Source organism: Nicotiana tabacum, chromosome 22, assembly GCF_000715075.1.
Source record: "Nicotiana tabacum cultivar K326 chromosome 22, ASM71507v2, whole genome shotgun sequence".
NCBI lineage: Eukaryota > Viridiplantae > Streptophyta > Magnoliopsida > Solanales > Solanaceae > Nicotiana > Nicotiana tabacum.
The window spans coordinates 77,528,236-77,600,324 of record NC_134101.1 but is presented as its reverse complement, the minus strand read 5'-3'; the positions used below and the strand labels follow the sequence as shown (position 1 = coordinate 77,600,324).

Below are 72,089 nucleotides of genomic sequence, written 5' to 3'. Positions count from 1 at the left end.
ATTGTATATGCATTTATCTAATTTGAAACCATGAGTTAGCATTGGATACTAGTGATTATTTTCTTAAGCACAACGACATGATGTTATATATAAAGAATATTTCCTTTTAGTTCTTAAATGGTGCGCGAAAAATGTCAGAATAATGAATACTTAAGTTCAATTGCTATTTAACCTATTTCCTAGACATTTGTCAAGAGCAGTAATGTAGCATGTTAACTCCACAAAAAGAGTGATCAAATATGAATGGACAAGAAGTTGATACAAACAGGTGGATACTGGATAGGATTATCTACAAATTAGGAGGGAAATTCAGATAAGGCTTAGCTCTCTTTTATACGCAATGTTAATTTGCATTTTCTCTTCAAACAATCATCTCCATGCTCCAATTTAGACGAGAATATATACTTTTTTTTTTGAATTAAGAAACTATCTGTATATCAATCTCTTCCTCTCTTATTATATGTTATTCGGTATTGGGGCTTGACTAAATTCAGGATATATGTATTGGAGGCTGAGTAAATTAAATTTGGATTTGTGCCGGTAATCCTATAGTGGGAGGTAAAGAGCTCCATAAATTAGGGCGACCTCATACTCAAGAATCAATTCTAAGATCTCTTAATAAAAAAGAAGAAGTATCTATCACTCCGCCACAACCATTCATGTTGATTGAATTGCTGAATTATTGGTTTAATATAATGGCCAACCAGACAAGGAATGACCAGGAGGTAAATGAGATGTTTGACACATACTACTTGAGATTCATTTGACAGAGTAAAAAAATATAAAAAGTGAAATACATATTTAGAATTTCTTTTGGTTGTCACTGAGTAGTGCATGAGCAGGAAGAAAAGGGTAGAAGGAAAAATGGGAAACAACCCCACAGCTCCTTGATATTATTATTATTCGATTTTGAGGGCCATAGTCATCTTTTTTATCATAAAGTACCTCCCATTTGTTGCCCTTTTGTCTTTTGCCTTCATTCCTTCTCCATCACTAAATGCTCTTTGCCTCCTCATTTCAGTTTTGTTCACAACTTTTGCTATAGGATTTGCAGATTAGGGCAAAAGCTCCCTTCTCCAATTAGGGTTTCACCTCTGAGGGTTTCATCACTAGTGGTAATTTAAAGAACCTGTGAAGTACTTTCTCTTTGTTACTTTGTAACCAGTTTTCTGAGAGAGCTCTCACAAAGATTATAAATAAAAAAAAGGTACTTCCCTTTTCATTATTCTCATCAGAAAAACATAGATCACAACAAACAGGTAAAGTCATGACGTTTTCTTGTGATCTCTTATCTTTTTTAGCTAAATTGTTTTCTGTTGTGCGACTTGCCACTCTTTTGGGAAAGGTGTTAAGATAAAGTCCACCAAATATTTGCTATATAACTATATGTCATAGTTGTCGATCTAGGGTTTCCCGGTTTTTTATTTATATTCTGAAAATGTATTTCAAAAACGGTAGATTTCATTATGTTTATATTCAGATCAGATCTTGTATTTAACAGAATTTATATTCAGAAGGATATCTCACTACATCCAACTGAACTCAACAAATTAAATTATTCTACTGGCTGTGCGATAGCTGGATGATAATAGATAAGACAAATTGTTGAAACTAAATTGAACAAACCATGCATAGTTCCTTTTAGCCGTTAAAAGGAAAGAAAAAAAGGAACAAGTTTAGGGGAGAGAACAGAATAAGAAAAATAATTAGCTAACTTAGCACTATATAGAATACCATAAACAAATTCATTTAGACATTGTACATGTACTATCGAACTCTCTACCACACATGCAGATATGATAATAGACTTTATGTGATTTCCTCTTGATAGAAGGCTTAGCTAAGTTATTTGCTCCTCTCTTTCTTAATCTTAGGTGTGCTAAGGTTCTTTGATGGTTATTCAAGACATAATTAAAAGTTTCAAGAAAATCCGAAATTGGAGAAAATGAAATTAGGCTAGAAATAGTTAAGGAAAAGTTGTGAGTATATATATATTGTAGCTTATAGGAACGAGTAGAATAGTTAAATACTCCATATAGCTTAATTAAAGATGCATATAGAGAACAATTGAAAGACGGTATTTACTTGATCATGTTAACTTGGTGCAGCTAGGCTAGCTAGAGAGGAAATATATATATATATATATATGGCTTCATCCAGCTGCTACAATTCCCCATGTGCTGCCTGCAAATTCCTAAGGAGAAAATGTCTGCCTGGTTGCATCTTTGCACCTTATTTCCCACCTGAGGAGCCACAGAAATTTGCCAATGTCCACAAAATCTTCGGGGCCAGCAATGTGACCAAGCTTCTGAACGAGCTCCTCCCTCACCAGAGGGAGGACGCCGTCAACACTTTGGCCTATGAGGCCGAGGCAAGAGTCAGGGATCCCGTTTATGGGTGTGTTGGCGCAATCACTTTCCTCCAACGGCAAGTCGAGCGCCTCCAGAAGGAGCTCGACGCTGCCAACGCGGATTTAATTCGCTATGCTTCTTGCAACGATGTTTCAGTGCCGTTGGTTGGACCCCAAAGGGAGTATGAATTGGGAGGTTTTCATCAAACACATAATTTTCCTTTCCCTTATCCTCCCCCATGGAATGATCAAAGCCCTTCTGGAGGCCATGGAAGAGGAGAAGATAATTGAGCCTAATTTATAGAGGGTTCAGGTTTCTTGGATCATTTCCTTTAATTTCCTACTAGTAGTTTTTTTGGACCTCTTTTTAAAAAATGGCGTGCTTTTTAAATACTAGTGCTATGGTTGCTAGCTAGCCCTCCTCACATGCAGTTTCCTAGCTAGACTGAGTAACTATGGCGTAAATTTGGGGAGTTTAGACTTTTAGTATATGTGCTGCCTAAAATGAACTCTTCCTCTAAGTATCTTATGTGTCATATTCAGAGACGACCTAAAATGTGGCATGGCAAGTCTATGGTTGCTACATTTTCTGTGCTATTATTGAGAGTCTAGAAAAATGTCCATGTGAACTGTCCTATTTATGGGATTTGTTTATGGTTTATTAATAATAGTAATAAATTATTTCATGTCATTGTAAAAGTAGATTCTCCAGCATCATGAGTGATCTGTAGGTAAGTCGTCTCTCTATATATATATTAGATCATGCATGCATTTACTAGTTTATGTTTCGTTTCACCTTTTAATTTGTTCATATGTATATATGGACCACTTCTTTTTACCTAATACGCTGCAAAGCTGCTAAGGCGCTAGCTCCGTATGTGAATTCTAGTTGAAAGACACCTATGATCCTAAGGGCACTAAAACAAGCAAAATCTTGCTGCTGATTCTCATCAAACATTACAGTTTCTTTGTTTAATAAATGAAACTTTGATGAGTATGGGTACGGAAATGACTTCTTTTTAAAAAACAAATCCTGTAAAAAATCATTCCGTGAACCAAAAGGGTATGGGGACCAGCAGTCTAGCTAGCTGCTACACCAAAATTTTGCTTGAAATCTTTTTACTTAGGTTATTTCCCAGCATTTATATGGGGAGGATTTTATTCGGATTATAAGTTTAATTTGCGTTGACGGTATAAAAAATTATTGACGCACATAAAGACACCTTTCTTGTTCTTCCCACTTAGCTCTTTGCTCGTAATTACATACGTACATGTTATTTTCCCAAAGGTACATTTTAGTACTCCCTCTCGTTCACAATAAGTGATTTTTTTACTTTTTTTTGTGGTCCAAAATATCTGATTTTTTCAGATTTCAAGAATGAATTAATTATTTTTTTTCCTACATTATCTTTGGAGTAAATAGTGTTGGAGTATGTGTTAGGAGTATTTATGTGAAGAGATAGTAAAGGTTAACATAGTCAATTTCATTATTAATTAATATTAAAAGATGAATTTCTTAATCTCTGTGAAATCATTCAAAAAATCACTTATTGCGGAGAGAGTATACTACATTCAACATACTTGGTAAGTGCTGGACACTTGGAAATCCGAATAGGCAGGGGCGGAGCTAGAGTGTCCCGAGCGGGTTCGGCCGAACCCAATAGCTTTGGTTCGAACCTTGTATTTGTCTTAAAAAATTTATTGAATATATATAGATTATTAATTTAGAACCCAGTAACTTAAAACGACTAGAATTCTGAATCCATAAACTTGAAATCTTGACTCCGCCTATGCGTATAGGCCCTATACCGTAGGGTCGATCATTTTCAGTTCTTCCACCTCTGGAAAGATCATACTCACCGATATATCCTTTTTCCCGAACAAAACATCCTACTTTTAGCATAACGAAACCTATTGCACATACTTATACAATATTAGGGCTGGGATTATATTGCGGGTGCATTATAAGTGAATTAAAGACATTATCTTCATAAGGAGGACAATAATAGCAGTATGCATGGTATTGATGTTTACCTGTAAAATGGTACAGTTAAATTTATACGTGGTTTCTAGACAAGTGAACTAATTTGATCCTGAAATAATGCAATAATTGAAGAAATGTACAATACTTAGCCTTAAAATATAGATGAAAACAGCAGAGATGACAGTTCCGGGAATAAGGTATCCGGGCATAGCAATGATGAGATCAAAAAGCGAAAAAATAAGATTGTATTAAGCTTTGTATAGAATATAGTGTAAGTTTAGCCAGAAAATTCCTCCCCTTACAATAATAACTGGGTTCACTATTTATAGTTATGTCTAAGGAAGGAGGTCCTAGGATCGTGCCCTCCTTTAATGTCAATTGTGAGGGTCATTGATGAAGATGTAAGGGTAAATATAAATGCTAAATTCTCTGTAACGGGTTATCGCTCTTAATGTTGCAGAATATTCCTTATTAAATGCTATCGGGTACAGAGCATTTAATACACATTTATGAACGTTATCCCTTCCGGTGACAAGCAGAATGGTTGCATTCGGTCTTCGGCCATCCCCGTCTTGGGTTCCACGTGTCTTTCCTTTAGATGACCATGTATCATATTATATTTCACCCTGTACAGATAGTCCCCATGCTTTCCGGTGATATAACTTTATGTTACCGAAAAATTGGTAGAAATACTCTTTTGGCGGGAGTTACTATAACTCCCTTTGAAGGCTTCTGACAGTTGATTAGACGCACGTCTCTCCGCATTTAATGCCCCGAATATGAGTCATCCCACGATTCAGCATATTTTTTGCCGATTATCGAGGTAATCATGGCCATAAATTTAGACGCCAAAATTTTACTTATACACATCATTCTTTTCCTTTACACTTCATAATTTCTCGAGCTTCTGGTTTGCATCTTTGTTCTCCATCCTTCATCTAATTCTCTTCAAACAAAAATCTTTTCCTTCTTCTTATTCAATGACTTCTTCCTCCAAGCGTGCCGGTTCTTCAAAGAACAAGAACAAAGCCGAGGACTCTGCTCCTCCAACGGTGGGTTCCATCATCCCAAGAAGACTCAGTACTACAAAGGACTTTGAAGAGGAATTACCTACTGTTAACCCTCATACATGGGCTGTTCGTAGGTACCATTCTTCCATTCGTCCTTCCAGTATTCCCGTTGTGAAGAAAGACTGTCGCTGCCATGAGTTGGATATCATTGCTCCTGATCTATCGGAGTGAGTGACCCTTCCCAAGGAAGGTTTTACGTACTTTTACATGTATCCCTTTACTTTGGGTGCATTTTCTTTGAGTGGAGAGCTTGATTCCGTGATTGGGAGTTTTGCCTTTGCTACCAGGTGTGTTTGGCACAGGTACGTCCCTTAGTGTGGAGGACGGTCGCCTGCCTTCGACGCTTGTGCCAGGAGACTGGAGAAGGGATAACATTAGCTCGTATGATGAATCTCTACTTTCCCAAAATTTTCCGTGGGGGTATGATAAACCTCTGCAAACGTGGTCATCATGTTTTGTTGACTATCATAGATGATGATAACGATCGTGGATGGACGGAACGGTTCGTTGTAGTTGCCACCAATAATATCATTCCGACAACGGCTTCATCCTTTCCGACCGCTTGGAACCGCACTCGTAAGATCTTTATTTAATATATTTACTTTCACTAAATATTCTTCTATGATTGCATCGACTCTTCACCCTTCTCATGTTTCAGCAACTAATCCCACCGATGGTGTAAGTCTTGGACTGGTAGGTTTAGAAGATCTTGGATGTCACGACGCCCTAACTCATTTGTGAAAAGAACTGGCCCTTAAATACGAGTGGATGGCCAAAAACCATAGTAATTTTAACTTACCTTGCTTTCATTTTTTATATATGGAGAACTTGGTTGAACCTTTCTGACTTGTTCATGAAATTAGGTCTACCTGCGGGCTCTGTTGCTGTCCCCGGGGAGGACGTTTGGCTGATCCTGCTGATGCAGCGAGGCTGCTTCAGGAGGCACTAACTCGAACAGGTATCTCTAGGCCTATTTCGGGTGCAAACACTTCTTTATGGAGTCCCCGACCGGAGGATAAACAATCTAAGAGAAGACGTTCCTCCGCGGCCGGGGAAAATAATAAGAGGGCAAAGACTGATGCCCCTAAGTCATCTCCGGTGGCGATGGTGACTGGTCCTCCTTTCGGGCCGGTCATATACACCGTGATGATTGATGATGATGAGGGAGCTCCGCTACATAGAAGGCAACGATCCTCATCATCTCAACAGGATGCTCGACCTGCTGAGAGAGTTACACCAATCGAGGACGATGCCTCAACACTTTGGGGAGAGTTTGATTTGGTAGATAATGTCAACTCCCATTTTTGGGCCCCAATTGTTGTGTTCGGTACTGCGGGGCTGAGTATCGGGTCCTTGCGGTCTTTGGTTGGCGAGCATCCAACAACTAGCATTACATTTGACACAGCTGTTTCTCACTCTTCAACTCCATCAGCTTCATCTCCATCTTCACTAATACTAACAACTGCTACATCACTTCCATCTTCATCCACTCTTCTACCTGCAAATGCTACATCACCTCCATCGGCCGCACCTGACCATGAAGAAGGTGTTCCTCTTCCATAATCCCCAGTCCATGTGAATTTGGGAAAAAACTATGATGCCCCTTCTAAAGATCCAAAAAGGAGGAGGAACATTACTCTTTCGGTCTCTACTGGATGCAACTTGATATCCCGGTCGGTGGAGCTTGCTAATTATCTGAAGCATTTGGCTTCAGAGAAAGACTGGGAAAAGATTCAGACACTCTCGGGAGAGTGTTTGTTGAACAACGCCATGCACAAACTTGCTGAAACTTCACCTGGGTACCCAAACCTTGCTGAAACTTCTTCCAAAAATTAGCCGTGAACTGTGCCCCTCAATATGAGATAATAGAAACTGGAGTACCATGTAACCTGACTATTTTCTTGATGTACAACTGGCCATACTGTTCTGCTATGTCGGTAGCCTTAACAGGTAAGAACATCTGTTAAGGCTAAGTGAGCCAAACTACCCATAGATTTCCGGCTAAGAGCATTTGCCACAACATTAGCCTTCCCTGGATGATATAGAATATCTATGTCGTAATCCTTGAGTAACTCAAGCCATCTCCTCTGCCTCAGATTCAATTCCTTTTATTTGAAAATGTATTACAGGCTTTTATGGTCCGTGAATATATCTACATGGACCCCATACAGATAATGACGCTAAATCTTCAATGCAAATACCACCGCCACAAGCTCTAAGTCATGTGTTGGATAGTTTTTTTCATGATTCTTGAGTTGCCTAGAAGCATAAGATATCAACTTGCCATGTTGCATTAATACACACCCAAAGCCGATCCTTGAAGTATCGTAATATACCACAAATCCATTTGTACCATCTGGTAGAGTCAACACCGGTGTCGTAGTTAATCTTAATTTCAACTCTTGGAAGCTCCTTTCACAAGCATCTGACCATTGGAACTTAACCGCCTTCTGTTTCAATTTAGTCAACGAAGAGGCAAGTGTAGAGAACCCCTCCACAAACTTCCTGTAATATCTATCTAAGCCCAAGAAACTATGAATCTCTGTTGGAGTTGTAGGTCTAGGACAATTCTTCACAGCTGCAATCTTTTGAGGATCAACCTCAATTCCTTCTCTGGAGACAACATGACCCAAGAACGTGACATATTCTAGCCAAAATTCACATTTCGAAAACTTTGCATATAACTGGTGCTGATACAGGGCCTGCAAAACTGCCCTGAGATGATCGGCATGGTCCTCCCGTCTCCGCGAATAAACAAGAATATCATCAATAAACACTATTACAAAGGAGTCAAGGAAAGGTTTGAAGACCCGATTCATGAGATCCATGAAAGCTGCGGGAGCATTTGTCAGCCCAAAAGACATTACCAAAAATTCAAAGTGCCTATACCGGATCCTGAAAGTTGTTCTCGGAATATCCTGCTCCCTGATCTTCAACTGGTGATACCCAGATCTTAAATCGATTTTGGAGAAGTACTTCGCACCCTGCAATTGATCAAACAAGCCATCTATCCTTGGCAGTGGGTACTTATTTTTTATATTAACCGTGTTGAATTGCCGATAGTCAATACACATTCTTAGCGACCCATCCTTCTTTCATATAAATAGAACTGGTGCGCCCCAAGGCGACACACTCGGCCGGATGAAACCCTTCTCTAATAAATCTTTCAATTGTTATTTTAGCTCCTTCAACTAGTGTCATTCTGTAGGGTGGAATAGATATAGGTTGCGTGTATGGCATCACATCAATCCCAAAATCAATCTCTCTATCTTGTGGGATCCTAGGGAGCTCATCCGGAAAGACCTTCGGAAATTCATTCACAACCGGCACGGACTCAAGTGTAGGTGCCTCCACATCGGTGTCCGTAACCCGGACCAAATGGTAAATACACCCCTAGTTACTCATCCTCGTGGCCTTAAGGTAAGAAATAAACCTACCCTTCGGCACCACATCCTCCCCCTTCCATTCTATCACTGACTCATTTGGAAATTCAAATCTAACGGTTCTGATTTGACAATCAAGCTTAGCGAAACATGAATAAAGCTAATCCATCCCCATTATTACATCAAAATCAACCATCCCCAATTAAATGAGATTGGCCAAGTGTCCCGACTACGTACCATGATAACACAATCCCTATAAACCCGTGCGGCCACAATAGACTCACCAACCGGAGTAGATATAGAGAACGGCTCATGGAGTTGTTCTGGTTCTATCCCAAATTCCATAGCAACATAGGGAGTGACATAGGACAAAGTGGAATCGAGATCAATAAGAGCATACACATCATGATATTGGACAGTCAATATACCTGTGACAACATCTGGAGAAGCCTCTGAACTCTGGCGACCCACCAAAGCATAAAAATGGTTGGGTCCTCCTGAACTCTGTGCGCCACCCCTAGCTGCACCACACCCTGCGGTTGCTGGGGTGCCTCGAGCTGGAGGAGGTGTTGCATATGTAGTAGCTGCAGAACAAGTTGGCTGAGCTGCACCCCTGCCCATGCTCTGGTGATACGAACGACAATCCATTTAAATGTGACCCCTCATTCCACACCCGTAGCATATAGGCCGGTCCATGTAGCAGATCCCAAAGTGTATCTTCCCGCACCTAGGCCATGGGGGCCTCCGTTGCGACTGAAATCTCCCACCAGACCGACCCTGCTGGTAGGATCCCATGTTGCCCTGGTTGGGCCTAAAACGGTTCCCCTGCTATAGACTAGGCCTCGATGGCGGTGCACTGACTGAATACTGAGCAAAAGACTGGGATGGCCCTGATGACCCTCCCCTGAATGCTGACCTACCACTACCACCACCAGAAGAACCATCAAAGTTGCCCGCGGACAGGGCCTTGCTGCTGCTCTCACGTTCCATTCTTTTCTTCAATTTGTGGGTCTCTATGGCTTAAGCAAATGCCACCACCTTACCATAGTTCATGTCAGAATTTAAGGTGCAGGAACTGGTGCGGTCTGCTCAGGTGTAGTGGAATCAGACAATGTAGTAGTCGGGGGAATATTCTCACCCCTCGGGTGCTCACCCCCATCATTAAGTAAAGGATCAACTACCACTCCTAGGGTGGCATCGGATCCTTGGCCAGTTCTTGCTTTCTTCCTAGGCGCCATATACTGAAAATTAGAGCAATGCACGAGTTAAAGAAGGAACAATCTTACAATCAGCTTTATCGCACGATCTAGATCATCCAGGAAGGGTATTATTCCTAAATGCCCAAGTAGCCTCCTAATTATAGAAGTGGTCGACAATACACCGATAAGAAGGACTCTACTAGACACGGCTTAGAGACATCCTAGGACACTTTAAAACCTTAGGCTCTGACACCATGTTTGTCATGCCCCGACCTCGGGGAGCGCGACCGGCGCTCAACAGAGTTACCTCGGTCGAGCAAGCCTGTACAGTGCCGTCTACCCAACTCACCCAAGAATAAAGAGAAGAATACATTTCGTTAATTAGACCGTAAGAGGTCATGTGAATAATACCAGTTTATTTCCATTAGTTACGAGAGTAATAAGTCTCCAAAATAGTACATTGTACAATCATAGTTAAAGTGGAACAGATGATACGATTACAAAATTTTTAGTTAACCTTCCCAAAAACAGGTACAACCCACACTATGTCTACGGAGCCTCTAACATGAACAAAAGAATGCTATGACAGTGCCGGCAACAAGGCCCCGGCTATACCTCAAAATGCTATGTACAAAGGATAGGAAATATAGGACCCTAAAATGAAGAGGGGTTCACCAAGTCAGCTGAGGAGGGTGTGTGGTGCTATCACTGATCAATACTGCCTGCTATGGAATCACCTGCATCCATTAAAGATGTAGCGCCCCCGAAAAAAGGGACGTTAGTACATATGGAATAGTACTAGTATGTAAGAACTAAGCACGCTATCAATAGAACGAATAACAGTAAACAGAGAAGGAAACAGGACATCAATAAGAGGATCAAATAGTAACAAGGTGCCAGTGCCAAGTTAGGGATAAGTAAATTTCAGTATTTTAAGTTGGAGATCTTTAGCACCGATACACCATCATGTTTTAGCACGGAGTCCGATCTCAACCCCACCGGCTAAGCCGTCTCACCCCGAGACATTCATAAAGGCACATGCTGGTGCCATTAGAGTAGCTACAAGGAAACCGACCGGCTAAGCCGTCTCACCACAATGTCTTGTGGGTCAACATCAAATCATATCTTGCTAGCAGTAATCTCATCCCATTTAAGGGGAAACAGCTCAACATATCAATCACATCCCATATAATGGGAAACAATCTTATCACATTATCACGGGGATTTACCCCCCAATCACTCGTACACCGGCACGTGTTGTTTCGAGGTTAGGTTATTTCGACCTACCCTTCATCGGTGGCTAAACGATACTCCTAAGGCATTTATTATAAAAAGGATTTACCACTCATTTCACATTCTTTTATATGGCATTCATTTTGTTGACACCATTGGCCATAACGCAATATCATTCTTGGCACGTTGGCCGTATTTCATAATTCATGCTCACTAATTCGCTTTCAGACATCAACATGGATAATCAACAACAAGGCTTTTCCATTTAAGACTTTAAACACATACTTGAGAAATTTAGGGTCTTAGACACATGTAATTTCTTACACAATTTGACATGATAGCTTTCATTAGAACCACATTTTTAAATCATAACATAATATCATACAGCCCATACTTAAACCACATTCTCAACGGTGACTCAACATAACAAGAATCTTTGGAATACATATTGAACGCATATTTATTTTGACACAAGGCTTATTTGGAATAATCAATTTATAATAAGTATCACGAGACTTACAAGGATATCGTGGGGTTCAATTCTAAGAGAAGAGTTTAGCTAACATACCTTGCCTCGAGCTTTTTAAATTACTACAATGTTTCGAAAATCTTAGACACTTTGATCTATTTAGAGATATAGCAAAATTGAACACAAATTAGGAAGGAGTTCATAGTTCCAGCTCACTTGAGCATTTTATCAAATACTAGGTGTGCATTAAGGTTTCAAGGTCCTCCTATGATGGATTCTTTTACCCCACTACCCAAAGTTCACCCAAAAGAGTTCAACAAGCCTCCCACTACCCTTGATGGTACATGCATGTAAAAATAAACAATCCCCATACCCAAGAATTGCTTGGCTTATTACATATTTTCAATTAGAATCACGAAATTGAGGGCTATGGAGTAGAAACTTACCTCTAGTATGAAGACCTAGTGAATTCTTCTTGCAATTTCTTCAACTTGGATCAAGAATTGATGGATGGTTAGCTTAGGAACTTCCCCTCTCACTCCTTGGCACTCCCTCTCTCTAGAATGCATGTTTTTAACCTTCTAAAATGATCCCCAAGGATATTTTATAAGAATGGGGTCGGGTCCAAAAATTAGAAAAAATGAAGCCCCGACGTAGGTCTGCAGTTGCATATGCGACTGCATAATGCTTCTGCGGTCCGCGAAATGGGCCGCATAATGGCCTTCCGGAACTAGGCAAGTCTGCCCCACTCTGCGACCAGTATGCGGTCCACAGACCTGTTCTGCGGTCGCATAATGTGCCACAGAACTTCCCTCCGAAAATTTTCATGTTGGGTCTGCAATTAGTTATGTGGCTCGCAAAACGATTGTGCTGCCACATAATGGTATAAAATTTTTGACCAGTTATGTGCTTCAGTCTGCGGCTGATATGCGGTGCGCAGACCAGTTCTGCGACCGCAGAATGGACCGCAGAAATGCCCTGTATTTCTAAAAAACCTTCTTCAACTCCCCAATGCACTGTTCAACCCAAAAAGTCTGAATCGCAGCTCGCCAGCTCACCACAAAGAATTTCAATAATCAACAACGCATAAGTCTACCTCGACATTACGAAACCCTGGGTTTTAGGTAAAATTTTACGGGGCCTTACACCTCTTATGTTTACGGTGCTCTTGAAGAGGATTTCTCATGTTCATTAAGGCACTAACATTTGAAGTACTTGTTTAACTTTCTAATGACAAAGTTAATTCATTGTTCAGAGAAGAAACAAGATAAAAACAAAAGGATTTCATTTTATTCCTTCTATTTTTAAAAAATACATAAGCATTTGCTATGCTAGAAAGAAATTACCATTACTTGTGGCTATCTTATACAACTTGTTTCTACGGGGCTAGCTGCGAAGTCTCCGGTCCCAATGATGCATTCTATTTCCAAATTTTTGTTTCCCGGTTGATGTGGCAGTCAATGTTGTCGTATCCTCATATCATTCCCCCTAGTGATCAAATGCGAAGAATGTGAATTGGAACACTAGAAGTCTTGTGCCTTCAAAGATTCCACCAATGAATTGCTAGATAATCCTTAACTCAGCAACATACCTTAATTTCCCTTAGGAATCCATGCTATCGAGCGAAAGAATATCTAACAATCCTCTAGTGGTTTGTGCTAGTGAACGGTCGGGTAACCTCTGTTCAGTAGAAAACTTAACTTCCCAGTGGGAATTTGCTATCGAACTAAAGATTATCTAACCGTCCCGAGTGGAAGCTTGTTTGTTTGCCTTGCTATCAAAGGTCTTATTGTTGTTGTCTTCGTAGTATGATTTCTATCGCTGCCTCATTAAAAACCTTGACAGAAAAACCCAATTGGGACAAAAACTGAACGAAGGGAAAAAGAGTGCAACAGATACTTTCCGCTTGAATAATGTTCATCAGCAATAATATATTTTGAGGTGTGCCATGTTCCAGTTGCTAGGCAACTTGTCTCCATTCTGGTTCTCCAACTCGCATGAACCTTTCCCAGTGATAGCTGAAATCCGGTAGGGACCTTCCCATGTTAGACCTAGCTTCCCCGCGTTGAGCTCCCGAGTATTTTAGCTTCCTTTCCTCAGAACCAAATCTCCTACTTTGAAATAACGGAGGTTGGCTCTTCCATTATAATATCCCTCCATTCTTTGCTTTTGAGCTGCCATTCTTACACGCGCCAAGTCCATGAGTTCCTCGAGCAGTTCCAAGTTGATTAACATTGCTTCGTAGTTCGATTCTTCATCTGCCCGAAAAATCTCAAAGTGGGTTCACTCACTTCCACTGGGATTAGGTCTTCCGCACCGTAAACAATGGAAAAAGGAGTTTCTCCTGTGCTCGATTTGGCCGTTGTTCGGTAGGCCCATAGAACTCCAGGGAATTCTTTGGACCATTCGCCTTTTGCTGCTTCCAACCTTTTCTTGAGGTTTTGAATAATCCCTTTGTTTGTTGACTCCGCTTGACCGTTTGTGCTCAAATGATAAGGAGAAGATGTGATCCTCTTTATCTTCAAATCTACGAGGAACTTTGTAACTTTTGCACCAATAAATTATGTCCCATTGTCGTATGCTATCTCTTTTGGTATTCTGAACCTGCAAATTATATTTTCCCACAGAAAATCGATCACTTCGCATTCTCCGATCTTCTAATAAGGACCTGCTTCCACCCATTTAGAAAAATAGTCAGTCAGAATTAAAAGAAACCTTACCTTTTCGGGAGCCAGTGGCAGCGGTCCGATGATGTCCATCCCCCATTTCATGAACGGCCATGGGGACAGAACCGAATGTAAGGGTTCTGCCGGTTGGTGTACTAGTGGTGCGTAGCGTTGGCACTTATCACATTTTCGTACAAATTCTTTGGCGTCTTGTTCCATGCGATGCCAGTAATATCCTGTCCGTACCAACTTCAGCACCAAAGAATTTGCGCCCGAGTGATTGCTGCATATCCCTTCATGGACTTCTCTCTTGACATAATTAGCTTCTGACGCTCCTAAGCATCGGGCCAACGGGCCTTGGAAGGATTTTCTATACAATTGGCCTCTTTTGAAGCTATAACGTGCAGCTTTGGCATATAACGCCAGTGATGCTTTGGGGTCTTCGGACAACTTCCCGTGCTCAAGATAGTCGATTATTTCATTTCTCCAGTCCCAGACCAGACTAGTCAAATTTACCTCACAGTAACCATTTGTACCCAGGACTGAGTTCATCAGTTGCACTACCGTCCCGGACTCCGATCCCTTTATTTTCGTCGATGATCCTAAGTTTGCTAATGCATCTGCTTCTGTGTTATCCTCCCTCGGGATATGAGTAATTGACCACCCCCGGAATCGTGCCAAAAGAGCCTGGACCTTTACCACGTATTGTTGTATACGTTCTTCTTTGGTATCAAAGACCCCGTAGACCTGATTTACCATTAGCTGTGAGTCACGTTTGATTTCGATAACCTCGGAATCAGGGCCAATTCGAACCCGACAATCAAAGCTTCATACTTTGTTTCATTGTTAGTTAAAGGGATTGTTCTAATGGCTTGCCTTACGGTTTCCCCTGAAGGCGTGATTAAGACTATTCCGAGTCTGGACCCTTTTTCATTGGAAGGCCCGTCCGTAAATAAGGTCCAAACTATCTATGTCAATTTCGAAATGATTACTGCCTCCTTGGTTTCCAGAGGCAGTAGCCCCGGATTGAAATCAGCCACGAAGTCAGCCAAGACTTGCGACTTAATAGTAGTCCTTGGTTTATATTCTATGTCGAACTCACTCATTTCGATGGCCCATTTGGCCAATCTTCCCGAGAGCTCATATGTATGGAGGATGTTCCAGAAAGGGAAAGTAGTCACCACAGTTATCAGGTGGCATTGGAAGTAGGACCTTAGCTTCCAAGCGGACACTACGAGAGCTAAGGCTAGTTTTTCCAAATGTGGGTAGCGAGTTTCTGCTCCCGTTTAAATTTTGCTAACATAATAAATGGGAAATTACATACCTTCGTCCTCCCAGACTAAAATCGCACTTACTGCAACTTCTGAAACTGCGAGGTAGACTAGAAATGTTTCCCCTTCTTTTGGTTTTGAGAGCAATGGGGGGGCTTGATAAGTACTTCTTCAGGAGGAAACTCATTAACTCGTGCCCGGCCGTGGCATCAATCATTTGATCGATATTTGGCAGTGGAAACGAATCTTTCGGGCACGCCTTATTAAGGTCTTTATAGTCTACACACATGCGAAATTTATTGTTCTTCTTAGGAACTACTACTACATTGGCTAGCCAGTCTTGATATTTTACCTCTCAGATCGAACCGATATTAAGCAAGCGGGTTACCTCTTCTTTGATGAATTTATTCCTGGCCTCGGCAATAGTGCTTTTCTTTTGTCTTACCGGAGGTACGTTGGGATCCAAACTCAGCTTGTGTATGGCTACTTCCGTCGGGATACCTGTCATATCCTCGTGCGACCATGCAAAACAATCCGCATTAAATTTAAGGAATTCAATAAATCCAGACCTGAGCTCCGGGTGCAGTTCTGTCCCCAAATGGAATTTTCTTTCTAGGAATTCTTCGAACAATGCAACTTGCTCCAATTCATCACCCGTTGAATTCGTTGCGTCTGTCTCTTCTGGAACTTGGAAATATCTCGGCACCTGATAATGTTCTGATGACTCTGCTCCCGGGCTAACTTGTTCTAGCTCGGGAGTAGTTGCAAGTTCCTGTAATTGCTATGTCGTGTGCTCCTTCCCTTTGCTATTGGAAACCGAAATTGCATTCATCTCTCTTGCTGCCGGTTGATCACCTCTTATCTGCTTGATTCCTTCGGGCATTGAAAACTTTAGCAATTGGTGATATGTTGAGGGTATAGCTTTCATCTCGTGTAACCATGGCCTTCCCAGGATGATATTGTATCCCATGTCACCATCTACTACTTCGAAGAGAGTTGTTTTCATTACTCCTTCAGCGTTCATGAGCAGCAAAATCTCTCCTCGGGTCGTCACGCTCGCAAGGTTGAATTCAGCGAGGAGCTTTGTTGTCAGAATAATGCTTCCGGTGAGTTTAGCTTGCTCCAATACTCTCCATTGTACAATATTAGCCGAACTTCGTGGATCCACTAAAATGGTTTTAATCTTAAAATCCAACATATTTAAAGAAATTACCAGTGCATCGTTGTATGGCAACAGCAATCGATCTACGTCCTCCTCCGTGAAAGTGATATCGTCTTCCCAGAGTCTTTTACTATGAGTTATTGATACTTTCGTCTTCTTTGTTGCCAAAAAGGTGACCCCATTAATCTCATTCCCTCCGAAGATCATATTGATCGTCTGACGTGGGGGTTCTTCTCCTTCTTTCGAAGGTTCCGTGTTGTCACTATTACGACCATAATTGTTCTTAGCTCGGTCACTCAAGAATTCTCTGAGCTGACCGTTCTTCAATAGTGTTGCCACCTCTTTCCGAAGGTGTCGGCAATCCCCTGTTCGGTGGCCGTTCGTCCCATGTTATTCACACTATAAGTTGGGATCCCTCTGGCTGGAATTGGATCTCATAGGTCTTGATAACCGTGCCTCTTTAATGTTTCTCATGGCTCACACCAACTCCACTATACTGATGTTGAAGTTATATTCCGATAACTTGGGGTAAGAAGGATCCCGAGACCCCGACGTCTCTTTATCCTGAAATGATCTATTGTTTCGACCACGATCGGTCCCTCTGTCAACGGTGAACTTGTTTGTTACCCGGGAGTTTCTGCCACGACCCTCGATCCGTTTGTAAGGCAAAAACCGGCCCATCGAAGTTCGTCTGTCCGCGTCGTAGTCATCCTTTGATTTTTCTCTGCTCTTCTCCCGTCCTTTGGCCGATGATCTAGAACCGACCTGGTCATCTTCGATCCTTATCTTTGACTTGTACCGGTTGTGGACATCTGCCCAAGTTTAGCTTGAAAATTAAGCAGGCTCTCCTTCAGCTTCCGGGAAGCATCTGAGCTTCTCGGATTCAATCCTTTGGTGAATGCTTCAGCTGCCCATTCATCTAGGACAGCTGGGAGCAACATTCTTTCTTTCTGGAATCGAGTAACGAACTCTCGTAATAATTCGAATTCTCCCTGTGCGATCCTGAATATGTCGGCCTTCCGGGCTTGTACTTTTCTCGCCCCGACATGAGACTTCATGAAAGAATCCGTGAGCATCTCAAATGAATCTATGGAATGCTCGGGTAAAAATAAATACCACGTTAGAGCTCCCCTCGTGAGAGTTTCTCCAAATTTCTTTAGCAACACATTTTAATTTCGTGGGGAGCTAAATTATTTCCTTTTACCGTCATTGTGTAGGTGGTAATATGCTCATGTGGGTCTGAAGTCCCGTCATATTTTGGCACTTCAGGAATTTTGAATCGCTTCGGGATTAGTTCTGGTACCACACTCGGCTTGTACGGCAATTGAGTATACTTCTTCGAGTCTGGGCCTTTCAATACTGGTGGCGCGCCTGGAATTTGGTCCATGCAGGCGCTTACTTTCCTCATAAACCGTAAAAGTTCATTGTTGAACTGGTCGTTCTCGTTGTTGAGACCGGATCTGCTCCCCCCAGCCCTGTCGGAGCCAACTTTACCCCTGGGAGTATTGTCGTCGACTCTCTGTGTTGTTTGGCTTGCGAGAATGCCGGGAGGAATTGGATCTCATCTGTTTGCATTATTCAAAGCCCCCGATAGCGCCTGCTTCAGCTTCGTCATAACCTTATCCTGCCGCATGAGATGGTCTAGAATAATCGCATGTTGCTCGCGCAGGACCCTCACCGCATCCACAACATGCTCCTCATCAGCATCATCGGGAGTTGTCTACCGAACCTGTCGAGGGTACAACCTGTCATGCACCGACATGGCGTTATTTCCCTCATTGCGGGTGTCACTAATTGAATCCTTGAAATGAGGCTGATCCCCTCGAATTTCAGGGTTGTGCGTGTTGTTAACAATGTTATTTGTCATTTTTTGTGATTTTTTCTAAGACAAAATAATAAAATCACATTAGTAAAAAAGGCAAAGATCAATTTAATTGCACGGTTGTCTAGGCCCCCACAGTGGGTGCCAAACTATTTACCCGTAAAATGGTACTGTTGAATTTATACGTGGTTTCTAGACAAGTGAACTAATTTGATCCTGAAATAATGCAATAATTGAAAAAATGTACAATACTTAGCCTTAAAATATAGATGAAAACATCATAGATGACAGTTCCGGGAACAAGGTTTCCGGGCACAGTAATGATGAGATCAAAAAGCGAAAAAGTAAGATTGTATTAAGATTTGTATAGAATATAGTGTAAGTTTAGGCAGAAAATCCCTCCCCTTACAATGATAACTGGGCTCATTATTTATAGATGTGTCCAGGGAAAGAGGTACGAGGATCGTGCCTTCCTTTAATGTCAATTATGAGAGTCATTGATGAAGATGTAACGGTGAATATAAATGTCAAATTCTCTGTAACGGACCATTGCTTTTAATGCTGCAGAATATTCCTTATTAAATGTTATCGGGCGCAAAGTATTTAATACACCTTTATGAACGTTATCCCTTCCGGTGACAAGCGGAATAGCTACGTTCGATTTTCGGCCATCCCCGTCTTTGGTACCGCGTATCTTTCCTTTACATGACCACGTATCATATCATATTTTACCCTATACAATTGAGTTTGCAGTAGTTTCTTGATAAATGTAAACAAGGTATAGGCCTAAATCTATAGCATGTGTGTTGCTGCAGCAGTACTATAAAGATATTACTATTTGGTTCGTTTTTTTCTCCTCTCCTGTTGTTGTCAGCCCTTCTTAATATCTCTTTCTTTATTTCTGAATTAACTAGCAGTTCCATCATTTCTATCATTCTCTAATATTCATTGTCTTCTCGAGATCATCAAATAATCAGTAACGGCAGCCTCTGCTACCACCAAATATTACATTATCAGTAATTCTGCACTCCCAGCCATATCTTCCATTCACCAAGAACGTAACTCTTGAGCATAGGAGTGGTGATGCACAAGACACTTTGGTTAGTGATAGTGAATACTCGAGCGGATTTGAAGATGAATTTGAGGAAGATAGAACAGACAATAGAGATGATGAAGATAATTATGAAGAATGTTACTCAACGGATGAGGAGGCACTCATTAATGCTTCCGCACCTAAAACATCTTGGTCTGCTCAAGAAGAAGGAAATGTTGTGTCTACCCAAATAAATCAGTTAATTTTGAAAGGAAACGTGTCACCTAGGTTCAGCGACAAGTACAAAGATAAACGATTATTGGACACCGAAGACAAACGATTATTGATAAATGATGTTAGGAATTTAACCGTGCTCATTGAACCTTTGGTCTTATCAATGTATGAAACACATGACAAAGTAATTAATCCCTCCAGCCTTAATAAGGGTATATCAATGGCCAAAAAGTCACTTAGTGTGGACCGGAGGAAGTAGTTTTTTTTCTTTTTTTCTTTTATTTGGTTTTAATCATCCGGTATGCAGAGTTAATGGCACTAATCCAGATTCGTGTCATATATCACCCATTAAGAGGAAAGTGATCCCTCCAAATTAACCATTCTGAGGGTTCAAACTCGAAATTCCTCTAGAGGATCTCATTAATCCTACGACACTTCGTCAGTGGCAGTCTCTTTTCTTCTTACTAGTTATTTTCCAACAATTACTACTGACTGTAATAGTTTGACAAAGAGACGTATAGAAGAAGAAAAAATTAGTCAAAAAGAAAAGCAAAAAATAAAATAAAAATAGCAGCTCTCTCCCCAACAAGTACAATTTTAAATTAAGGTTTTCCGAATTGCTCTTTTTTATTTAAGAATATTGACATTTTAATGCCACTTAAGATTTTTGCTCCAGTTTGTAATGTATGAGAATTATGAGTGAAATGATAGGATTAAGTACAACCACAAAGTATGAGCATAAGCTGTTGCTAGTTAGTACCTAATATTTTCTTGTGCTCCAAAGCCTCATAATATTCTCCAAAGGTTTTATTAGCCCAGTTACTGATATTACTTTTGGTAGTTGTATACTTTATTAACTTTACCAATTTATGATCGGTTTGCTTATATTGGTGTTTACTGTGTAAGCGAATCAATGATGCATTCTGGACAAGTTTAGATATGCAGTTGAAAAAATGGGACAAATATATGAGGGGTATATTTATATATTATCCCAAAAGTTTTCCATAATAAGTGGCAGTGTTGAAATAGTTTAAGGTTTTGATAGCTCTTCTCTCTTTCAATTCATATTCAGACTTTGATCGTGCCTGGACTATGGAGTGCGAGAGAGAAAATTAAAGATGGAACATCAAAAACATCCAACAAAAAAGAAACAAAGAATCAGTCACTTTTACTGACTGATCATTGAAGGGAACGAATCAGAATTTGGTTTTGGGGGGGGGGGGGGGGGGGCATGAATAGAACCTCCCCCATATTTTCTTATATATCTTCTCTGTCAATTTGCATACATCTCTGCCATTTTTACCTGCCCTTTGCTTCTTTTCTACGTCTAACGTTCAGAGACACATGTTGACAACAGAAACAAAGAATGATTGATGTGCCTTCTTAAATATACAGAGCTAGTATATATATATGTACGACGTGCACATAATTTGTTTCGAAAAACTAGCTACTTGCATTTTGTCTTTCATAGTTCTCTTATTAGTAGTAGTAGTTTTCTAATTCAGGCTTCGGTCCTTCAGATGTTATCATTCATTATTCAAGTGTGTTTGTATGCATGTGTTTATTTAAGCGGTACAGTGTAGACTTATTATTACAAATCTGCTTGTATTTTTGAATTTAATTAGCTCTAGAGGTTTTAAAACGTTAGTACTTCTTATCCTATGGAGAGAGCTAGGGGTGTTCGTCGGTCGGTCGGTACGGTACCGTATTTAGATGTTTTGATTCGGTATTTTCGGTATTCGGTATTTTAAAATATTATACCTACCTAATTAAATTCGGTATGGTTCGGTTTTTTGCCTTTCGATTTCGATTTATTCGGTACGGTAACTTCGGTTTATTCGGTTCTAAAGCAGCTTCTGAACGATATATTTAGGGGAGAATAACACCTTGACTAGCTAACAAAATTAAAATTATAACTAGCCAGCAAAATCAATCTTATGAATACAACAACACTACACATCATATATGGGACTTACATAAACAAGAGCATAAGATTAGAATAACGTTTACAAACTTCATCAACATATAAGTATGTCTGGTCTAAAGCTCTAACTTGCATCTCCGTAATATACCAGACACCAGTAAACTTCTCAAATGTGACCAAAATAAGTTTTTCACAAGTATTGTTTACATAAATCATTCGGGTAACATCCATTAACCACATAAACAAAAATAGATGGCGCACAGGCTTTAACTAAAGAATATGGAACTAGAAACATTCTCCTTAAGCTCTCTGTTAACTGCGGGCTGCAAGGATGACATGATATTTAAAATTAATCCAATATATATTTCGGTATGGTATCGGTATTTCGGTATTTTAAAAAACAAAAACTGAATATCATACCTAATACCGATTTTTTTTTAAATGTAAAATAAATACCATACCAAATACCAAAATACCAAATACCAAAAATTTCGATTTCGGTATGGTAATTCGGTATTTACCAAATTATGCACGGCCCTAGAGAGAGCAGCTAACAAAGTTTAAATATATACATGTTGTTGTACTAACAAAGGTCCGACATTAAAATTAATAGAAGGAAAATTGAAGTCCATTTATGACATATGTAACCAGTATAAAAAGCGGAGTCCAGAACCAATGTGTGGTTCTTTTGGACCCAAAAGACACAAATAGGTAAAAAGAATTGTGTACCATTTTATATATAGCGCGGTTATTCATCATGCTATACCTTAACGAACGTTTGTCCGTTAAGGTATAGTGCGGTGAATAACCGCGCTATATATAAAATGTCCTGCCCCACCAATAATTCTTCTGCACTTAACTGACCACCAATAATTCATATGGGTATAGCGCTTATAATGTATGCGCTAAATATATAGTGCCTACTATGCATGCGCTATACTTCAATTATTGCCCCCCGGTCTGGGTTTTTTCTTATTTAAGGAGTTCCAGAATTAGGTAAAAATTCATTCTGGATCCTTCAGGTCTTCCAAAATATTTTTTCGTTAAGTTATTTTGCATTTTATCAAAATGTTCGAAGAGCGAAAAATTAGAGTTTCATTATATTAGGAGTGAGGTTGTGGTGGAGAATAACTCAGTACACTATAGTTGTTCTCTACAGTTTCATGTTAAGTTGCCACTTACAATGGAGTACGATAAATTAGTATCGTTGTTATGTAAAAAAATGAGTGTGAGCAAACGTTCGGTGAATATTAAAGTAATCGAAAGATATCCGTATTCTGTTACTCCGCATGAAGTTGCTTGTTATGTTGAGTTTAACATCGAAGACGATGAAACTCTGACAGATTTTTTGAGGACTCTACATGAACACCGGGAACTTCTTGTGATAAAAATATTGAAAATGTACGTCAAGGTTGAAGACGTTCGCAATAATGAGGTTCCGCAAAATAGGGATATTCCTCAATCATCAGGTGATTTTTTTGGAGCAGTTTTATCCGAACAGGTTCTGGGTGAAAGAGTTTGGTCAGATCTAAACTTATCTCCACGGGCAAATGTGAAACGAGGACATAATTTCTCCCTCAGTCTACATAATCCACAAGCCGAGTGGTAAACTTCAATTTTTCTTTATGTTATGATATTTATTTTTATGTATTGAGTGTGTATTAACACTCATATATTCCACAGGGGGTACCGGACAGATATGAATTTTACAAGTTATGAACCAACAGACAGTTAGAATATACCTAGTTTTGGTGTATTGGATTATAGTGGTCCATCCGGGAGTCATCATCAACAGGATAATGTGCATCATGGGATATCAACACATTATGATTTATAAGTGAAGTGATAAAGTTTATATGTAATGTTTGGATGAATTTGAGAAACTCATTATTTTATTGGTTGTGCAGTGAAAATGAGCAACTTGAAGGTCATGTCCTTACTCAATTGCCCGAAGACGGCATATTTAATCGCGATCTAGCAGATGCGCGGAGTCAGGAAGATGATAGTGATTATGACAACAATGCTGATGAGTCTGGAGATGACACACCTTTCCCTGATGAGGGTGACGATGATGAGGATGAGAATGACGAACCTGATTTGACGAGGGAGCATGCTCCACCTCCCGTTAGACCAAAAGTGTACGAGTCACATATGCCGTTTCATTCAAGGGAGATTCCCTACCTTGATCAGTTGGCAAGTATGCCGGATGTCGATGCCCTCACAAGGGATCTTGACAAAATTCGGATAGCAATGTGGGATGAATCTAGAGCAACGGTGCTGTCAAAGGGCATACTTTTTGCAGATAAAGCGCGCCTAAGCAGGGCAGTGCGAATGTACAGCATAAAAGAGTGTCGTGAGATCATGGTTCATGAGTCATCTCCGGAAGTATATAAGGTTATTTGTCGTAGATGGTTTCAAGGTTGTAATTGGATGCTGCGTGCGATAAAGTTGAAAACAAATATATGGATTGTGGGGAAATACATTGGCACCTACAATTGTGAAATGGACACATTTAGTGGGAATCATTTTAACTTGAATGTTGACATAATTTCTCTTGTCTTGATTTCACACATTGAAGCATCCATAAAGTACAAGATCAAAGAGTGTATAACATCTTTCCACCAGGTATATGGATGTACCATTACCAAAAGAAAGGCATTTCTCAGGCATAAACGTACGTTTGAAATTGTTTATGGTAACTTGGATAAGTCATTTGCCGCTCTACCCAGGTACATAGTTGCATTGCAATACTTCAACCCCCGGGACTGTTGTTGAATGGAAGTTTGAGCGGAGTCCGGGAATACCAAAATACATATTCAGATATGTGTCTGGGCATTTAAACCAGCCATTGATGGTTTTGTGCATTGTCGGCCGGTAATATCTTGTAGAAACCTGTATCCTGAAGGCGTCTAACTATACAGGGATGGAGTTGGTGGTCCCTAATGAACTCCCACATATCGTCTATACGTCTGGAGCGGAATGTCTGGGCCAGACACTGCCCATACCAGATGTATGAAGACCTATGGTTGCCCTGTAGTAACAATAGCTCTCGAGATGCAGGTCCGGAATGCATAGGGGGAACCTCCATGATGATATCTGTAAATTGAACAATATTAATTAAAGTATTTTTCTTTTTGATTGCTTAACATCTTTAAACATATTGCAATATCTTTTATATTAATATTTAATTGATATTTTTAATATATTATTACTTAGGTTGATACATTTTTCATATCATTATTTTATATGTTAGTTTATTATATTATTTTATATGTTAGTTTATTATTTTATATGTTTGTTTCTTATTTTATATATTAGTTTATTATTTTATATGTTTGTTTATTATTTTATATGTCAGTTTATTATTTTGCATGTTTGTTTCTTATTTTATATATTAGTTTCTTATTTTATATGTTTGTTTCTTACTCAGCTATTTTTGGGTATAATAGAATTAAATAATTAATTTTTATAACTATACATGATATAATTAATAAGTATTCATATAAAAATACTTAGTTTGACAAATATTGTTATTTTTTTATATTATTTTCTTATATTTGTTGACTAAAATTCGAGAGAGTTTGTGTTTGAACTATCGTCTTTTTTTCAGATATTTTTGGGGTTAACAGATAATTAAATGATTAATTTCAATACCTACAAAGATAATTTAGTAATTATTCATATAACAGATACTTAGGTTGATAAATTTTCTATATTAATATTTCATATGTTAGTTTCCAATATTTTTACACTAAAGTAATACTACTCAAAATGGCCATGAACAAAGTCAACTACCATTAGCTAAAATTTATTATCAGTTTTACTACGCTAAAGGGCACAACATTACAATTACGGGCACAACATAACACAAAAGGGCATTAAACAATAATAAAATTACATATTAATATACGTACAACAATAAAATCTAAATAACATTAATTATTCATAAAATAATAATATATGTATTTTACTAATTTCTAAGCACATAAATAATCTAATCCGGATAAAAAAATAATAATTTAATTAAATCACAAAACAATCACAAAAAAATATAGACCACAGTAAAAAAAATAACTAATAAATATTTTTTATAACAACTAATAACATTAATTATTCATAAAATAATGATTTATCTATTTTACTAATTTTTTAGCACATAAATAAACTAATTCGGATAAAAAATAACAAATTAATTAAATCACAAAATAATCACGAAAAAGCATAGACTACAGTAAAAAATAACTAATACGCATTTTTTATACATGAGTTTTGCCAAAAAGTAAGGCAGAATACCTCGATTTAAATTTTTTTGAAAGGTGAAGATTTGATGATTTGGGGGCCGAAACGAGCAATCCACTATGTGATAACCACTTAAATCCAGTGTTAGTTTACTACAATACGGAGAAGATACACTTTTTGTGATATGGTTGGGCTCCAATGGAGTTTTTTTGCTTTAGATCCGATGTTAGCTTGCTACAATACGAAAAAGATACACTTTTTGTGGGACGAGTGAGCTCGCTTTTTTTATGTAGGTATAGCCCATATATAGGATGCGCTATACTATAGTGCGTCCTATATGTGCGCTATACCTCCAGCCCTTTTTGAGTTCAAATATAGCGCGATTATTTACTGCGTTATACCTTAACGGACAAACGTGCCGTTAAAGTACAGCACGGTGAATAACTATATATAAAATGATACACAATTTTAATTTTTTTACTTATTTGTATCTTTTGAGTCCAAAAGAATTACACGTGGGTTCCGGTCTCTAAGAAGTGCATGCTGGTTAAAATATAATATAAACAAAACCAAAATAATTGTACCTCTCGTACAATTGTACTGTTAAAATATGATGAACTTGTTAGTTCTCACCAAATCCAGATCTTTGTGTATCCTACTGTTGATAGCAAATCCTGGCCATTAATTTTATTTTATATTATACTACTATATATTGCAGAAGCTTGTATGTTGAGAGACTGAGACGGAGCCTACAGTCCTATCCATAGCTACTATACATGAGGTTGCAACTTATCACTTTATTTTACCTTCCACCACTCTCTTTACAGCTCAAAGAGATAGAGAAAAAGGAAAGGGACATCAAAAAGTCTACATCCCAATATGTAAATATTTATGTTAGCGTGACACAGTTTACAATTCAATTGCCTAGTCTATGACTATATACTAGTATCATTTTCTCCCTATACTACTAATTAGTTACAAATTTGAAGTCGCAAAAGAGGATGCAATAAATTAACTCATGGCCTAAGAGCTTTATCTCTAGCTGATCATTTCCTTTTCTAGGACCTTCACTCAGCCTATTAGGTTACCTACTCCTAAATTCGCACTTAATATCATGCCTGCATGTTCTATCCTCTTTTACATGTATTTCACAAGTGTCGTAGGTTGTTTTAAATGTCATAGGAACTCTAGCACCAAAGAGGCTCTGATTCCTATAGCAAAAAGGAATCTCCTACATACTCAACAATCATGCAAGCATTTCCAAATTATTTTTTTCGTTTTAGTTTACTTAACATAGTTTAACTTAGTACGGAATTTAAAAAGAAAGTAAGATTTTTAAACCTTGTTGCATTAAATGTATTAGATGTTTGTCCTAATTTCTTACTATATTTGGTGTTTCAATTTTTCGAAGAAAGGACAACATATTTATCATAATTGATTTTACCTTTTACGAAAAGAAAATATAATTCTTTCATGTGTTGCTAGTCTTTTTTCTTGGAGGAAAAGATTTTTAACTTCTATAAACTAAGAATTCTTCCTTCTCATTCAGTAGCATTCGCAATATAGCCGTAAGGGATACTTTGAGAGTCTTGTTTAGGGGGGAAATTTTTGGGACAAGTGTTAGCCTGCCACTTGTATGTGCCTCTTTGTAAGGTTGTTCTTTCGATATTATGTACTCTCTTTTATATAGTGGATTGCTCATCTCCGCCTGTGAACATAGGTCAATTCACAGAACCACGTTAAATATTTGTGTTTCTTTTGGTATATTTCTCTTCTGTTGTTTGATATATCGCCGTTCAAGGTATGCTTTGTTAGATTTTGCATAACACCTGATTATTTCAATCATAATAAGTGGTATCAAAGTGAGGTTCAAGACAAGTTCATCTAGGTGGGTTTAGTTCTAGCTACAACCTATTTGGCGGTAATCATGATTTTTGTCTGAAAATTTTGACCGGAATGCTATTCACGTTGAGACAAACTTTGTAGTAGAGATTTGGAGATGCGACTTACAGAAGATTATGTGAATAAGTTGGATAAAGTTTATTTTGTCAGAAAATTCAGGCCAAGGAGGAGAATTTTTAGGTATTTGTCCTAATTTTCTTACCATATTTGGTATCTCAATTCTTCGAAGAAAGGGCAACATATTTACCATAGTTGATTTTACAATTTACGAAAAGAAAAATATAATTCTTTCATATGTTGTTAGTCCCTTTTTTTGGAGGAAAAGATTTTTTACTTTTATAAATTAAGGATCATTCCTTCTCATTCAATAGCATTCACAATGTAGCCATAAGGGGTTTGAGAGTCTTGTTTAGGGGGAGAGTTTTTGGGACAAGTGTTAGCTTGCCACTTGTGTGTGCCTCTTTGTGAGGTTGTTCTTTCGATATTATATATTCTCTTTTATATAGTGGATTGCTCATCTCAGCATGTGGACGTAGGTCAATTTATAGAACCACGTTAAATATTTGTGTTTCTTTTGGATATATTTCTCTTCTGTTGTCTGATTTATCGTCGTTCAAGGTATGCTTTGTTAGATTTTGCATAACACCATATTATTTCAATCATAACAAGTAGTATCAGAGCGAGGTGCAAGACAGGTTCATCAAGGCGGGTTTAGTTCTAGCTGCAACCTATTTGGTGGTAATCATGATTTTTGTCTGAAAATCTTGACCAGAGTGCTATTCACGTTGAGACAAACTTTGTAGTGGAGATTTGGAGATGCAACCTGTTGAAGATTATGTGAAGAAGTTGGATAAAATTTATTTTGTCAGAAAATTCAGGCCAAAGGGGAGAATTGTTAGGTATTTGTCCTAATTTTCTTACCATATTTGGTGTCTCAATTCTTCAAAGAAAGGATAACATATTTACCATAGTTGATTTTACCTCTTATAAAAAGAAAAATATAATTCTTTCATATGTTGCTACTCCGTTTTTTTGGAGGAAAAGATTTTTAACTTTTATAAATTAAGGATCCTTCCTTTTCATTCAATAGTGTCACGGCCCAAAATCCGACCAGTCATGATGGCACCTAATATAACCCGTTAGGTAAGCCAATTAACTACCATCCAATTTAATTAGGTTTATCGAGAAAAATAAATTATAAAATAACTGAATCTTTCTACTTTTTCCAAGCACTGATAGTACAAATCATGAGCTTCTAAGATTTAGAATTTGCAAAACTGATATGAAATAAAATACATCATCTGTTTGAAATATACATGAACAGATTAATGATTCTAAAACTACCAAAAACAAGAGGCAGATATGACCGGATTGCGAAAACATCTTCAATACCAGCTCCCGCCATACACCGTAACATCAGCATCCAAAATCTACACACAAGGTGCAGAAGTGTAGTATGAGTACAACCGACCTCATGTACTCAGTAAGTATTTTGTCTAACCTCGTCGAAGTAGTGATGAGGATTTTTAGTGAAAGATACACATTGTTATAACCTGTGCAGTATACTAACAATAGAAACGATTATAGAACATAACAAATAAGGGTACAATGAAACAACTATGCGAGGCAGAAAAAGATTATTAGGAGAAATCACAATAGCAAATTCATAACTTTCCTGGTGTGAGAAATATATTCAAGATATAACATCAAATGGCACGGTAACACCTTCGTGCATTTATCTCATTAAATTCATAACTTTCCTGGTGTGAATAATATATTCAGCATATCACATCGAATGGCACGGTAATACCTTCGTGCACTTGTCTCATTCTCGTACACTTATCTCATTCTCACCCAATATATATATGTAGATCAAATCAATTGACATGACAACACCTTTCGTGCATTTATCTCTTTCTCACTGAGCATACATATAACAGTACCAACTAGGTGGGAGAATGCCAATAACAATAAAAAAAATAAAGTGGGAGGTACACAGGAAGCAACAACGAACAAGGCAGTACATATGGACCACGGAAACATACTGGGGAAAAGGCATAGAAATTATGACAACAATTAGGAAGGAAGAATATAAATTTCACTAATTAGCATGGTAGAAGGCTCGTATGCAAAAATAACAAACAAGCAGAAAATCATAATATTTGCAAGTTAAACAAATAGAACGCATGGATAACACAATAACACTTGGGGTAGAGGACACAGAAAGAACAACGACTACAAGTCACATAGAAAATATAGGTGCACAATAACAGCTCAAGATAAAGGCATGAATGTATACACAACGAAAAGATATCACAGTATAATGTATGTCTCTTGTCCTCGCCTGCACGGAAATACCCTTCGTGCCATGAACATATGATAATATAAAAATAATGGTACGGCATCACCATTTGTGCTCTTACTCTCATCCTCACATGATAATGTAAATAAAATGGCACGGTATTATCCTTCGTGCATAATAATATATATGAATGGTACGGCATCACCATTCATGCTTTATACTTTTCCTCACATGATAATATATACGAAATGGCACGGCATCACCCTTCATGCTTTACACTCTCCCTCATATGATAATGTATATGAAATGGCACGGTATAACCCTTCGTGCTTTAAACTTTTTCTCACATGATAATATTATGAAATGGCACGGCATCACCCTTCTTGCCTTGTACTCTTTCTTACCAGGCACATGTATATCATTAACAAGCAAGGTAGGAAGCATAAATAACATTAAGGAGAGTGTTTGAACGAATGTTCCAAATTGAACACCAATCACGACTTTCAAGCCAATAACAATTCAATAAATCTTAAGTACTTTATTATTCAAGTATTTCAACAAGTCTCAAAAATGATCTTCCACTCAAGTATAGGATTCAAAATCTCAAGAATAACGGTCGTAGCGTCGTATTTGTGATCAAGTATAATAACGACCGAATTTAGTACATCAATTATTTCAGAAAAGTGCGTCAAGTTTTAATCAAATTATAATAAGCCAAATCATAGTTTCTAGCATTTAATATCATATTCATATAAATCTAGAAGTCAAAGAAGACATGAACCAAGAGTGTCACATAATTCTACGAAGCACAATAAGTCATATAATTTACCCCCGAGCATAGTTAATTCTGGCACATGCATATATGCTCGTCATCTCATATATGTATCACCCCCGCATGTAACAAATAATGACAATTAGTAGAAAAAATTTTCTCAACAAAGTTAGGCAAAACACTTACTTCAAACAAGCCAATTCCAATGCCGAGTAAGATAAACAATACTTCGGAAATTTTATTCTGCACGTATCAACCTCCAAACACCTTCTTATCTCCTCAATTCAAGCCAAACAATCCGTAACTATTCAAACAACATGCAAATTAATCACAATGTACTCCAATGCTTACAATTTAACAATTTATAAAAAATTTTAACTCCGCTCGGAAAGTCGACAGTGGGGCCCATATCTCAAAATCCAATGAAACTCACAAAATCCAATAACTCATTCAATTACGAGTCCAACCATACTAATTTTACTTAAATCCGACTCCGAATCGATGTTCAAAACTCGAAAATTCATTTTATGAAATTGTAGAAAATTCTTCCGATTTTTCTTAAAAAATTAATAATCTAATGCCGAAAATGAAGATTAATTCATGGACTATAATCACAAGGGAGTCAAGAATACTTACCCCAAGTTGTGTGGTGAAATTTGCCTCTGCAAATCGCCCAAACCGAGCTCCCCAACTATGTTTTATCAAAAATGGCGAAATCCCCCGTTTATAGGGATTTAATGCTTGTAGCGCCACATGTGGCATGGGGCGCTACATGTGGCGTCATTTCCAGAACCTCAAAATCCCAGCGTCAGGGCTAGCGCCTCACGCTACCCTGGGTGTTGGTGACGAGATTGTTTTTCCATTTCGCCTGGGTCAAGGTTATTTCGATAACTACTACTTTCACACAAGATTTATTCAAGAATTTACCCGAGGTACCAAACCTAAAAATCACGAATCATGCACTGATTCAAGCCTAAGAAACTTATGAACTTCCGAATTCCAAATTCTACATTCAATGCTGAAACCTATCAAATCAAGTCTGATTGACCTCAAATTTGGCACACAAGTCATAAATGACATAACACATCTATTAAAATTTTCAGAACTGGATTCCGACCCCGATATCAATAAAGTCAACTCCTAGTTAAACTTCCAAACCTTCAATTTTCAACTTTCGCCATTTCAAGATAAAATCAACTACGAACTTTCAAATAATTATCCGGACACACTCCTAAGTCCAAAATCACCATACAGAGCTAACGGGACCTTTAAAACTCCGATCCGAAGTCAAATAAGCAAAAGTCCAACTTGGTCAACTATTCCAACTTAAAGCTTAAATCGTGAAGCTCATTCTTCCAAATAAATTCCGAAACACCTGAAAATCAAACCAACGATTCAAACGGTCACAATGCAGTATACGAAGCTACTCAACACTTCAAATAACTGTACGGAGCGCAATTGCTCAAAACGACCAATCGGGTCGTTACAAATAGTATTCACAATGTAGCCATAAGGGGTTTGAGAGTCTTGTTTAGGGGGAGAGTTTTTGGGACAAGTGTTAGCTTGCCACTTGTGTGTGCCTCTGTGTGAGGTTGTTCTTTCGATATTACGTACTCTCTTTAATATAGTGGATTGCTCATCTCTCCCCCCGTGGACGTAAGTCAATTTACATAACCACGTTAAATATTTGTGTCTCTTTTGGTATATTTCTCTTTTGTTGGCTGATTTATTGTCGTTCAAGGTATGTTTTGTTAGCTTCCACATGACACTTGATTATTTCAATCCTAACGAAATGTGTCATAATATTTTGCGTGGTTATAAAAACTTCTCGTTAATGATAAAATGAGATGTTTAAAGTTAAATTATTTTCAAATATAAAAAGGTGTGATTCCTTTCAGAATGGAATAATAAAGAAATAATATTGCATAACTTGAAACTTAGAGAATATTATTTTTACTCATCAATAGTTAAATCATACGTCATCTTAATTCTTAAATAGAAGAAATAACCAATTAGTATTAACAATTAAGAGTATGTCACAAAGAATGGAGTAAATTATCGACGTAGAACTAGAGAGCAACTAACACAATGTGTTAAAAGTAGTACGTAGATGTTGAATTCAAGATCTCTCATCGAATGACCCTAACAGATCACTAATCTTTTCTGCCTTTATCTTTTATTACATGACGAGCTGAATTGTACAGTGCTAATTTGTCACTCAATTTGATCATCTCAATTCTCACCTGAGCTACTAATCTTTATGCCGGACATTAAAGCGGAGGTTTCTCCTTTCCATATGTTTATTTAATTATTTCAGATCCATCCAACGGACTATGATCAGACTCTAAAAGACTAAAAGTACATAGCTCTATTGTTTTCGCGTTTTCACCGTATGAAATACGTAGATTTCGAAAACAAAATATTAAGAAAATATGACGAATTAGAGTTTCAAATCCTTTGTTATACGAAAGGGAAATCTTCTTTACCTTAATTTGGTGGAAGTAGTAAAATAATGACGATGACAGGCCTTTTCACTTCATTATGAGTGGGGGAAAAGGATAAAACTTGATTGTAGCATGACACTGTTAAAAACTTCTAGGGGAGCGGCTGTAACGCAGGCCTAATATTGTTTAGTCCGAATTTGGGCCTGAGTGGTGAGGGCTCAAGCATGTAAAAATTGCATGGGGCGCCCTATTTGGTTGCCCATTTTTAACTTATACCTGTTTTATTTTTCCGTTTGCATTTATACCTATTTTTTTGTTAAAAGTATTTTAAAAAGATGATTTTGCCCTTCATTAATAAAAGACTATTGACAAACTACAGGACAAAAACTTAAGCATGTTTAGGCTGAAGTTTTAGCAAATAAACTAAAAAACTTCAGCTTGTTTAGATTGAAGTTTCGGATAAAACTCAGGACAAAACTGTAGACTGCGTTACAAAGTTTTAGCATATTTTGGTATGAAATTTTAGCAAATGAACTAAATAACTTCAGCATGCATTGGCAAAAACTCTTTAGAAAATTACATACTGCAAGCCAAAAACTTAAGCATGTTTAGTCTGAAGTTTTAGCAAATGAACTAAAAATCTTCAGCATGTTTAGTCTGAAATTTTAGCAAATGAACTAAATAACTTCAGCATGTTTTGTCTGAAGTTTTAGCAAATGAACTAAATAACTTCAGCATGCATTAGCAAAAACTCATTAGAAAATTACATACTACAAGACAAAAACTTAAGCATATTTAGTCTAAAGTTTTAGCAAATGAACTAAAAAATTTAAGCATGTTTAGTCTGAAATTTTAGCAAATGAACTAAATAACTTAAGCATGTTTACTCTGAAGTTTTAGCAAATGAATTAAATAACTTAAGCATGTTTATTCTGAAACTTTAGCAAATGAACTAAATAACTTAAGCATGTTTAGTCTGAAGTTTTAGCAAATGAACTAAATAACTTCAGCATATTTAGTCTGAAGTTTTAGCAAATGAACTAAATAACTTCAGCATGTTTAGACTGAAATTTCGGATAAAATTCATGACAAAACTGTAGACTGCAGGATAAATAACTTCAGCATGCATTATCATGAAGTTTTAGCTTCAATGTGAAACAACTTTATGCTATATTAGCATGAAGTTTTAGCTTCAATATGACATAACTTCATGCTACATTAGCATGAAATTTTAGCTTCAAGGTGAAACAATTTCATGCAAGTGTGATTCTGAAGATGAATCTGGACAAGTTTCTCATTTTTTTTTATAAAGTTGCTGAGAGGAGAGGATGAGATCGTTTTATATCTTTTTTTAGGGATGTAATTGTCATATTATTATGAATTTTTTGTGAGATGGCTACCAAATCAATAATTTAAAAAAAAATATGGTACATGTTAAAAGGTACCACAAATATAGGGTACGGGTGCAAATCCCCCCTCAAGCATCCCCTAGGGCCCAGCCCGCTAATTAAAGAGGGGGGTATAGGCCCTCCTTTAGTCTGAGCAACACCAACCACTACATCAACGCCAGGTCATGACAATTTGTAGGAATAAGTAGGGGTGTCAATGGTTCGGTTTGACAGGTTATCTTATAAAATTTATGCCATATCAATTTTTCTGTTATTCTATTATATATAACTAAAATTAGACTTTTCAAAAGCGTCTCAATATCATATCGGTATCTCTTCGGTATTAGTACAATTCGATTATTTTTCAATATTTTTTGAATATCATGTAAAAGTCACTAGTAAAATTAGAATGCAATAACATTCGTACTTTTATAAGACTTAGCAAAACTCTCTAGATATTTTTATTGTTTAAAGGGTGATGGATTAAGAAAACATGAAAGATGATCAGAATATGGATCCATCAACTATTCTACAGTAGCGTAAAAGAAACTAAGCAAAGATAAAAAAATATATAAATCACACGAGTGAAAAGATATTAACCAAGTTGGGACTCGAGAATAAAGTTTATAGAAGATTAAATATTCAAAAAGATAAACCCAAATCATACGAAACGAAACATATTCAATACATTATAGTTTGTTACTCATAATCACTAGCTAGAATACTTTGTGTCTTGCAAGTAAATATGCTGGAAATAATTTAGTTTCAGTAGGAGTAGCATAATAGGTTTGAGAATTAGGATTTGAGTTTAATTACTTGTTGGCTTGTATCCGTTTTCATAATTCCAAGGCCCAAGAAAAATTTTAATACTTTATTATTTTTAAAATTAATATATAAATATATTTTTCACATATAAATTTATTCGGTACGGTTTGACATTTTTTGGTTTATTTTTATAAAATAAAAAACCTACTCTAATTATCGGTACGGTTATAGATTTATATAAAATCTACAGTTTTATTAAAAAAAACTTAAAATCGATTCGATGCAGTACGATTCGATCGATTTAATCGATTTTTGGATATCAATTGACACACCTAAGAAAAAGGCATAAAAACACACGTAAACTATCGAAATTGTCCATTAAACACTTATGCTTTGCGGGAGTACTATGACTCCCCGAACTATTTTAAGTATGAATTATTAACTCCCGCAAAGTATAAGTGTGTAACTAACAATTTCGATATAGTTGAGGTATGTTCTATGCCTTTTACCTAATTTGCACCTTAACGAATATATATTTCCTCCTCAAGGCTTGGTCAGAAATTAGAAGTTACAATTTAGATTGTTTTATCAGTATTTAACCTTTACCAAAGTTCATAATGATCAAGAACTGCTATATTTGATTCCTCCAAATTCTAGAATTTTTGTCCAACCGTGCAAGAGTAGAATTATTCTTCTCCTAGCCCTGGAAGAATATCCTTTGCTGCTTCTGATTCCCCTTGGATTAATTCTATTTTTGTCTTCCCCTTTTAATGGGTCTTCAATTATTTTTTCATATTAAGTAATTCTTCACCTTTGTTTTTTATGTGATTTTTTTTTTTTTTTTTTTTTTTTTCATATTTGCTGGATTCTCATGTTTAGGCATTTGCCTTTACTTCGAGGTGAAAGTAAATCAATTGTAAAGACGAGATACAGTGAGGGAGCAGAGGAGACTTCATATCTCAGAAATGTATATGTCTTCAAATTGCGATGTAATTGTAGTGCAGGTATCCCCGAGGTTATTGTTTACTGGTTTTATTATGTTTATGTCTTGCGATAAACACTGGTGTTAGGATGTTTGGAGTTGCCCTTTAATGCAACATTCATTTAATTTAACAATTTTTATACCTTAATAAATTATAAATGCAATGAATTTTCATATTTTAATGCACAATTTTTATCCATTATGATGGAATATAATGGTTGTGCCATTTTGAGTGCATCCACGGGTTTTTGAAAGCGAAAGTTGCTCAAGAGGGGGAAAAGGAGCACTACTTTGACTGTAGCAGGTAGTTTTCTCACTTTGTTTCAGCATTATTAAACTATAAATGACTTCCCTTGCTATGTGTTTCTACGAGTAGTGGTCATCATATGCTATGAAAAAAAAGTTAGAAAAATCCTACAATGTTAAACTAAAAATTATGAAGTATTGGAGATTTTGGGTGTTTGCCCCAGTTATCAACAATTTCGGGAATGAATGTGGGAGATTTGATGGATATTTAACAAGGAGAGTCTGAAGTAGTGCATTTAAGCCCACAAGATTGTCTTGAATTGTGATTTAAGCCCATAGTATCATCCTGCGTTGTGACATGGATTTTTCTGAAGGACTCCGACTGAACTCAAGATAGGTTCCTTATCTTTGCTGTTATACCAAATCCTTTTTTCTTTTTAAGTATTAATTAAGGTTATCTTTTTTTCCAAAAATAAAAGCAAGTGTAAAGAAACCATATAAATAAATTGAGAAAGAGAAGTAGTAATTTGAAGAGGAAATATTAACAATGTCAAAAGAACATTAGGATCTATCCTTTTTAGTAAGCAATTGAATTTTCAAGGTGATAATAAGATATCCACTCCGTATGTAAGAGAGAACCATCTCATGTATGTACTATATAGTCCATTTTTTTCTCCACCTATTAGAGTATCTATTGCAATGTGATGTTCTATTTGTGCTAAAAGAAATATATTCTTACATCTCAAACATGTTTTTTTTTAATCATAGAGTTTCTTTGCTGTGTGACTTAGTCCTCGTAATTTTTTTTGTTTTTCTAATGATGCTTGGTGATATATATAGGTGTGGATCAATATTTCTTGCTTCACATATTTGGCTTTCTTAATATAAGTAGGTGTTGATACTATTGCATCAGCATAGTGGGTTTATCATCATATCATCATTCATCAGCAGGACTGGACAAAACAATTTGCTATTATATGTGGTCTTTGATTTTCCTTTCTAGGGGTGGCTCTTTCATGCATATTGACAGGATACAAATAAAGAATTAAATTAAGTTATTAACTTCATAAAATAAATAAAAAGTAGCTTTCTATCTTTAAAAGAATAAACTAATTGGAAAAATAAAACTCGACTCATTTGAGTTTTGAGTCGAATTTAATTAATATTACCTACTTAAATAATTTAAATTAAATGTATATATTTATAAACTTTTTAAAACTATAATGAAAAATTGTTTGACTACCTCTTATAATAAGTAGTCATAGCAATAATAATGATAATGATAATGATGACAATAATAAGGGCAAAGGTCCAAATATGCCCTTGTACTATACGAAATTAAGCACATTTGTCATTCGTTAATACTTTAGCTCAAATATGCCCTTACCGTCACATAGTTGGTCCACATATGCCCTTAGAGTTAAACAGTTAGCCCATATATGCCCTTTTCGAAACGGAATTCATCCAAACTAATTAGCTCTTTCGTTAATTGTATTAAAGTGTATTACAAACATTATTTCCTTTTTATTAGTACTTTTTTCTTTACCTTTCTCTTTTCTTTCTTCTTTTTTCTTTTCTTCTCTTTTTTTCCCCTTTTTCTTTCTCCCTTATCCGTTTCCTCCATTACTGATGTTTTCTCCATTTTCGTCACCAATTTCACTTGACAAAACTCATGAATTCCAATTACTAAAAAAATTCTCCCATGAGGTAATCAAGTTCCAACTTCACTAGCCCTCTAAATAAACGAAATTAAATTGTTCCAAAAATTATGGTTTAAACTTTAAAATAATAAAAACATCTCAACCTTTAACAATACTCAAAAAGACCAAAATATTTAAATTATTTCCAGAAAGATAATTTAATAATTAAAAGCCCAGAGTTTAAGTTGTAGTGTTATAAATTTGAGTTGTTAGTCTTTTTTCATCTTTTTTCAGCTGGACATTTTCTATTTTTTTAGTAACTATGTAAATTAGGGTTGTACATGGAACGAGTTAGTTTAGTTTTTATCAAAACCAAATCAAATTAATTATATCGGTTTGGATTGTTCGATTTTGTTGGATTTTTCGGGTTTTTTGCTACATAAATATTATTTCAATCTTACTTTGTTAAATTTTTTAGAACTAAATATATGTTCAGTAAAAATTTAAAAATTGACAAACATATGATCTATTAAAATATTCTTATGCGAGAATTTTCTTAGTAATTGAAATTCATGAGTTTTGTCAAGTGAAATTGGTAACGAAAATGGAGAAGACATCAGTAATGGAGGAAATCGGATAAGGGAGAAAGAAAAAAGAGAAAAAAAAGAGAAGAAAAGAAAAAAGAAGAAAGAAAAGAGATAGGCAAAAAAAAAGTACTAATAAAAAAGAAATAGTGTTTGTAATACAATTAACGAAATAGCTAATTAGTTTGGGTGGATTCTGTTTCGAAAAGGGTATATATGGGCCAACTGTGTAACTCTAAGGGCATATATGGATCAACTATGTGACGGTAAGGACATATTTGAACTAAAGTATTAACTAAGGGCAAATATGCTCAATTTCATATAATACAAGGGCATATTTGGACATTTGCCCGTTTGCAAACCCACTTAACGCACCGTACAACAAATGGTCTTGAGGCCCCAGGAATATCACCATATATATATCTCCAGGACTCAATAGACTGCCTAGAGTGTCATAGAAATCAAAGGGAGGACAACTAAACCCAACTTCATCCTCAGTCTCAGTCCGAGCCCAAAAGTAGTGGCCCATGGACTCTTCCACCGTTGACGGCGGCGCGTCGCTTCCATCCACCGGAACCGACGCGAAGAAGCGCCGCGTCTCATACTTCTACGAGCCCACAATCGGCGACTATTACTACGGGCAAGGTCACCCAATGAAGCCTCACCGTATACGTATGGCCCACAATCTCATCGTGCACTACTACCTACACCGTCGTATGGAAATCAGTCGCCCTTTTCCGGCGGGACCTGAGGACATTCGCCGGTTCCACTCGCCGGACTACGTCGACTTCCTTTCCTCCGTTTCGCCGGAGACTCTTCATGACCATACCCACGCGCGTCATCTCAAACGCTTCAATGTTGGTGAGGACTGCCCTGTTTTTGATGGGCTTTTCGGGTTTTGTCAGGCTTCTGCTGGTGGATCTATTGGTGCTGCTGTTAAGCTTAATAGGCAAGACGCTGATATAACTATCAACTGGGCCGGTGGGCTCCACCATGCAAAAAAAAGTGAAGCTTCTGGATTTTGCTATGTCAATGATATTGTTCTCGGTATTCTTGAGCTCCTCAAAGTTCATAGGGTAAACATTTTTTACTTGCTAATATTACATTTTTGTTTTTGTAATAAATGTTCCCTGATAGCGTGTAAGTTATAACTAAAGTACATTGTTTTGACATATATTATAGAGTTTAAGCTATATACATTTTCATTAGAAAGAATTCTTACACCATCAGTTTACCTTTGCCTGTTGTAGCAGGTAACATGTGTCAACAATATAGTCTGGCTACAATAATGAATCAAAAACACACTAGGCACAAACCAAATGAAGGATATTGTTGTAACTTTAGTCTTTACATTCTGTTTTCAATAAAATGAGCCAAATACTTGTGCCTAAGCCTTGGTGGGCGGATGCCGTGTACCTATGTTGGTAGGAGGTAGTAGGTACGTGATAGAATAGTCGAGGTGCGCACAAGTTGGCCTTGATACCACCGTCACACAAAAAAAAAAAAGAAAAAACAAAAAAATGAGCCAAATACTGGTGTATAGAAGCACTATTGTTCCCCTATATGACTACCCACACATTATCTTATGGTTGTATGGGGAATATTTTTGTATTAAGTGAACATTCTTTTCGATATTCTCTCGTTTCCCACTCCTGTTATTCCTAGCACCAGTGTAGAACAAAAGCAATTAACTTTAGGCTTTAACTTAAACCCTTGGATGATCTCGGTAGCATTGCCTTAATGCTAACTTTGTAGTGCTTTTGAATCGCTAACTCTTCATTTGACAATTAAGTCATCTTGATTATTAGTGTGCTCCTTTATAAAATTACTACTCCCTTTGTCTAGTTTTATGTGACCTGTTTGACTATTTGAGGTCAAAATTATAATGATTAACTCAAAAAGTGGCAGCAAAATGTGAAAATTGAAACAGTACTTCAAGAGTTAAGTTGATGATTGATTTTTCAAAATGTTTATAACTATCATGATCAAACGTTAAAAAATTTGAGTACAGAGTTCAAACAGTGACATATGAATTGCGACAGGAGGGAGCATAATGTACCACACCCAGATAACAATTAGTGAATATTGAAAATTGCTGGGAATACATACTGTGTTGGATGAACTTTAAGGTTCCCAGAAATTTCTGATATCTCCAACTAGAAAACAGTAGACAAGGGGGTAACTTGACAGCTTCATCTCCTTGTGAATACTCTATTTTAGATTTTAGACTCACTCCGTATTTGGATAAAATTTTAGCTAAGTTTAAAAAAGGGTGAGATGACCGATTTCGTTTTCTTTGGGAACTAGGACTAAGGAAAATCAGTTCAGAGTTTTATTTAGGTGTTTGATCCTAGTGTTTAGTTAGTTTCTTATCCAATGTTATTGAAGTATTTCTATTTCCTTATTCTTTCATGTTCACAAGTCAAGATGTATTACCCTTGATAATCTATTTGTTTTGACATAGTGCTTTATCGACAATTTATAAACATCAATGGTATATATCATTTTATGTTTCATTTTAGTTTTGTATGCTTCAGTGTTGAAGTTCTTTTGGAGTCTATTGTTTATTGTTTAAATCATGAAACTTGGTTAAGGTTGAAAGCATATATGATTGTAACTTTTTTTTTTTAAAAATAGAATTGATTGTAAGATTGTTGTTAGATTTACAAAAGGTAACAATCAAAAATCATATCTCATAGTGAAAATTTATCACCTTTGGATGTTTGTATGGATGTTGCATTGGATCATATGTTTATCAATTTGTTCGATTTTTACTTAACATATATTGATATATGAAATTCTTTATTTGTAGATCTAATAGATTTAATTCAATGAATTTCTATTTACTGTGACTAATAAAGCCGTAAAAACGAGAAAAGCTGAAACCATAAAACCAATTCTGTTGGTTTGGTTTATATATTTAGCAAAGCGACATGGTTTGTTTGGTTTAGTTTTAGGTAAAAATCGAGTTAAACTGAACCATGAACAGCCTAAAATGTAACAACCATTTTGTATTATTAAAAAAAAGAAAGAATTACAACTCATGTAAAGAAGTGATGATGCCATCATTTAGTAGGGGTGCGTTGTACTTTCTCATGTTTTTGTACATTGGGTGAAAAGGAATTTCTGTGTCTAACGCATTATGTGGCCCTGCCCTTATGTGTAAGTTTCTCTTAAACCATTTTGAGGAGGATGAAGCAAACAAAAGGTATGCATGATGCCCATGGTTTATATCCTTGTGGATTGGTTGATTCAGGTTGTAGCATTTGGTGCAACTTCAGAGAAGTGTTATGTGCAGGGAATAAATCATATTTACTGTCTTTATGAATTATTGAAGCTTAAATTACTTATCTGAGGAAATGGAAAAAGGAGAAACCAAAAGCATTAGCAAGTCCCTAGTTTAAAGTTCAGTAAAGCAGATAACTTGAATTTGATTCTGTCAAATCTATGCTGGAGAATATGAAAAAACCTGCCTATTATCATTGTGTTAGCTAAGATAGATGTGTTCCATCTCTATGGAAACATCTCACATATCATAAAGACAAGTTAAAAGAAATATTGACACATTACAATTTCAAGTTGCAATCTAGTTCCACCACTACGTACATATATTTGTTAAAACTCCACTCAAGTGGTTAATCACATTGAGTCTCAATAGAACTTACTAATTACTAGGTTAAGTACTAATCTGTAAGATTTCTAGGGAATGGAACTTAGTTGATTGCTCGTCATTTCTCTGCTTATCAAATATAAGGCGCAGGGCATGGACTGTTACTCCACTAGCTATCATGTGGGTTATTTGGAGAGAAAGAAACAGGAGCTTTTGAAGGGGGTACAAATGAGTTTTATTCAGTTGAGAAGTAGCCTCTTTTCCCTTGTTTTCTTTTGGTGCAGCCATGAAGCTCCTTGTTGTATAGAAGATTGGGTCTCTTTCGTAGAGAACCATAGCTTTTTGTAGGTTCTCTACTTTTTGGTATACCTCTTGTATACGGGTGCTTTTGTTTTGGCCCATTCATTTATGAAAATTTGCTTACTTGATAAAAACTTAACTATGGGATCTGGATAATTGTTGCATATTTGTCTTTACATACAATAATAAGCTATGGCTTCACAGCATCTTTTGCTTGGATCCACTCTTTTGCATGGAATAGAGATTCTTCTGAGGTTACCGTTCCTCTGAAATGTTGAGTGTTTTCTGCAGCGTGTATTGTATATAGACATTGATATTCACCATGGTGATGGTGTTGAGGAGGCTTTTTTCACAACGGATAGAGTCATGACAGTGTCTTTCCATAAGTTTGGGGACTTCTTTCCCGGTACAGGGCATATCAAAGATATTGGTGCTGGTCAAGGGAAATACTATGCCCTAAATGTCCCATTGAATGATGGGATGGACGACGATAGTTTTGGTCGTCTATTTCGTCCCGTAATTCAAAAAGTCATGGAGGTCTATCAACCTGATGCTGTCGTTCTTCAATGTGGGGCTGATTCACTGGCTGGAGACAGGTTGGGTTGCTTCAACTTGTCTGTCAAGGGCCATGCAGACTGCCTTAGATTCCTCAGATCTTTCAATGTCCCTCTAATGGTATTGGGTGGTGGAGGTTATACCATAAGAAATGTTGCGAGGTGCTGGTGTTATGAGGTCCTCTTACCTTTCCATCTTGCTCTTTTGTGTCTACTTTTCGGATTCCCTACTGTTACTACTATGTGTTTCAGAATATGTGCTGAGTTTCAACTGCTTGTTGCAGACAGCAGTTGCAGTTGGGGTAGAACCAGGAAATAAATTGCCATACAATGAATATTATGAGTACTTTGGCCCAGATTATACTCTTCATGTTGAACCAAACCCCATGGAGAATAAGAATTCACCCAGGGATCTGGAGAAGATCAGGTAATTTGACAATTGTGCTACTTCCTGTAGTTTGAGGGCTTTTCCATCAGCGTCTGTCGAAAATAGTGACCTTATCGGATTTTCTGGATGTGTTAGTTAAACACTCGTTTCCTATGCATTTTTATGCATTATTTTGGTGCTGAACAGAATTATGTTGAAGTTCTTTTAATTTTGGGCGTGTGACATTAGTTGATAACAGATAATGGGTAATACTGGTACATCAAATTGATGCCTCAGTGGTGTACATGTGATAAATTCTGTTATTCTATCCGTAACTAAATTTACTAGTATAGGACATTTCGGGTTCATCCACGAACAGGACATTTTTGGGTTCGTCCACCCATGAATAGGACAATTTCGGGTTCGTCCACCCGTGAATAAGGCATTTTGGGTTTGTCCACCCATGAACAGAACATTTCGGGTTCGTCCAACTAAGGATTGGGCATTCTGGGTTCGTCCACCCAAGAACATAGGTGGAGCCAGGATTTGAAGTTTGGGTTCTGAACTTACCATCGAACTCATAGCTCCTTTTAGTTATTGGGATCACAATTAAATATTTATACATTAAACGTAATACAAAGAGAGGGTATACGCAAAAGCTACTGGGTTCGTCTGAACTCGTAAGTGATACTCTAGCTCTGCCTTTGCCCAAGAATAGGGCACTTTGGGTTCGTCCACCCAAGAATAGGACATATCGGGTTCATCCACCCAAGAATAGGGAAAGATTCTGCCTTTTGTTTTGTTAATGATGGTGAACTCTATACTCTATGCAATTATTTGATATAATATGCTGACAAATACATTTTCTTTCAATCCATAAGTTCCTAATTTTCATCCTCGGGCAATTTGTGACTCAGACAAATTTGTCCCTCTTTTCCTTTTTTCTTAGAGTGAATACACAACCCTGTAGACGTTACTTGACATGAATGCTTGCTGGCTGCAGGAACATATTGCTTGAGCAACTCTCACAATTACCTCATGCACCTAGTGTGCCATTTCAAACCACTCCTTCTACAACGGAAGTTCCAGAGGAGGTTAGTGGCCGGTAAAAGGCCTTGATCATTTAATTTCTACATATACTGCACAACCTTATTCTAGGACTTCTGACTGCAGGAAGAGGAAGATATGGATCAAAGACCAAAACCACGTATATGGAATGGAGAGGATTACGAGTCTGACGCTGATGAAGATGAGCATCCTAGACAACGAAGTTCAGATAGTAATCTTACTCCAGTCGAAACAACTGACATGAGGTAGGGCCTCAAGTTGCATTAAGCACATTTGTGAATATTTGTGTTTTGTAAACTGAACACACTTGTTTATCCTCTACTGTCTTTACATTTTTGGAAAGTCGTTACTTGATAAAGTTCTGGTATTTGGTTGAATGTTTACTGGTTTGAGCTTTGACTTGTAATGTCTGAACGAATGTCATGAGACCAGCCTTAATCAACCTTTGCTTTGGAGAAGATTCTGATTAAGACTCCCAAAGAAATTTTATTGTCAAGATTTAGTGCTTTTACGAAATGAACATTCCCTTCTATAAAAAGCTGAATTGATGTGACCTGTGATGCAGGGATGTCGATGACCAAGCCAAAGTAGACGACGACATGGTTGATGCCGATCACTAGTTCAAAGCTATCTTCTACATCTTGCCAAGTGCAATAACTGATAATTTGTTCTGGGTTGAAATTACAAGCCATGATCTTTAAACCTTCCCCTCTACTTATCAATTGTTCCTCAGTCTCCTGTGCTAAAAATGGAAGTAGAAATATGAGCTGTTATACATGGGAAAGTTGCACTTGAATGTGGCAATGGAGTATTATAGCTGAGCTCAAGTTTTGTGTTTGCAGATTAACTGTGTAGATTGTAGTCCGTTGGTTTTAGATTATAGATTTATGAGGTTACATGCGAAAAGTGGGAGCCGGATGATATACTTGGAAACGGACAGTTGCATCACAAAAGTAAACAGTGTCCTTTCTTCCTACCGATATCCGTGCTGATAAGTAGGGTGTACATGAACCGGGTTGGTTCGGTTTTTATCAAAACAAAATCAAACCAACTATATCGGTTTGGATTGGTTCGGTTTTGTCGGGTTTTCGGATTTTTTGTTACTTAAATATTATTTCAATATTACTTTGTTAAATATTTGATAAGTAAATATAATTTAGTAAAAATATAAAAAATTGACAAACATATTATCGATTAAAATATTCTTATGGGAGAATTCTATTAGTAACACATAATAGTTAGTTTTTTAATTGTCTGACAATAATTTTTCGTTGATTTACACTTTCAGGTTAACCAAATTTAGTAATTAAACATAAAAATCAATATGATATTTAAATATTAATAATCACTTCACATTCGAAAAAGATAAAGGAATTTAATAGATCTTAACATATGATATGATATGTATATGAAAGAATAAAGAGACAAACGTATTTCAGTCATACTTGATAAGAAAATGATTATACAATTCATTATTTAAGCGGAAAATGGCCAAAAATGCCCTTGAACTATCTGAAATAGCTCAAAAATGCCCTTCGTTTGTTTTTGGTACCAAAAATATCCTTGCCGTCTATTTTTTGGACCACAAATGCCCTTAAACTGTTTGTCTTGTCATTGAAGGTGACATGACAGTCCAACTGGGTTAGATTTGCTTACATGACCATCAATCTAAGTAGTCCAACATGGCAAAATTATTTTTCCGGAATTTTTTTTAAAATACAAAATCAACACTCATTCCGAAAAAAGTAAAAAAAAATCTCGAAAAATTATTTTCTGAAAAAATAATTTTCCGATTTTTTTTTTAAAAAAAATACAAAATCAACACTTATTATGAAAAAAGTAAAAAAAATTCCGGAAAAATTATTTCCAGAAAAATAACGGTTTAGTGGCATTTGGACCACAAAATCAACACTTTTTGGAAAATTACTTATTTCGAAATTTTTTATTAAAATACAAAATCAACACTTATTACGAAAAAAGTAAAATATTTCCGGAAAAAATATTTTTCATTATTTTTTTTTTACTTTTTTCGGAATAAGTGTTGATTTTGTATTTTAAAAAATATTCCGAAAAAATATTTTTTTTGGACAATTATTTTTTCGGAAAATAAGTTTTTCAGATTTTTTTTTTTACTTTTTTCGGAATAAGTGTTGATTTTTTGTATTTTAAAAAAAAATCCGAAAAAATAATTTTTCCGAAAAAATAATTTTGCCATGTTGGATTGCTTAGGTGGATGGTCATGTAAGCAAATCTAACCTAGTTGGACTGCCATGTCACCTTCGATGACATGACTAACAGTTTAAGGGCATTTGTGGTCCAAAAAATAGACGACAAGGATATTTTTGGTGCCAAAAACAAACAGAGGGCATTTTTGAGCTATTTCAGATAATCCAAGGGTATTTTTGGCCATTTTCCGTTATTTAAGGTCAATAAATATTGAGCACTTCATATTCTATTAAAATTTATATTCCGCAAGAGAATCCCAAATATTTCTCGATATTTTTTAAAGAAAATTCTATATAAAATCTTAAAAGTATATATAAAAATTATATATTTATTTGTCGGGTCGGGTCGAGTCGAGTTTTTTTACTCAATACCAAACCAAATCAAACTAAACCAAGTCAGCTTTTTTAATCGGTTTGGTTTGACTTTTCGATTTGGTGCGATTTTTCGATTCGGTTTGCACACCCTACTTATAAGATACAATTATCTGTTGCCTGTGAGGGTTATCCATGTAGTACTGTGGATTTATCCATGTAATTTTCAGACAATGATAATTTAATTTCTTATGTCAAATAGAGGGTGCTGATCATTAATTGATCAGTCTCCTACTTGTCAATTGGCCGCTAGTAGTATCACAGGCCACTATATCTAATATTCTTGGACTCGGTAAAAATCTTGAAACTTCACTAATGCTTGATTTTAGCCATCGAGGCTCTTTGCAACTTCTTCAATACGTCTTGATTGTTCATGTGGGTAGTTTTATTGTTTGAAAACTTGTATTTTTCTGTCTTAAATTAAATAGTTTAGCAATTCGCGGTTAGATTTACAAGTATTTTACTAAAAAGATGTAATTTTCCCTATATTGTCAAGAACAAAACGCTAAAACTCCAAAATCAGTTACATTTAAGGGACTTCCTATTTTAGCAAAGTGAATCGTCTACTTATAAATCAATTGCTACGAACAAGTTTTCGTCTTGTAACACTATGAATTCACTAGCAGCACAAAACTTCAAAATCTCCATCCAAATCCAACCCTCACTTCAATGTTTCCTCCTTCCTTCTTCCCCACCCAAATTCCTCAAAATCCACCATAAACCTCAAAACCCCATTACTCTAAAATTCTGCCCAATTCAAGCTGCTTCAAACCACAAAAACATCACTTCCACAAGTCAAGAAAAAGAAGAAGAAGAAGATGATGGCATCCCCATTGAACATGTCAAAACCCTAGTCAAATTCAAATCCAGGCACAACTACATCCGTGTTCTACAAGTTTCTAGAAGAGCTGACCACCCATTAGCTGGGTCTCGCCTTCTTCTTCTAGATGCTCCTGGTAACATCCACAGCATATCTTTCCTTTTCAAGTCAATCACCAATGCCTATTACGATGTTCTTGCAACTCTTCCTCCAATTTTACCACCTGGGCCTTTAGGAATACTCGGGTTCGGAGCCGGGTCGGCTGCAAAATTGATTCTTGAAATCTACCCACAAGGTGTCATCCGCGGATATGAGCTTGACCCAGCTGTGGTCTCTGTTGGAAGAGAATATTTTGGGCTTTCCAAAGTTGAAAAACAATACCCAGATAGACTTTTCATTTACATTAGCAATGCACTTAATGCTAGTGTGAAAGATGGATATTCTGGGCTTATAGTGGATTTGTTCTGTAAAGGGTGTTTGATTCCTGAGCTACAGAACGCAGACACGTGGCAGAAATTGAAAGGGAAGTTGAGGAAAGGAGGGAGGATAATGGTGAATGTTGGAGGGAGTTGTGTAGAACCAGAGGATATTAGAAAAGATGGGAAAGTGATAATGGAAGAGACTTTAGAGGCAATGAACAAGGTTTTTCCGGGAGAGGTGTTTGTGTTGAATCTTGGAAATAAAAAACAGGAAGATAGTACAGTTGCTCTTGCAGGTGGATTGCCTGGTTTGGAGAAATGGAGGATGTCTTTGCCTAAGCCTTTGAGGTTTTATGTTGATATGTGGAAGAAGTATGGTGGATAAAAAAAGGCGTGGTGCATTGAGTATTCCGCGTTTATGCAAGGTTCGGGAAAAAATCGCAGCCCAAGAAGATATGATTTAAATAGCCTATTTTAATACAAGCGTTAGTGGCTAACTTTACTACTTAAACCTGTAACCTATTGGTCACACAAATATAATTTTGTCGCTCCCTTTCGAAAGAAGTATGGAGGATAATAAGTCTAAATTCTTTTGCAAGGCATATTGTTTTTGTTTGATTGACTATGAGGAAATTAAAACTATAGTTGCATTATTGTTCAATATGTTGTACTCGAGTTTTTCCTTAGTGCCATGATTCAATTTTTCCTCTCTGTCAAGTTATTATAAGCCAGATTAAACTGGGTTTGTTGTTGTTACTGTCAAATCATTATAAGAAGGCAAAATACATAAGTTACCCCTTAAATTATTGACCAAATTTCTATTACACACTTTTTGCAGATGAAAATTACCTTACACACTCAACCTTTTCAAAGTGTCTAATACACACCAGTTTGCCCGCGTGGCTAGTGCGTGTTTTTCCCAACAAGTGAAGCACGTGAACATGAGAATTTTTGTGTATATGTCAATTTTTTAGTTTTTAAATTTTTTTAAATTTGGTCATCTTCTTCCTTGTTTAAAAAATTCACAAATCTGTCATGGCTGCTCCTTAACACTTATACCCACTTCTCTCCACTACCCCATCTCCTTCTTATCAAATAAACCCACTATGATTTTTCATATCTCTTCTCGTTGATTATTTTTTAGCTTTTTGCATATATTTTGTCTAAGAAATTGTGATTAGATTCAGATATTAAAGCTTTTGTTAGCTCCCCCAAACCATTAAAGCTTGGCTCAAGTTTTTGCATAGAAGATTATATTTTTGTAGAGAAACTTAGCTTGAGTTTTTACCGTGGCGAAATCAAATTTATCGGAAGGGTGAACTTCTCAACAAAAAAAAAAAATCCAACCATTAAAGCTTAGCTCAAGCTTTTGCACATAAGCACATTCTTTAATTTTGTTAATGGGTGAATTTTCAAATAAGTAAATCGTGAAGTTCTTAATTTTCTTCTCTAGGAAATATACTTTCCTCCTTATTATTACAACCTCGTTGCTTCAGTTATGGGAGTTGGAATGGCACAAATAGAAAATTGAAATAAGGTAATGGTACTTAATGATGATTGGACTCTTACTAAAGAGAAATGAAAAACTAGGCGGATCTGCGTTCAAAATTTCTGATTCCCTTTAAGTGGAAAAGATGGATTTTTGGATATTTTATTGGTAATTTTTATTTGTTAATGGTAGCTTTATCTTTAAGTGAAAGGTGGGAGAAGAGGCTATGGTGGTTGATGGTGAAGAGAAAAAAGCGGCAGCCATGGTGGTTTAGACGGGGAAGATGAGGGGTAAAATTGTGATTAAGTGTTTTCTATTTTAATATAAAATAATGACACATGTCAAGACTTTATTGGTGCATGACATTATACATATTTTGAAAAATTGGTAAAAAAAAAAAGTGGTGTGCATTAGGCACACTCTAGAAAGATTGAGTATGTAAGGTTATTTGCATCCGCAAAAAGTGTATAACAGGAATTTGGTTCATAGTTTAGGGGTAACTTGTGTAGTTTGCCTAATAAGAATTACTAGGATTTGCCTTTTCTTTTTGGCCATTAGAAAAGAAGAGCTTTTATTAATATTACTAGGTACTGTTGGGCTGTCAAAAATAGCTGTTGGCTATTTATAAAATAGCCATTTAAACTCCAAACTTTTTATAATTACACTTTTCCCTATTTTCAACTATAAATACCCCATCATTCTTTCATTTTTTCTTACAAAATCATCAATCTATCACAATCTCTCTCTAATTTTCTTCTATAATTGCTACTATTGTTTACTTTATTGTTACTAAGTGTATAATATATAAGCTATATTCGATATATTTATATATTATACACTTAGTATATATACTATACTATACTATATATACAACTTATATAAGCTATATAAGATGTATATATATGTACATCTTATATAGCTTATATACTATACACTTAGTATATATATACTTTTTAGTAGTAACATGAAATGACCAAAGTATGGTACTTTTTAGCTAGTATAAATATGGAATGATAGAAGATCAAGTTTTAGCTCAACTCAGTTTTAGTTGAAACTGTAATCTGAGTTGAGCTAAAACTTGATCTTCTATCATTCCATATTTATACCAGCTAAGAAGTATCATACTTTGGTCATTTCATGTTACTACTAAAAAGTGTATATATATACAAAAGAATATGAGAACGTCCTCTGGCGTCGACTTATATACTATATATAAGATGTATATATTATATATATTCGATATTAAATATTGAATATTAAAATTTAGGATGTTAAATAAAATTTAGGTCACAATTCTATAATAAAATTTACAAAGCATTGCCTTAGATATTTTTTTAACATCCTTTTGTCTCTAATATCTATTTAATTTTTTTTTAAAAAAAATATATGTTGGACCCACTTAGCCCGTTTAGCTCGCGGGCCGGGACCGTTTAGCCCGGGACCAAACGATCGCGGTCCCAGACCGGTCCCTACAAAAAGCCCGTTTAGCCCGGGACCGTTTGACCCGTTTAATTTGGGACCGGCCCAGGACCAGGCCCGGGATCGGAACCGTTTGGACCGGCCCACTTGCCAGCCCTACTAGGTAGGGATAGCCCGTGCCAGCACAAGTCCAATATATTAGATTCTTTTTCAATTTGCAGCGATGATAGTAAACGCAGTTGCCCCACATTAAAATTGAAATAGATAATCATAATCAAAAAAGTTTTCCATACAACATGAGCATATTTTTTATTTATTTACCATATGTGTACAAAAATATATGCAAAAAGGACATAAGAACGGTGCCTTTCAACAACCAATCTAGAGCCTCATTTACTACGTCTTTTTCAGCTTGCTACTTAATGGAAAGCTGTCATGGTAAGCGTTCCGTCGAACTCTGTTGTTTCTCAATAGTTTGTTATTAGATTGCCTTGTCTTGTAGGTTGATATTGCATATACTGATACACATGAGTATATGCAAGTAGAGCAAATCCACATCCCATGAAACTTGAAAGTAGCAGAGCAAAATGATAGTCTCTATACGGTGCCTGCTAAGGTTGCTAAGTATATATTTCAACATAAATCAACAAAAAAAAGGTAATATATTTCAACATACAGCAAAAGAAATGCAAATTAAACTTGTCAATACTAAGTTACTAACTAAACCTTCTATAAAAAATAAAATTTATCAAGTTTTCAATGTTCCAAATAGACAAAGCAGCAACTATTACAAAGAACAAGAAGCTATGTTATAAATTCGACCCCTCAACTTCTCTAGTTTTTTGTTGGTCCAAGAAGTTACAAGGATCATATATGAAGATAGGATTGGAAGTGTTAAAAGTTTGTCTTTATAAGCCTACAAACAGCGAATTTGATGTTAAAATCTCGAGCATGATTTAAAGGGAAAAAATCACACCCTTAAGATTTTTCATCATTTTTCTACGATACAAAATTCTGTTAACAGAACTAATCAAGTCCCGCGTACCATCCCTACTTTTAGCACTAACTTGGTGTTGAAGCTACATCATGTGTCACAATGCAATCTTAAATCCATATTTTATATTAACCATTATATCTAGTAAAAGTTTGTTAATGACTCAGTTTACATAGAAAGTTATACGATACCTACCCTTTTCATACATGTTATATCATGTTTCAGCAATGATAAGCGACACACAATAAATATTTCAGAACCAGAAACCTCCCTCATAAAGATGCCAAACACAGAAAAAGAGGTAGCTGAAGGCAAACCTCCATATGGTATCAGCCATGAAAAAAATTCAAGAGTTGTTAAGATATGACCAAAACTAATTTCAGGTGCTGAGAAACAACATCAAAGCATTGATGTGTTTTGTAGGGTAGAGAGAGGTGGTTAAGTACCTTTGTGATGATCTCTACAGAGAGGCCCTTTGCTGCAATGTTGGGTACCTTTCTTTTTTTTTTGATGACCGAGAAATCCGTCTGGGGCTGATCCTTTGGACCAACCGCAGCCTTCGAAACTCGGTGGATAATGGGCCCGCCCCTCTACCCTTCTCCACTTAAATACCAGGCTTTGCTTTGCATGGTGTGGGGGCTTGAACCTGTGACCTAAGACACAAATCCACCCCCTTTGAGCTAGGCCTTCTTTTGAAGGTTATTCACACACAAGCCTCTTTAGCAGGCAAAAATTGTATAAAAAAATAGTTGTTGTCAGTCATGATTGTGTGACTGATCCTGCTCAAGTAAGGTTGTTGACTACTTTTATAACTGATATATCTAGGAAATATAACTTAAGAAAACTTTGAAAAAGGATGCTTTCAGCTCTTTTTCCTCCTTCACACTATTTCTTTTTACTCCAATTTTCCCATAAAGCAGTAGGGGATAAGAGGCAATTCCAGAGAAACTTTTCAGTATTATAATATGGAATTCTGACCACCATGATATTATGGCTGAAAGGAGTGTATAGAAAAGCATAAATCAGTAGACACGAGAAAATATAAAAACACCAGGTAAAAACAGAAATTTAAAAGTAACTTTACCAATAATTCTTACTTCCACATCAATTGTTCACTAATGATCTAAATAACGATTTTTCTGTAAACAACGATAAAAAAGATACCAAAAATAGCATTTCAATTACATAGGACTAAAGAAGGAGGTATATAAAGGCTTAACAGAAGTGGGTATGATAAGAAAATAGTAATCAAGAGAGGTTATTGTATGACTTAAAAGTGTTACAATATATGAAAACTTACTTGTAAGAATGTAAATCGTTATGATTTTTGATATATACCCACTAGGAGACTCGAAAAGCGAAACTGAACTGCAAATATATAGACACACAAGCGACGAATCAATTACATGTATTTAAAGTCACACATTTGCTATACATCTAAGTTTTTCTTTATTAACACCGTTCATCCATGTCGAGAGCAAATATTTTGTAGAAAAGTGAACTACCAAAGGTTGTGCTGAAAGTTCTGCACACTCCTGTTCTTGTTACTTACGGCCATGAACCAGTGTTATTAAAGGCGAAAAGCGCAAAAATACTCTAAGGTCTGTTGGGGCTTTAAGCGCAAAGTGCAAATAAAGCATGAGCTTTAATAAAGAAAAGTGCAAACAGAGAAAAACGACAAATATGTATGTGTAGTCCAAGACTAATATTTATAAGCATGAGTACCAAATATATCGACAAAAAAACTGAAGATAATTTATGACAAAGTGAAATATCAAAATATCAATTGTTTAGTGTCGCGTTTTCAGGATTACACTCATCGGCAAAGAAAAGTATGTCTTAGAGCCTTGATGACAATACTGAAGCGCTTGGTATGCGGGCGAGGCGCTCAACATGTTTTGAGCCTTGTTTCAGGGCTTAAGGCGCTTTAAGCACGCCTTTGATAACACTGAATGAAACCAACATACACAAGAGAGAACAATACCCAAATCTAATAGTGAGAATATTATCTGTATCAATAAATCATAGCTCTATCTAAGTACAGAATCCATCATATTTTCTAAAAATTTATAGAGCTACGTCAAATTTTGAAATTAGCGTTTGGATATTTAGAATTTTCTGATGAAATTGTCGTAGCGCAGTCAACCAAAAGATTCCGACCAAGTTAAATCTGCTGAATCAACATAGATATCTATATTCCACAATCTAAATTAAACAGAGAGAAGGACAACTCTTGAGATGAAAAAGAGGTAGCACAGAACATGCACGAAACTAAGAGATGAGAGAAAGTTCACCTTTGTTTCCGATGAAGAGCTCCAAGTTGTCTCTTTCTTGCTGCCCTACACTCTTCTCCTTCATGCCTTAAACCCAAAAAGTTTAGATCAAATTAAAAAAAGGGATAATACATAATTACCTCCCTGAAGTTGTCTCATTGTACCAGTTTTACCCTTATACTTTGCAGTCCTATGACCCCTTGTCTTTGTTTGAACGGTAATAAATACCACCTTTTTAGGCCATCCTCAGTTTCAACTGAAATAGTATATCACACACCAACCATATTTTAACACGTGTTTTTCCTTTTTTAATACTACATAATTTTCTTTTTATTCATTATTTAATTATTTTTCTTTTTTCCTTTTTTTCTTCGACCCCCCCTCCCCCCCCACAAAGTCTTCTTCTCCAGTCGTCCCTTCCCCCATTAATTCATTCTTCTTATTTTTTTAATTTTCAATTTCCCCTATGTCTTTCTTCTTCTTATTTCGTTCCATCCTTCCCCCACCCATTTATTTTTTCCCCGGAAGATTTTAATGGTGAAATAGAGTTGGCCGAAGATTGCCTCGCCGGAATCGTTATTTTTTCGGGTAATAAGGAAAGAAAAATGGGAAAAGAAAGAAGAAAAATAAAGAAGAAATAAAAAAAAGTAAAATAGAAATGGAAAAGCATAATTGTAAAGTTACATTTGCTTCAGTTATCGGAATCACAGCTTTTCTGGCAAGTACTATGCAAAGAAGGAGAACAATGTGAAATGAAGAATAGAAGGAAAGAATAAGAAAAATACTTCAAAATTAAAGTTTTAATATGTTTTTTTTTTTGCTTTTCACTCTCCTTCAAGTGAGTTATTCAGTCTCTGCAACACATGACCTGAAAAGATGATATTTATTACCGTCCAAATAAAGACAAGGGGTTATACGACTCCCGTAAAATATAAGAGTACAACTGATAAAGTGATACAACTTTAGGGCGATAATTATGTATTATCCGTTAAAAAAACAAACACTTTAAGATAGATGGAACAATATTATACAATGAGGAAAAAAATATCATACATACAAATCAAGAGGAAAAGAACAAAATTTTGTTACTTTGGAACAGGAGCAAACCAGTGAACTTGGAAAAGTGTCATTGAGAAGGCTGAAGAAGATCAAAAGAAAGAAGAGGACGAGTTACAGAACTATGGCGGTGGCCGTAGAAATAAATGCCACGTATCTCCTTATATAAATATAATGACTAATTCGCTCTTGATTGAAATTTATTGACGGGAAGCACACACGTCGAAACCAAAGCTCTTCTATTATACTATACTAGATGGCCTCTGCCCGTGCAAAAGCATGGGCTTGTGCCCGACATTATTGTTTGTTTGTGTTGTTTAGTATTAGTAAAATATAAAGAATGGAGAATTGAAACCTTACTAAAAATAAAACTTTGTTTCTACGACAGCAATGATGGACACGTGCGCTATAAAGGAAGTAAGAATCATCTTTGCCGATATATCAAAGAATATCTTAACCAGACTTAGGAGGTCATATCGTTGAGTTAATTCTTCAATCCAAGTTCTAAGTTAAACTTGGTAGCTAAAGAGCTACCTAACTCTTCTCCATAAAGGGAAACCATGGCATTCATCTCAAAGTGAGTTTAACGCTAACCAACCTAGTAGAATATATTTTTTACAATTAAAATATAACCCTAAAAACATAGATTCAAATACAATATTTTTTACCGGGTAACCAAAGAAGCATCAGAAGCATATTATTTCACAAATTATAGCACACTTCATGTCAACTATTTAAAGAGTTTGCCTTGAATATATTGATTCACTAATGGCACCAGGTGATTTTACATCCAGACATTGTCTTACCAACATCAACTAATACTGGGCTCATCTGAAGCTTGTACAAGCACCCCTGCATCCTTCCTTGTTATCAACATCCACATTTGCTCCATGTCTTATTAGAGGAAGAACTACCTGTCAAGCAAAAGTTAAATCTTAAGGTGCCTTATGTTTGCTCGAAAATGTAGTGAACTGATACTATTTGTTTTAATACCGGAAGCCCCAATTAAGAAAAGGTTATTGGTAGAAATTAAAGCGACTATCATCAACATGTTGGTAGTTGCAATAATGAAGTTAAGAAAATTTATATATCGAAACGGAGAGAATAATAACTAATAATAATAATAATAATAATAAGGAAAAGCCACAAATCAACAACATATTATGTTTCAAGATACCAATTGAAAACTCGTTTTGGTTTGTATTGCTATTATTGTTTCAATTGTTTTCTATAATTTATTTATTTCTTTTAGATAAATCAAGATTTACGCTAGAGTTCGATTTATAATTTTTTGACCATTTTGATTGAGTTTGAATCATTAGGCCTTGACAACTAGACTGTATGTCGAATAGACTGACATACTAATGTTATTTTTTTGGTAAGAGGGGAAACGCCGCCGTTACAACCTCTGCCACTACACAGAGGATGTAAAACGCACTAGGAAAGCCCTATGCGACAGGCTCAACCCAAAAGGCATTGAGGGGGAATCGATCCCAGATCATCCGTATGGATAACCACCCTCCAAACCAACTGGGGGTTGACATAATAATTTTAACGGCCAAAAAGTACTTATTTGTTTAGAATAACCTGATTCAATTCGAAGGTAATGTTTACATCAAACATAAGAAAACAAACATTATTCACTTCAACTGAATTTTGTTCTTATTAGTTAGAAATTTCTTTTCAGATACAGCAAAATAATGCAATTTCAGAGCTAAAAATTGTAGCTCTCGAACGAGCAGTCGAAAGATTGTGGAGCGTACGAATTGACAATTAATTCTTTTATCATTGCTAGTTGTGCAGTGAGCGATAACTAATAATTTTAGGGGAAAGACACGAGCCAACAACATATAATGTTTCATGATATATACCAAGTAAAAACTTATTTTTGGTTGATATTGTTATTATTGCTTCCTAAATTTTATTCAGTTCTTTTTGAAAAATTATAATTATAAAACAATGACATGTAGAGATCTCTTCTTAGTTGTATCTTCTGTATGAAAACATACAAGCCATTCAAAGTACATTGATTTGATTGATGATATATTTTCAAGGTATTGTAGTATGATGAAGTTTCCACATTTATTCATAGTATACATACATATGAGGAGAGTATCTTTTTGGCCCTCAAATATTATTACTTTTGGAGCCTAAAACAAGGGTTTTAAAGCCTAAAACAAGACTTCTAAAAGTATTAAATAAACGCTCTATGCAACCAATGAACGTATACTAATAACTAATGCTTGTTGCAAGCTAATTCAGAAGTCAAAGAAGCCATCAATATACGAAGCTACATATAAAAAGAGTTTGATCCCTCCTAGTTGCTTCCCCAACCCAGGGCCCGACTCAATGCACAAGCCATTAAGACAGGTGCTTTAGGCCCCGCCAGTTTTAGGGGGGCATTTTCAGGGGCGGAGGTAGAGTGCGGGATGTGAGTTTGGCTGAACCCAGTAATTTTTGTTCAATTCATATATTTGTCTTAAGAAATTCATTGAATATGTAGAACTTGTTAATATAGAACCCAGTAACTTAAAATGATTATAATTTCGAACTCATAAGATTCAAATCCTGACTCCACCTCTGGGCATTTTCCAATAGTTACTATAGTAGGAAATTAAAATAGGAAATACAAAATTTTAATAAAAAAGGAAGATAATTTTTGAATTTATAAACTTTTGAAAGAAAGAAGGTAAGAATTCAAGACCTTATCTTACTCATGAATGTAGATCTTTTTTTGGTCATTTATATTTGACATATACCGCATATTAACCAAAGTATGCGCGAGCTTCTCTTTTTTCCCCCTGATCACATGAATCACAATCTTTTACTTCTTTTTTTCATTTCTATCAAAATGCCGAAAGGGCATTAGAAAAAGTGAAATGCATATTCTTTTTTGAGATTTTGGCATGGTGTGACAATATACCCCCGTAATTAGCAGAAATAAATCTTAGTTATAGATAATTGCATCAGATAGCCAATAAATGTATATCATAACCATAATGTGTATATCAACAGGTATATCACAACTTTCTTTCCTTTCTTTGTGTATATTAACATGTATATCACAACTTTGTTTTCTTTCTTCGTGTATATTAAAAGTATATCATAACTTTTTTTTCCTTCTTGGTATATCTAAAATATAAAATTATAAATATAGTTGTCTATAATTTATTTTTGTCTCTATATTCAAGTGTATAACACAAAAATAATTTTATTTTTTATATATCACAGTGTATAACACATTAAAAAATGTGTATACTAAAATGTATATCATAATTTTATTTTCATTCTTTGTGTATATTAAAATGTATATAAAAAATTTATTTTCTTTTCTTGTATATCTCACTGTATAACACATAATTTCTTATGGATATATATAACATATATACTAAAAATATATTGATATACAAGATGAGAATTCCCTAGAATAAAATCAAATCTCAAAAGAATTGGGGTAGGATGGGGGACAGCGAACGCTAATGCGGGTCTAACTAAGAATCCCTATAAATTCTATTTTAATTGAAATACTTTTGAAGCACAAAAAATAAAATTTATTTGGAAGAAAAATTCCTAAATTGAAATGGGTTTGTTGTTAATGGCGTGGAAATGGGCTATTCAATGGAGAAATCTTCCACCACTGTCTCCTTTAATTTCTCTATGAGATAATCTAGTTTTTGGTTTACCCATCACGCTCACCACCGGGCAGACTCAGAATCGCCGAAAAAAATCATCACCGTAAAATTATCTATTATCGTCACCTAATCCCCAAAAAAAGTCTAACTAATGTTGGTTGATGGGTTACTGAGTGATTTGTTTGAGATAGATGAGTTGGTTGATGGGGTTTTTTGGTACGTCTACTAATGTTATTTTTCGTTTTACTTGATCCAGACTATAATGGTACAGTACAACTTTAAGAAGATTAGGGGGAAAGAGAAAAGAGATACGGGAGAGAGAAGAAGAGATACAAGGAGAGAGAATAAATAAGGAACTAGGATTTTTTAGGATTTTGTTATATAATTCTAATTTTTTGGGGCTGCCTTACCAAACCTAAAAGAAGGCTAAAAAATTGCCAATTCTCTTTATGCGTTGTCATGCCATGCCATTTTCCTTTTTTTTTTTTGTTTATTCTTAGAATTTTGAAGCAGTAAGTTATTAACATCTACATTCAGATTCCATTGTTTTAACTTTTAGTTATTTTTCATTCAAATTATTTTGCTATTTACTTTATATATATATATATATATATATATATATATATATATATATATATATATATATAGCCTTAAAACAATAGAGAACTAAAAATTTACAACTAAAAAATATGAATCATGTTACTCAAAACACACCCAAAAAAAAATGAAAGTTTATACAACCTCAAGTAGGAGCTCTAAATAAAATTTTTGCAAACAATAAAAAATTAAGTCAGAAAATATAAATTACTATTCTAGTTGAGTTAGATGATAAAATTCAAAAAGTAGTTAGTGAAAAATCTAACATAGATACTCAAGAATTTACAAATGATTCAATCAATAGACTTCAAATAAAATTATATATGAATATATTTTAAAAACTATTTCTTATAATTAAGGCCCCTTATTACAGCTGGCTTTAGGCCACCAAATGTGTTAGAGCCGCCCATGCCCCAAACCACCTCTTTTTTTTTTCCTCTTCATCATTTTCCCAAACAATATGGTGCTTCGACAATGCCTTCCCATACTTTTTTTTTCTTCAAATCCCTCCCCAATTTAGGAGAATTTATAGTGTTTTCATACTTTTTTCCGGCGTGACTCGAAACCAAGAACTAACGGTCGTGGGTGAAAATGTTTTACCAACTAAGCAAGTCTCACTTGTCCTTCCTATGCTTTTGGTCCTCCATGTAAGAACTTGGATTTTGCTGGTGAATGTATGTGTATCTATATTTCCACGCACGTAAGAATTACACCAATAAATCCTCTGCCTATAGGCTATATATATTACAGCAATAATAGAAGTTCATAACAATCCATTATGTTACTCTTTAAATCTTAAAATGGAAATATTGGTACAATATGACGACTGAGATATCTCAAATTAATATACAGTGATAATATTACTTCACAAGTAGTCGACAATGAATTTGCTACGTAAATAATCAAATGAAGTTATTTTCTTTTTCGCCCTCCTCTATTCCTTTGTTGGTACTTGGTACTCAGTAGAGGTGGCAAGTGGGTCGGGCCGGTTCCTAAGTGGGCCGGTCCTATGCGGTCCGGTCCTAAATGGTCTCGGGCTTCGCGGGCTTATTGCTGGAACCGGCTCGGGACCGGGACCACGAACTAACGGTCCTGGGGTTAAGTGGGCCGGTCCTGGGCCTAAACGGGCCCAACACAAACTTTGTATTTTTAATTTTTTTTTATAGAAGTTAGAGAAAAAAATAGTAATAAAGATATATAAGCTATATTCGATTTATATACTATATATACATCTTAAAATATATATATACTATATTATATATACATAGTATACATCTTAAAATATACTATATATACATCTTAAGATATACTATATATATATATAGTATAGTATAGTAGATCTTAAGATATATATACATCTTAAGATATATAAGCTATATATATATATAGTAAGATGTATATATAGTATATCTTAAGATGTATACTATCGAATATGACTTATAAACTATGTATATATATATTATAGTATATATATAGTATATTATAGTATATATATATATATATATATATATATATATATATAGTTATATACACACTATACTATATATACATAGTATATTCGATATACTATACTATATATACATCTTAAGATATATAAGCTATATTCGATTTATATACTATATATACATCTTAAGATATATATATATATACACACACACTATACTATATATACATCTTATACACACACACTATACTATATATACATAGTATATAAGTCATATTCGATAGTATACATCTTAAGATATACTATATATATATCTTAAGATATATATATGTATATATATATATATATACACACACACACACACACTATACTATATATACATCTTATATATACACACACTATACTATATATACATAGTATATAAGTCATATTCGATAGTATACATCTTAAGATATATATAATATATATAGTAAGATGTATATATATTATAGTATAGTATAGTATATACTATATATACAACTTAAGATATATAAGCTATATTCGATATATTCGATATATATATATATATATAAGCTTATATGTATACTATACTATAATATAATATATATACATCTTACTATATATAAGCTATATTCGATTTATATACTATATATACATCTTAAGATATACTATATATACATGTATATCTACTATATATATATATCTAGTATATCTAGTATACTATGTATATATAGTATATCTTAAGATGTATATATAGTATAGTATATATAGTATATCTTAAGATGTATATATAGTATATCGAATATAGTTTATATATCTTAAGTTGTATATATAGTATATATATACTATACTATACTATACTATAGTATATAAGCCGTATTCGATAGTATATATATAGGCTTATATATATATGTATATCGAATATAGCTTATATATCTTATGAGATGTATATATAGTATAGACTATAGTATAGTATAAATATAAGCTTATATATATATATATATATATATATATATATATATATATATATATATACACACACACACTATACTATACTATACTATATTATACTATATGTATAGCTTAAGATATATAAAAAGACAAAAATATTGTAAAGAGATATTCAAATCAATGCGTTATATTTTTATTATAGCATTAAAAATCATGGCAATATCTTTCTTAGTCTTCCTCCCCCTATGGAATGAGCACAACAAGGTGCTAATACCACCATTGAGAAGAAAAAGAAACTAATCAAGATGTGCCAAAATACAAGTTACATATTAATTTACATGGTATCTCTTACAAATTTCATAAATCCTTCAAGGTCCGGAGAAATTTCCGTTGGTGGTGGCGAAAATGAAGCTTGCTCATCACCGCTTCCAGGCGAAGCATCATCCTCCGCAAGTTCAGCTAGCATTTCTTCGTAAGTTTCGTCTACCTCTGGTTGTGATTCAGCAAGTCCAAAATTTCTTCTTTCCGAACGGATCCAATCTCTAAAAAGTACTGATTTTTCCAAGCTCTCCCTCATAGACGCTCTATAATCACCGAGTTGAAGTCTTGCTTGACTGAAAGCGCTCTCTGATGCCACTGTTGAAGCTTGAATAGTTAAAATATCTCGGGCCATCCTTGAAAGAATCGGAAAGTGTTTTTCTTTGTCCTTCCACCATTCCAAAATATTAAAGGAGCCGTCGGGATTCACTTCCTCAATTCCCTGTGACAAATAAATTTCAAGCTCATTTAGTTGTGAAAAATCACTAGTACTAGAACCTTGAGAACCCCTGAACCCGGCCCAAGCACTAAGTGCTCTTACTTCCGCAGTTCTTTTAGATGATTGAGAACTAGAAGAAGAAGGAGTTGGAACATTTGGTCTAGCATGATCTAATGCAACTTGATAAGCATTATAAATAGTTTGAACATTTATTTTAATTGAGGCTATTGCGTTCGGAAGTTTAGACAACTCCTCATCTTCAAGTGCTAAATCATTATAAACAGTTTCATACCAAAATTGAGGACCTCCTAATTTCATAGTAGGATTTAACAATGTAGCAATACCATAAATAGGGGGAATAGGGAAAAAATATTTTTTAAACTTTTTTCTCATGGAATCAATAGCAAGTTGATAAATTTCCCCACCCTCTGAAAAATGATCAAACAAATTTGCAAGTTCTGCAATATAAACTAAACAGTTAGAAATAGTAGGATAATATTACCCAGAAAATTCATTTGTAGCAATATGGAATTTTTTTAAAAAATCTACAAGCATTTTAACATTAGCCCAATCCGCATTTGTAAGGTGCTCATCATCATCACTTACATGAGCATTAAACGTTGAGTTTATGGGGTTTCTATATTCATATGCAACAACTAAACTTTCATACATGTAATTCCATCTAGTTGGAGAAGGTTTAGGAACCTTTCTTTCTCTTAGGCCAAATTCATCGCATCTTTTAAAATATTCTCTAAGTCTACTTCTACGGTTTGAATAAAAAAGCCAATTAAGAGCCATTTTAACCTTTTCAATTTCAACATTTAAAATTCGCATACCATCACCTACAATTAAATGGTAAATATGACAAATACATCTAACATGAAAAATGTTACTAAATACAGGACTTAGTATAGTGGTAAGCAAGGCTACAGCATTTGTGTTACTAGTAGCATTATCCATTGAAACTGACATTATTTTATCACTAATGCAAAAATATCTACAAATATCCGCAATCGTGCTAGAAATAAACTGCCCTGTGTGACGTGATTAATTATTCTATAAGCAATAATGCGCTTTTGCATTATCCAATGCTCATCAATCCAATGACTGGTAACAGTAAGGTAATCACAGTCGTTACCACTTCTACCAATATCAGTTGTAATAGCAAGACGACAATTTATATGAGTAAATAAATAGCGCAAATATTGTTCATATTCATGTTTATATTTATAAATATCACTCTTTACGGTTGTGCGAGGAAAACCTTTATAAGTAGGATTATAAATTTTTCTAATATAATGCACAAAGTGGGGGTTAGAAGGAAAACTATAGGGTAAGTACATAACAGTGACCATTTTTGCCAATTCTTCCCGATCTTTTTTTGGATCATAATATAAAATACCACCGGTAACAGTGTTAATTCCCGATTGAAATTGATTTGATCCGGTACTAAGGTCAGCCTGACTAGGTATACTTGTCCCCTCAGCCAAAGCTTTCATACGAAAATATCTAGCTTTATCTTGAGGGTGTAGCAATATGTGTCTAGTCAAACTTCCCGTCCCGTCCCCTCCCCTCTCCCCTCCCCCCCGGACTTCCAACATATTGAAAAACTAACTCTTTGCCACAAGTTTTACACTTAGCCCTATTTTTTTCTCTTAGTTGAGTAAAAAATTGCCAAACAAGAGATGTTTCTGCCCGTTTAGGAGGTTGTCTAGAAAAAGTAGGGGCACTAATAGGAGGGTCAGATGGGGGATCATCTAGATTATTATTAGTTGGGTTAACTTCAGGAGCAGGACTAGTGGGTGTATCATCATCCGGTTGCGTTTCATCAAAATCTATTTCTTCATCATCATTTTCATCAATAGTTGGATTACCATAAAGAGCATTCATATATTCATGGTTTAATTGTTCACCGGGTGCAATATTATGGCAAAATTGACTCTCGGTAAATTGTAATAAACTATTATCGCTATCAAGAATAGGAGGTGTAGGACGAGCAACATGTTTGGGTCGGGGAGCCGAGGGAAGTGGAGGAGGAACATATTGGCCACTAGATTCACCACTCTTCGATTTTTCCTTATTTTTACTAAATATATTTTTTAAGGAATAAGCCATCTTAATTAATCAAGCAGAGTAAATAAAACAAACAAAATTATAATATTAAAACTTAAGAGTTGGAACGAGTTTACCGAATTGACGAACAACTTGCTGGAAATTGATTATCGTTGAAGACTTCAATTCACTAATTTCACAATTGTTTCACAAATTGTAACAATAAAGTAAGCAATAGTAGCAATTATAGAAGTAAATTAGAGAGAGATTGTGATAGATTGATGATTTTGTAAGAAAAAATAAAATAATGATGGGGTATTTATAGTTGAAAATAGGAAAAACGTGTAATTATAAAAAGTTTGGGATTAAAACAAAGTTGAGAGGTTAAATGGCTATTTCATAAATAGCCAACGCCTATTTTTGACAGTCCAACGGCTATAAAAAAAAATAGCCGTTGGGCCCGCTAGGCCCGCTAAGGGACGGGGCCGGTCCCGGGCCCTGGCGGGCCCAAATCATAGGACCGGCCCACGAGACCGGACCAGGCCCGCTAAAACCGGACCAAACGGTTCTGGCCCGTTTAGTCGTTTGGCCCGCGGTCCCGGGCCTGGACCGGCCCACTTGCCAGCATTAGTACTCGGTGGTAACAAGTTATATTATTTTACTTTAAACTTTCTTGGAATTCCGAGGAAATTTCTAGTTCATCAATAAAAGGGTTATTTATTGTGAATTATGGATGGCAAATGGGGGGTCGAATTGAAAATGGGCGGGTCAAAAATAGGCAAGTCAAAAATAGATAAAATATTCGATCCGATCCGATCCATATTTAAACTGATAAAAAATAGATTGTCCGACGGATAATATGGATATCCATATTATCCATGGCTTCTTAAATATATGATCACTTTTGGGAGAATTCCTATAAACTCTCAAATTTGAGAAATCTCCAATTTGATTCTTTACAAATGTAAAAGTTAAACCCATTGGTTAAGTGAATAATATGGATCTTATCCATATTTGACATATTTTTAAAAATCTTATTATTTAACCCATTTTTTAGTGAATAATATGGATGGATAATTATTTTTTTATCCATTTTGTTACCACTAACGTGAATCAAGATATTATATATGTATGAATAGGCAACTCTAGAACTAATAAAACATCTGGTATTTTCCACATGCTAATTGAGTATAAATTTACTTGATTAAATTCTCGCAAAGCAAACTATATAATCATGACTATTGACTAATTTGGATCAAACATTTTAGTTGCTAGCAAACTACCCATTTTTCTTGAATAGAAACTGTGTGCATGAATGAAAAACACAAGTTTGAGTTTTCAAAAAACTAAAGGATTATTGTCTGCAGTAAGTAGTTGACATAATGATGCTTTCATCCGTTGGTTAGTACGATATGTCTAAGTCAAATAATTACATCTTAGCTTCAAACTAAGGTTATTATTCTTATTACAATGGATTTAAGTTATATGCAATGACAGTATAAAATATTTTTTTATTATTAATTCACATTATCTTTTGTAGCAAGTAACTTATCTTATTTTTAATATTATGAATCTCATTTTTATGAAGGGTTACCGATATAAATATATTTTGATTGGCCTAATAGTGTAAAAATTTCTTGCATAGTCAATAAATAGCACTTAAACTCGAATTATAATATATGTTAGAGTTTCAAGATTCCATGGTCAATACCTTCCTAATTTTCAACCATTCCAACTTTTATAATCCACTTGCTTCAAGTTGAAAGATGTTATATAAGAGTGCCTTAAGAAGAAACCACCCCCACCCCCACCCCCATCTTGACTAATCATTCAATTTAGATGATTGCTTCTTTACTAAAGTTTCATCTTCTCCATCAACACCAATTGTTACGATTTGATACAACTTAATTTAATCTACAAATTAAATATAGGCCCACCCATCCCCTAATTACTTTATACTATTAGATCTACCCTTCTCTCCATTGTTGAGGATTCAAGTCCATGTAGCTTTACAAAAAGTTTCATGGGAGTGAGAGTTATAATTACTATAAAAATCTACTTTAACTTCTAATACAACATAGAGAAGAGAAAATAATTTTCACCTAATGCCGAGATGAGGAGTAGAGAGGGGAAGAAAACAGTCAATCATATGAAGAATTACATTTTTTCATGTTACACCCTACGTTTTCATACGTGAGAGTATATCGTAAGTCAATTGATGTAAGCTCAGAAATGATATCATCTTTGAAAGTACATAAAGTAAGTTAATCATATTATTGTGGAGGTTACAAATATTTAAGATCATGAATAACAAGTACCAAGAGGGTTGGAAGGCTTAGAAGCTAAACGAATTGAAGAAAATAAATTTCGTTGAAAGTCGACAAGTTGAGAATGTTATAACATGTAATTTTGGGGTAATACTATGCTTAACATGATAAGGATGTTATGTTATGAGTTATTTTAGTAGTATGATAGTCGTGCGTTATGTTTTGAAGTCAAGCGAGTTGTGGAAAAAAGTTGGCAAAGGTCATTACAAGTTACATTCATAATGTGCTAAAAATTAGGTCAAATGTAGCTGAGATTTTCTCCCAATATATTTGGAATTACGGAATGATCTACCCATTAAATTGAAGATCTACGAGTATAGTTTCCAATGCATTAAACTGTTTGTCAATACGACATTAAAGTAGAGAGATATTTGTGTTTTTGCGAGATTGCGCAGACTTAATAGGTGACAAGTAAGTGTGTCACCTACTTGCTTAAAAGAAAAGACCAAATATGTCCAAAACGGAGCTAGTTGGAGTCGGCGAAAGAGCCCTTTTAAGGGCTAATTTACTTCATATATTTCACTCATTATAGAGCCAAAAATCAGAGATAAACCCCTGCAAACTTCTCCCAAAAATTAAACACAAACCTCTAAATTATTTTCTCTTCTTTTCAAATTCTAGTTGGAGGAAAACCTAAGGGTTGAAGAACCAAGTTAGGAGTTGGGATCTTCACCAAATAAGGTAAGTATACTGACCTTTTTTATCTTTTTTGTTTTTGCTGAAAAAGTAGATAAATTCGTTTTATAATTGTAAGAACTCACGGGACGGTAATCGGAAGCCGTGAGTTCGAGTTATTCAACTTGTACTGGATTGTTTTGGGGGATGTTTCGTGTTGTTGTTGGGTTGTCTGTTTTGCTAATGTTTTATGGAGTTTTGGAGGAGAAAGGGTGTGAAGAAACACCATATAATGACGGAATGGTGGACTGGTCATTTGTCGTTATATTTTCGGGTTATTTGGCACTACTATGGTTGTCATTTTTTGTATAAAGTGATTAGAGTGTGTGGGCTGTTTTGTGGTATTTTGTGATGGATATAAGGTTGGAAAATAATGTATACATTTTGTTATTGTTATATTCTTGTTTTTGTTGGTGTTATGTCGAATTGGAAGAAAGTAAAGACTATAGGGGAGATGTTGTCCGTTTTATTATAAAAGAAGTGTGTCGTTCGTTGTGCGATAGTTGTACCTTCCGTAACTTAATGATAGTATTATTATCATTGTTGTAGATTAAGGTGCGTCGAGACGCGTTCAACGTGGTTATTGGACAGATTGCGATAAGGTATGTTAAGGCTAAACCCTTCCTTCATTTTGGCATGATGTCGTAACTACATGCGTTTGATAACGAGACATAAAGAGAAGAACGTACTCCTAAATTTATGTACATTATCCTCGTCTCATAAGTTACAATATTCTCCCTTATCGAGACTTTATATTCAGTTAAGTATTGTCTTCTTCTAGTCAAGAGAGCACTCTCTCTCTCTCTCTCTCTCTCTCTCTCTCTCTCTCTCTTATATATATATATATATATATATATATATATATATATATATATATATATATATATATATACACACAATATTATAACCACCATCGAGCTATAATCGGTGGGCAGGCCCCTATTAGGCAGTATTACAGTATTTTCACCACCATCAAGCTGTAATCGGTGGGCATTCTCTTATTGGGAAACCTATGATCAGATGGTAAGTTATATACCAAGCCTACTGTGGCCGAGCCTATAAGAGAGCCCAGAATGGCCGAGTTACAGAGCCTAGTATGGTCGAGCGCCTATGAGCGAGCATACTACAATAAAGCAGTTACACGTACCGATCCTTATAGGGTCGGACAACTATTTTATTTACTATATTGAGAGAGTTGAGTTAGTATGAGGAGGTAAGCATATCTTCAGATCATCTTTGATTCTTCAGCTTTCAGTTATTCTATTGCCTTACATACTCGGTACATTATTTCGTTCTGATGTCCCTTTTACCGGGGACGCTGCATTGCATGCCTGCAGGTCCTGATAGACATCTGGATAGACCTTCTCAACAGACAGAGTCAAACATTAGCTTGGTTGGTAAGCTCCACTTCCTCGAAGTTACCAGGTCTAGACCTTGGAGTCCATTTTATATATACAAGTTTGATGGGTAGGTCGAGGCCCTATCCCGACCATAATACAGTTCAATTATCTCTAGAGGCTTGTAGACGAGTCCTGTATATTTTTTATATCAGGAGATGTTCATGGCGGCCTCGTCAGCCTGCACAGTTATGTATATGAGCTTTTTGGCATGTCTATCCTCAGATGAGAGAGACATTATTTTCAGATCATTCAAAATATGACCCCATCGGTCTCTATTAGTATTGTTAGCTTGCAGGTAGGCATCGTTGGATTATGTTGAGGGATACCCCTCCACAGTTCATAGTTACAAAGTGCTATGCTCGGGTCGAGTATGGCACCGGGTGCCGGCCACGCCTCCCCAATTTTGGGGCATGACAAACTTGGTATTAGAGCAGTTCTGTCCTAGGGAGTCTACAAGTCGTGTCTAGTAGAATCTTGTTTATAGATGTGTTGCACACCATGTTATATAAACAAGAAGCTATAAGGAATTTAGGAGTCTATTACCCTTCTTTCAAATCCAAATCGTGCTATAGAGCTGAGTTATAAGAGTTCGAGCCATGACTTATGTTTGCTATGATATAGAGATGCTTGTAATTAGAAAAATTACAGCTAGCCAGTGGGCTAATACAACAGAAAGTAGGGAGTGTTCTTGATGAGGTGGCCCAGTTTGAGGCCCTATCAAATCGTGCATACCCGGTGTGCAAATTTCCTGCTTAAGATCTTAGGATAAGAATATCTAACACACCCTGCAAATAAAAGGCCATGGAACTATCATAAGGTAAAAGTATAAGTTTCAACAGGTAACAAAAACAATGTGAAGAAGGGTATGAGGTACCAGTTAGTGAAGATTACCAGTATTTATAATTCAAGCAGAGAAATATAAGCATTCTGAGTTACCTTCAACAATAATAGAGGTATGTACAATTGGCCACACCCATATCAGTTATGCCCTATGGGAGCTAACATATATAGTTTAAGAGAAGGATGGATATCAGGATCCAGCTGGGGTTAGAGTAACCAAAAATAGTGGATGGATTGTTATCATTAGCCAATATTTCTCGAAGGATATTTCAAGTGTGGTAATAGTTCTCATACCAACTTAGCTGCCCGGTACTGCTATTGGCATAACAACCGGTACACCATGGTTGTTGACCAACAGAAAGCACGGGGGAAAGATTCACAAACTAAAAAGGGCTAAAAAAAAGGACGAAGTAATTTCATATATAAAAAGAGCGGTATACTGAACACGAACCCAATATCAAAGAACTGAAGAGGAAGCACGTTCTTAGATTGGCATGGGTGTCCCCCTTTGCTGGTTGAGGCTCGGCTTTTGGGAGTCATCAGCCTGTTATCCACGGCATACCTTTGATCCGTTGAGCGAGAGCCCTTCCACACGGGACTCCCCACATATGATTTCCCCTAAGGCATCGATGGACCAATGCCTTCGTATGTATATGTGATACACTGTCCACTACTTGAGGCTAGAAGGGCGGAATCGTTTCTACCTCTTTGCACAAAAAGAGACTGAGATGACGAAGTGGATGTGCCTTGATTTCCTCCAACTCCTTACTTAATGCCGCAATGGAGTCGTCACCCCGGCTACTGGATCACTCCAGTGCTTCGGGTACTACGGACCCTCTGCCATCCATTACAGCAGAGTCGTTTCATGAGCGGGGGGGGGGGACTAAGCGCAGTTCTTTGAATTAAACGTTGAATGAAATCGATTCGTTTTTAGATATCAAAATCTAAATCGGATAGGAAAGGACAGGCTTTGAAAATAGTTACTCTACCCTACGTCGAGGAAGAGTTTGCTTACTTTCCCTAGTAGGGTCAGAATTGACTTACATCTGTTCTTTGTTCGGGGGATCTTTTATCCTTTCCTTCTTCTTAGGACAGCGGGATCAGAAAAGGTTGTATTAAAGTTTCGATCGGTTTCCTTGTGAGACACCCAGGTGGTACACTTTAGACTAGTACAATCATATATGAATACTATAATGTTCTGGAATTTCAGAAGATATGAAGTGAAATCCTAAAAGGGATAAATATTTACCTTAGTATGGCTCTCGTCCCTAGTAAAGAGAGAATGTTAGGCAACCTGAAGAGCCAGTGGATGGAGAAAGGAGAGCTAAAAGCGAAAGAATGTTATGTTGAAGTTTTTAGAATAAGGTAATAGACAAAAATATTA

At 35.8% G+C, this 72,089-nt stretch overlaps 4 protein-coding genes across 9 annotated transcripts; 3 read left to right on the top strand and 1 right to left on the bottom strand.

Moving 5' to 3' along the window:
* Positions 1 to 2,146: 2,146 nt before the first annotated feature.
* On the top strand, positions 2,147 to 2,641 carry LOC107828394 (protein LATERAL ORGAN BOUNDARIES-like). Its single transcript, XM_016655683.2, has one exon. The coding sequence runs from the start codon at positions 2,147 to 2,149 to the stop codon at positions 2,639 to 2,641; it is 495 nt and encodes a 164-aa protein (XP_016511169.1).
* A 36,854-nt stretch (positions 2,642 to 39,495) lies between these two features.
* LOC107828384 (histone deacetylase 6-like) lies at positions 39,496 to 46,113 on the top strand. The gene is made up of 6 exons (XM_016655670.2): positions 39,496 to 40,140; positions 43,266 to 43,706; positions 43,813 to 43,955; positions 44,899 to 44,989; positions 45,069 to 45,208; positions 45,529 to 46,113. Exons 1-6 carry the CDS (start codon positions 39,592 to 39,594, stop codon positions 45,581 to 45,583), a joined length of 1,419 nt encoding a protein of 472 aa, XP_016511156.2. The 5' UTR covers positions 39,496 to 39,591; the 3' UTR covers positions 45,584 to 46,113.
* A 1,787-nt stretch (positions 46,114 to 47,900) lies between these two features.
* On the top strand, positions 47,901 to 49,460 carry LOC107828391 (uncharacterized). The gene has a single exon (XM_016655680.2). The coding sequence runs from the start codon at positions 48,171 to 48,173 to the stop codon at positions 49,182 to 49,184; it is 1,014 nt and encodes a 337-aa protein (XP_016511166.1). The 5' UTR covers positions 47,901 to 48,170; the 3' UTR covers positions 49,185 to 49,460.
* A 2,486-nt stretch (positions 49,461 to 51,946) lies between these two features.
* LOC107763695 (uncharacterized) lies at positions 51,947 to 56,325 on the bottom strand. Of its 6 annotated transcripts, none has more exons than XM_075244756.1 (5): positions 56,064 to 56,248; positions 54,996 to 55,061; positions 54,002 to 54,069; positions 53,148 to 53,354; positions 51,947 to 52,327 (listed from the first exon to the last, which is right to left on the bottom strand). In XM_075244756.1, exons 1-5 carry the CDS (start codon positions 56,102 to 56,104, stop codon positions 52,305 to 52,307), a joined length of 405 nt encoding a protein of 134 aa, XP_075100857.1. In that variant the 5' UTR covers positions 56,105 to 56,248; the 3' UTR covers positions 51,947 to 52,304. The 6 variants fall into 6 exon arrangements, 2 of the variants coding, with proteins under 2 accessions (XP_075100857.1, XP_075100858.1); XM_075244757.1 differs by having other exon boundaries at positions 51,947 to 52,315; positions 56,064 to 56,247; XR_012705357.1 differs by having other exon boundaries at positions 51,947 to 53,354; positions 56,032 to 56,255.
* Positions 56,326 to 72,089: the final 15,764 nt, after the last annotated feature.

What these genes read in the sequence shown, in the direction of transcription:
- LOC107763695 (XM_075244756.1), bottom strand. Translation starts at nt 56,104, where the DNA reads ATGACACTTTTCCAAGTTCACTGGTTTGCTCCTGTTCCAAA. An exon ending in TGGTTTGCTCCTGTTCCAAA is followed by an intron (nt 55,062 to 56,063) that starts GTAACAAAATTT and finishes TTTGGGTTTAAG; the next exon opens with GCATGAAGGAGAAGAGTGTA. An exon ending in CTGTAGAGATCATCACAAAG is followed by an intron (nt 52,328 to 53,147) that starts GTACTTAACCAC and finishes ATATATACTTAG; the next exon opens with CAACCTTAGCAGGCACCGTA.
- LOC107828394 (XM_016655683.2), top strand. Translation starts at nt 2,147, where the DNA reads ATGGCTTCATCCAGCTGCTACAATTCCCCATGTGCTGCCTGCAAATTC.
- LOC107828384 (XM_016655670.2), top strand. Translation starts at nt 39,592, where the DNA reads ATGGACTCTTCCACCGTTGACGGCGGCGCGTCGCTTCCATCCACCGGA. An exon ending in CGAGGTGCTGGTGTTATGAG is followed by an intron (nt 43,707 to 43,812) that starts GTCCTCTTACCT and finishes TGCTTGTTGCAG; the next exon opens with ACAGCAGTTGCAGTTGGGGT. An exon ending in CAACGGAAGTTCCAGAGGAG is followed by an intron (nt 44,990 to 45,068) that starts GTTAGTGGCCGG and finishes TTCTGACTGCAG; the next exon opens with GAAGAGGAAGATATGGATCA.
- LOC107828391 (XM_016655680.2), top strand. Translation starts at nt 48,171, where the DNA reads ATGAATTCACTAGCAGCACAAAACTTCAAAATCTCCATCCAAATCCAA.